The sequence below is a fragment of the Triticum aestivum genome, chromosome 7A (assembly GCF_018294505.1).
Source record: "Triticum aestivum cultivar Chinese Spring chromosome 7A, IWGSC CS RefSeq v2.1, whole genome shotgun sequence".
NCBI lineage: Eukaryota > Viridiplantae > Streptophyta > Magnoliopsida > Poales > Poaceae > Triticum > Triticum aestivum.
Window position 1 is genome coordinate 303748822 of NC_057812.1, and position 71116 is coordinate 303819937.

Here is a 71116-nt window from a genome sequence, read left to right on the forward strand (position 1 = left end):
AATTAGTTCATGCACTGTGTAAAAAAAGTTTCTATTTATGCCTTTGTTGGCAACTGGTTAAATATTTAGTTGTTGAACAATTGTATGTCCAGTGCTCCTAATGTATCAACAAAATTGATGATATTTATTTGCAAACGGAATTACTAGTAGTGTGCAACTACAAAATCTGCTTAAAAAATTATGCAAACCAGCAACTTCCTCCATGGAGCATAAAAAATAGTACTGACCTACTCCTTGTCGTATCTCAGCAACTTCCTCCATGGGACGGTGTTGTGCATGCTGGTAACCCAATCATATGCCAGCTTCTTCCTGATGTTGAGTACTTCCTTGGGGTCGTAGTTGGGCAGTTGGCTACCATTCCACTCGGTGGCATTAAGCAGTGCGAACAACCCACACTCATTACTGCGATGGGCAAAAAAATTGTCACATAAAATTAAAACCAATAAAGATAATGCACTCTGTGCAACTGCTTATGTCCTACTGTGCAACTACTTCTGTTCTACTGTGCAACTGCTTATGTCCTACTATGCAACTGCTTGTGTTCTACTGTGCAACTGATTATGTGCCACTGTGCAACTGCTTACGTGCCAGTGTGCAACTACTTATGTGCCACTCTGCAACTGGCTAGATAATCCATTAGAAACACATAAAAATGATAAAACAGATTACAGACTAGTATCGTGTCTTAAAAATACTAAAGACTGCACATGTAGAAAAATTTAAAAACTACAAAATGATGGTATATGATTGAGAAGGAATGCCATGCTTATTGTCTTACTTGCTGTGATGCTTCGGTACGTCAATGTCAATAATCTGGAAGTGCTCGATGCTGAACTTTGGGTAATGCTTCCTTCATAGCTGGCGTACTACCCCCGCGATGGTAGAGGCGGTGGTCATCAGCACAATGTTGTCCAGCATCCTGTTTGAGTCAAGAACTTCGAAGCGTTCGTCCCTCAAATTGACATTGAAGACCCAATAATGCCTCCCTCCCTCCTTATCGGTTACATCAGCGCACTCGAGCACTGGCAGCATGACGTGCAACCGTGAACGATTTCAGACACAAAATATAGGTTGTAGCTAAGAAAAAACAGTACAAGACTTGGTCAAGTTAAAAACAGGTTGCAACAAGTATCTGCCAACTAACAGATGTGTCATGTGCAACTGAACATGTTGTGGGTGCCAACTAAAAAAAGATTGATCATATGGGCACAACACTCACCAAGTCTTTCTTGTCGAGACGGTTCTTGTAATCAAACTTCTTGTTTATCTCATTCACATTGTGGATCCCTTGCTGTAAATTTATCTGCAGAGATTATAAAACATGGCTCAAAACTCCTTAGTAGGTGAAAGGCCTCCCTCAAATGGTCAACGGAAAAAGTGCTACAGAACAAAGATGAGGGTAAAAGAAGGTTTTGGAAAAACTTACAGAAAACCTCAGTGGCATAACAACCTTCTTTGACCCTTCTGGTAAGTTATCAATGATGTGTAAGATTCCAGTCTCAATAACAATTTTTTATAACCATTGAACCGGCTTCATCGAATCAACTAACTCCTTTAAAGAAATGTAGAAAGCACCATACCTGATTATCTCAAGGCTGATTTTTTTTGAAAGCAATAAAAAGACAAGTTAGCTCGAAGGGTCACAGCAGCAAAAAAATATGCATGAAATTGAAAACAGAACAGTGTGCAACTAAAAGCCCTGTTCTATGCAACATGCTATGCTTTCTGTGCAACTAAGTGGCTGGTCCTGTGCAACTGAAAAAGATATGTATGTAGACTGTGGGGGGTTAGTTTACCTGGTAGCTTCATCATTTGCTCCTTTGTGATGCCTGACCCAATACAAGAGGGCAGCGTAAAGCTTGTTCATTGCCTCATTGGAGCTGAAAGTCTTCTTCTTGTTGTAGTCAATGAATGGAGACCTTTGAGATGTTGCGGGCCTTATTACCCTCCTCTGTCTTCGTGCAATATGTGGTCCCGAAGAACTGCTCGTGCCATCTTCTGATTTTGCGCATATCGGGGTGTGGCAATTCTCTGGTGAACCAACATCTAGCTCTTGAGCTATTGCCTTGCCAGCATTAGTAGCAGCACATCCTTCATTCACAGCTGCTAGGTCCAACTCACACTCATCAATGCAAATCACACCGGCTTCCGCTATTTCTGCTGCTGGAGCAGGTGCTGGAGCATCACCATCTATGCCGAGGTCAAAAGATGGTGCATCGCAGAACCCGTCACCATGACAAGACTTTGATCTTCGTAAGGGTTCAAGGACCAGGGCATCTCCTTGCGGCACAAACATGGGTGCATCGTTCACTGACTTGGTTCACAATAGTGGTGTAGTTGGCGACCTTGGAGGCTTGCACCTACTTATAATGTTGAACACCTCCTCTTGTGTTAATGGTTGCTGAAAGTCAGCTCTTGGTGATGCAGGCTTGCTTGGCTGCTGTGTGCTAGCTCTTGGGGATGGCACTTTGATAGTTGGATCACCTTCTTTTGTGTTTGGCAACGAAGCATCTTTATGAGTAGGCACCTTGGGGCTTGCAGTTGCAGTGGTGCCTTCCTGACCAGCTGTGGTGGTTTTTACTGTGACCATGCTGCTAACTGACACATCAGTTGGCACACTGGTATCTGTAATTGGCATCTTTCCAGTCTGAGTTGGCAGTAACCTAGCAGAACTTGGCACCCCTGCATCAATGGTTGTGGCTCGCAGTTCTCTCTCGTCTCCGAACTCCAAACCTTTTGTGGCCTATTCCCCCTTTGTGCCCCTGGCAAACTTGACAATCTTCTGCTTAGGTGATTTTGGTGGGACTGTTGAAAGGGGAGTCTTCCCCTTGATCTGTTGAATTTCTGTGACATTGGTTGGCTCTCTGCTCACGAGTTGGCATATTAGTTTGAGGCACAGCTTCCTTGACCATATTTACTTCAGCATCTACACTCACCATCTTCTCTTGGTTTGAGGCAACTGCAGATTCTTCTTCATTGAAACTGCTTTACGCTTCTGGACCATGTGAGAGTTTGCCATGGATGCTGCCTTGCTCTTGCTGGAGCTTAGGTCTGGGAGCTTCTTTAAATATTCCTTGTATTTTTCCTTTGAATGAACCCAGTCAAGACCCTTTCCTGCTTCCTCCATGTCAATTTGATTTTTTCAGCATCACTTGATAAGAACAGGCTCTTGTCAATGGCAAAGTTGATCATCTCACACATATCTTTGTCGCTGAAATCTGGCACAGGAAAGGTGGTTGGCAAAGCTGGCTTCAAGTTGCAGAGCTTGAACATATCAATGCTGCTCTGAGACTTTGCTTCGTTATTTTTCTTTGACTTCGGCAAATCCTTGTCTTTCCAGCAAGTTTTGTCAATCAATATCTATAGTGTGCTCCTGCTACTCAATGAATTGCTGCTGCTGGCAGGGGTGGCAGAAGTGCTAGTCCTCCTGGATGTGTTGCCACCTGTACCACCAGAACCAGGGGCGTTGTCATCATCATCGTCATCGCTGATGTCGCTGCCTCCATTGGATCCCCTTTATCATCACCATAACCATCCTCGTCTTCTTCATCATCGTCTTCTTCCCTCTCACTGCCATCAGCTGCTGCGCCTTTGTCTTCTCCCCTGTCACTGCCATCAATGGCTGCCCCTTTGTCCCCGTCCCCCTCTTTGGCCTCACCTTCTTCTTCCTCCTCCTCTGCCTCACTATCTTCTTCCTTGTCCTCCTCCTCTCCTTTGTCCTCTTCTTATTTGTCCTCCTCCTCCTCCTTCTCCTCTTCCTCTTCGTCCTCCTCCTCCTCTGCATCTTCTTCATTGTCATCCTCATCCTTGTCCTCCTCCTCTGATTCATTCGCATATGTGTCCTCGTCGTCGTCAGCATCTATCGCTGCTTCCATTTCCTCATCTTCTTCTGACTCATCCTCAACAAACTCTTCTTTTTCTTGTATAGTTGACCCCCGTCTCTTTCTTTTTGGAGCACGGCGTGACGCCCCAGTTTGCATTGATGGCTGCTGTACGTAAGGATCAATATCTGGTTCCTCGTCATCGATCTTGGCAACTGCTTCAATGAAGGTGCCAACCTGTTCAGTTACAACCTTGCACAGCTCATTGACCACTTTCGCAATCTTTGCCTTTTTCTGCATCAACACAAAAAAATTCAGTACTGATTCAGCTAGAAAAAAATAAAAAGTAAAAATGTCTGTAACTGACCATGATGTGATAAGCAAAAACGACTAATACACACTTTCTGGCCAACTAAAAACATGATTCTAGCCAACTACACATGCACTATGGTACAAACTAAAAAACATGCATTCTGCCAAAAGTTGATGACAATGGTTGTAAATGAACACTTTGACTGTCCAAAAGAACATGTGCAACTACAGAAGCTTATATGTGCAACTGAACATACATCACAGCCAACTGAATTCGGTATTCTCGCAACTACAAAAGTTATACATGTCCAACTGAATATACATCCTAGCCAATAGAAAAATATTGGTAAGTGGTACAAGTTTCTGTATGCAAAACACTAACCTGCAGATTGTAGGTTATTGGTAACTTGGATGCCATGAATGCTTCAGCTTGCAAAATTCCATCAAACAGTGGTGTCTGCTCCGTGCCTCTATACTCCTCTTTAAGCTGATGTGAAAAAAAAGAAACATACAATAACAAGGTTATCAAAATAGATTTGTGTGTTGAACGAAACCACACATTACAACCTGTGCAACTACAACAAGATACTGGGGTAGACAAATTCAACTATACATATATGCAACTGAACAAAGACACAAAAACTGTGCAACCCACATGGCACCTAAAAAGTTTCTACCAACTGATGCAACACATCTGTGCAACAAGATTAGTAAAATTGTGCAACTTAAAAAAGATGGTGTGCCAATTTAAAATGAATATGTGTGCAGATTGCCAAACTTAAAGCTACAAGCTGTGCAACTACATGCATTGTTGTGCCAACTGATGACAGTTTTCTGTGCAATTTCCAAAAAAGTGACCAGATATCAAAAGAACATAGAAGGAAGACACTGTTGGAAAAAACAAAAAAGAACTCACTTGTAATTTGCCGAACACACCAGGAGAGATAGTATCCTTCTTGATCACCTTGGCAATTAGAGTACTATCCCATGCATTCGATCGTATCGCGCAGTTGCTTACTGGGATGTCATGTACGAGCGCATCAAGGTATAGTATTTGCACCAGACCCAAACAAAAGAAAAAGCCAAGTTCAGTTATTGTTATGAGTATTTCAGCAAACTATAACTACACAGAAAGAACAAGAATAGATGAAAAAAGTGGTCGTTTTCACTAACCATCAAGTGATACAAGCAGCAGCAGACAGTTTGCTTCTCCTGGTCCATGTTCTGGAAAGCTTCGTTAATGTATTCTGCTACAAAGAGGCAGATGTTTGTATTCTTTAGCATTTGATGATCTAGCACAAGTCCATAACACTTTGGGCTGAGCTTCAAGGCCGTGGTTGGTGCTAGAAAAGTGCTGAAGGCAATCGCAAGCCAGGCCATAAAGAATGTGTCATCCGTTCTTCCAGCCATATCCTGAATCATCTTGAGCCATGTAGTGATCTGGGGATGAGAATTTCCAGTTATGTTGAAAGCCTGTCTGAATCTCCTAGTGGCATCCTTGTCAACTAAATATCTGACTTTTTGACCCCTGTTTGGGAGATCAAATACCCTCTGAACACTGTCAGCATCGACACAGATCCTTCCCCTTCTTGGGAAAACCATTTCAGAGGTCTGTGGCTGGTAGGACTGCACTAGGAACTTAGTGAGGTCCGCTGGAAGTGTGTCTGATAAGTTCAATTGCCCCCCGAACAACCTCGAAACTAGCTCTGACTTCTATAGTGGGGATAGAGAGGCGTTGAAATTTGCAAACCGCGCTGGTGATGCCCTTATCCTGCCTGGTTGTGATGGTCACTCCACATCTTCCCCTGCAGCCACCTCAACTCCTTCACCGCTGGCCTGTTGATGAGAAAATGAAAACATTACAGAAACATTAAACACAAGAGAAAAAACAAGAATGAAAAAAAAACTAGCAATCATCATTTGGATCAGTATTAGAATGAGTTATATATTCATAAAATGGATCATGCCAACTAATATGATGTATTTGTGCAACTAATAAAGCTCATGAGGACAACTGCAAGACTGCCAGTGTGCAACCTTCAAAAAAATAAAAAAAGTACGAGACCTGACAGCTACAAAAAGTTCTAGTGGATGTGCAACAATAAGAAATGATATTGCAAACAAGAAAAACAGCAACTAAAAAAAAGGTTTGCAAAAAACTATTCAAATAGATCATAAACACACACAAAAAACCCACATACCTCAGCATCTGCTGCGGAAGATGCGACAGCTTCTCCAGCAACTGCTGCCTGCACAAAAGATGACCACTGATGTCAACTATGAAATATGCCAACTAGTCAACTACAAGATGCCAACTAATGCCAACTAATGTCAACTATATTTAAATCAATATGACTAGAGATGTCAACTACAAAAGGTTGTTATTGATAAACTAAAAACAAAAATAGTGGTGTGAACTGATGCATAATTTCATCACTATCTAAAAAAGCGAGAAAAACACTTATATTCGACATTCTACTTACCCTAGAAAATGACTCAGCTCCCTTACCAAGTGCTGCACGTCTAGTACGCTTTACAACACGGAATTAATCAGCATCCTAAGAAAAAAATTAAAAAACATCAGCACGGGAAAAAACAAAAAAATGTTATATTACCCAAACAAAACCAAAAAAATTGGACTTGTGTCATCAGCATGCCACTTACCTCAACATCCTCTCCCTGCTCAACACTCCGCGCAGGTCGTGGCTGGCGATTAGCAGGACGCTTCGAGTTCCGGCGAAGCGGCTGACTTCCAAAACGTTGATTAAGCAACCAAAAGAAAACATGAAAAAAAAGACATTAGCATACATGCATAAGTTGAAAACAACTCAAAAACAAAAGAAAAAAAGTGAAAAAAATACATCTCCTTTATTGCCATCCACATCTCCTTCTATTATAACCATTTTTGCCCCGCGGCAGGAAATACAACAAAAAAAACATAGTTAGAAGATATGGACAACCAACTACTACAATGATGCAGCCAACTGGGCAGTAAACCTTGTGCAAACTGGACATCAAATAAGCCAACTAACTATTTTATGCCTAGGTATTACTTGCCAACTGTGACAAGTAATACCTAGGCAGAAAAAAGTTAACTAAAGGCAACAAGCTCAGTAAGATAACTTATTCTGAAAAAGCGTCCCTAGTTGCACATGAGGGGAGACACATGAAAACAACCACATCCACAACAAAAGACTTGCACATTGAGAAAAATTAAAATGAAAAATTGACAAGCATTGGTACTAATTTGCACAAATCAAGGGGTCCTAGTTGCACAAAGCAGGAGAATAACACATAAACCACCACAGCCACCACAAGGCTGGTGGATTGGGTAGACTATATTGAAAAACTGGCAAGCATTGGTGCTAAAAATGCACAAACAAGAGTCCCTAGTTGCACACAGCAAAGGGGGGAACAACAAAACCAACTAAGTACAGCAACTGGCACAAGTGTATAACATATGAACAGCCAACTAGTAAAAGTGATGCATCCAACTGAGCAGGAAACTTGTGCAACTGAACACCGTATAGACAACTACCAAGTACAAAAACAGTGAGCCAACTGACCAAAACAACTGCTGCAACTTCAGAGCATATGGACAACCAAGTACTATATGGACGCAGCCAACTGAGGAGAATTTTGTGCAACTAACCACTTGAATCTCTGAACACCAACTACAAAATCAGCCAATGCATTGCACACAAACATTGCGCACATCTAATACAACTTGCAGAATGACTAAGAATCATGAACATATCTCAAATCTCTGTAAAATTAAACGGAACATGAACTAAACAGCCAAATCGCCCTAAAATCGCGCAGCGGGCGCCGTGGACATGCATCCCTTCTACCTAACGACTACCGCGTACCCTGGCCAACTACACGTTGACCTTGGCCAGCCACCCCGTACCGTGAACTACGCCTCCAGCGATTCCCCCCGCGAGGAGAACCACCCGCAAGCCGCCGCCAAACTGAGCACTCCGCCGCGACGCCCCGTTCAGTGGAGAGAATGGCGAGGAGGAAGACGAAGACGGAATGGGGAGAGAGCTCGCTGCGGCGAGGGATTTCAGGCCACCTTGCAGATCCCAACCACCGTTGGGTGCGTGCTACGAGATAGGAGAAGGGAACTCAACGTAACCAGGAAACCGAGGATAAGCAGGGGTAGTTCGCGCCGTTCCCGAACCCTAGAGAGCATTCCCCTCGCATTTCGGAACCATCCGCGCTCCGCAAGATAGAGAGAGGGAGGAGAAGCATGTAGAAGTGGAGGGCGAGCATACCTCCGACAACGAGGAGCATCGGCGATTCCCCGTTGAGGAGAACCACCCGCAAGCCGCCGCCAATCTGAGCACTCCGCCGCGACGCCCCGTTCGGTGGAGTGGATGGCGAGGAGGAAGACGAAGACGGAATGGGGGAGAGAGCACACTGCGGGTGAGGGATTTCAGGCACAGATTTCGAAACCGCCGCCCACGACCCCCACTACTCTCCTCCTCTACCGCTTACAGGTGGGCCCCCCACGTCCGGATGTGGACAAACCGCCCACGACCGCGGTACGCGACCAATCCAGACCAGGTGCCACCTGGCGGATCTGGGCGCGATCGAACGGCCACGAGTCGTCCGCCCGACCCTGTTAGTTGGTGGCCGACCACTTTTTAGATTTTAGGAATCAAAAAAGGATAGCAATGTAGCAACATACTTAGTTTGATGCCACATCAATTCACATGTCCGAAGTTTGATCGTCAAACGAACCAATCTTGAAAATATTTTGTTGTTGAAAAAATATGAAACCGAAGGAATCAAACATAAAAAATAATTCTAAGCAATTAAGAATCTACAGTTGACACATAATCGTGGTGTTAATAGCAGAATGACCATTTTTTAAACAAATTTTAGAACCAAAGACATTAAATGTGAAACTTCTGGCTTCTGAGATAATGGAACTGGGTATTCTCATACTGCTCAAGTACATCCTTACCTTCTCATTTAGGACCTGAAAGTTGAAAAGAACCAAAAAAGAAAGTCAATTTTGTGGTCACTGAAAACATTTACAATGTAAACCAAAAATATAATCTTCCCACGACTACATTACCAGAGAACTTGTATATATTTGAAGGTTTGTCTAGAAGGCAATTAATTAAGTCAATCTGATGGATGGCGTTTTTATCATAAAGTGGGTTTTTTTCAGTCAACAACCGGTAAAAAATGCATCCTATGCTCCAAATGGAAGGTAAATACTACATTTTGGAGGAAATGACATTCCAAACATGTTAAGAAACATTAATATAAACAAATTCCGAGAAATTATTAAAGATGATTTTACTCTTCTTGGAAGCAAATTCATTTATATAGTGTTACAAACATGTCTACACTGTTAACTAAAATGCTAACCAAGTGGCAACTATTCTATACCTTGCAGTTGTGTTTTCTGAAGCTTAGTGATGACAAGGGAACAACACATGTGACAAAAGGAGGGGTCAGGGAGCTTAGGACTGTACATGATAAGCATTCGAAAAATAGTCTTTGATGTAAATACGCAAGAGATTAGAATCTACAATGTTTAAAGATGGTAATTCCAAAAGGAGTAAGAATTCTCCTTGAAACCAGAAACATATGTAGGACATGAGAACTGCACAGATTTTCCATGGTCAACAATTGAGAAGTTTAACGCATGAAAAAACTGCATTACATCTACAGAAGATCTCCATTGATCATGGGGAGACACAGCCAATGTATTGCTAAATGATAAGATGCACTAAATAAATGTTGGTAGAATATGATTTTGGTTTCACATCCATCTTCTGTAAAGTTGCGGCTCCTGTCATCAAATGTTGATGGTGAGACCATGAACTGTGAACGTCCATTACTTTCTTCCTTAATAGCTACACAAAATGTGTAACAGATGAATAGGGGCAGGTTTTACAGCAGGACAAACCAACAGGAACATCTAGCCTACAACCATGTTAGGAACCGGAGAAATATAGCTACTGAAACATATTATTATTTTCAGTCAACTTACATATATAAGGTATAGTTTTTTGCCCCACCCCATCTTTACTAAAATGAAGCCAACAGAAAACAGAAATAAGTTCAGGTCGTGAATGAACACACAACCACACACATCAGGAAGCTACCTACATACGGACCAAAACTACCAGCCAAATTTCGCTAGCTGCTAAGCACCAATACACAAGATTTATCTCATCACTGATTTGAAAAATTATGCTTCTAGCCAGTGATACTGCTCGACAGGGTCTTTGCTCAGCCCAAACCAATAAATGGAGATGCCAAGCTAAATGAGATTTAACATAAAAGTAAAACAACGTCGTACCTCAGAATCAATGACCAAAGACCATAAGCCGGATGGAGATGTAGTAGCACCAATACCCATAAATCTATAAATCCGCTGCTTTGATCTCAAGGTATTTTCTATTTTTTAGAAGTAGAAATCGCATGAAAAGTTACCTGAAAAAGAGCAGCGTAGGAACTTATAGCGAAAGGTGAAGGCATGGCAATCCTGGGCAACATTCATGGTGCTGTTTGAACAACATGTGGGTGCAAGCATGATATTGAAGGTGCTATGCCATTGCATCTATTTAATAAAATGTGCAAAGCTAATTAACCTTGAAAGATCCGCTTGTTGAGTTCATCCTCTACATATCTATACACGCAATTTATATTCAGGTAAAAATCCATTTTTTTAACACTGGAAAAATCATAAAAATTGATTGACTTAAATGCAACATCACAATAAAAAGGATCTAATGAGAAAGAGGAAAAGTGGATCGCTTTGCTTACCTGACGAAGACGGGCAATGAACCCCGCGTCGGCGCGTTGACCATGGCCTTGTGTAGGCTAGCGACGCGGATCTGCGTTCCTACACCCATGCACAGGTTGGAGCTCTCCCATCGCGTCGCAGGTGGGGCTTCAGTAGACGATGTCGTCAGCCTGCTCATAATAATGATTAACTCATGAGCAATTGTCTGAAGTGGATTTCAAAGTTCAGTTTGTACAGAAAAGCCATATAAGTACCTTGGGGGTAAAATCTTCTGTAACATATACTGAATTGAGTTCGGCTCTGATATAGCGAAAGGAGGCTGTGACTCGGTGTACAGATACCTTAAACCTTGGGCGATGCCAATGGCTATTTTCATTCGCCTAAGCCAAGAGAATTGGGTCACTTTCCCATCTAAAGGAAGAAAACAAATGATATCAAATCTACAACACACAGAAAATGCAAACATTTAGTCTGTCATAATGAAACTAAGAGATAGACTTACAGTGTAGGTGCTTGTACAGGGTCCCATTTGATGCGTACTCAAAGACTAACATCCTCGAGAATGGGTCACTCTCTCTGCAATAGCCCAGAAACTTTGCTATGTTCTCATGATTCAACCTTGCCAGATCAACAACCTACAATGTTCATCCCATTTTCTTTATTTATTATTTCAGTTAAAAGTTGTTTCTGAGTCGCAATTTTAGACAAATGAACTACCTTGGTAAAAGAGCTCATGCTGGCTAGTCCAATGACCTTCAAAGGCGCATAATAATATGACAAAAACCTCAGGTCCATCCTTCATTATTCCTCTATAGACTACAGTCTTCGGAGTTGAGCCAATTATGTTGCTAAAATCCTCACGCGCTACTTCAAGTTCCTAGCGACTCAACTTTGGCAAACTTTTCAGCATATCCGAATCTGAGGAAAGCATGAACACAATAGCAATAATATATGTTAGACAAAATAATCAATTTATTTTATAAAGTTAATTCCAACCAATCAGTACTGTTATCTCACCGCTCCAGCTTTTTTATCTACTTCGTGATGATATCCTTACAGAAGGCTTTAGATTGCAACTTCTGGAGGCAGTAACAGCAACAGTGATCACAAAAACAAGCAGGAAAGCACCGGTTGTGATTTCCAAAACAATAAGCCAAGTCGGTTGCTGCGCTTTATCATGCTTATGCTGAGAAGTATTATGTTTTCATTGAAAAAACACTCACTTTTCTTCTGTTTGTAGAAACTGGAGGTTCGTTTTTTAGTCATACTGTCCCAAGACACACCTCAACTTGTATCTTCAAATTCAAGCTTAGCATAGAAAGTGAGAATTATCTAAAAGTTTACAAAGATGATTCACTATCTTACTGAGCTTCTAGGATAATCCTGCTAGTACAACTGTAACAGTTGCAATAATAATTTCACTATCTTATTGTGTTATCAATTGATGAGAAATTGGCACAACTTCTAGGATAATCCTGCTAGTATAACTGTAACAGTTACAATAATAATTTGACTATGTTCCTGCGTTATCAATTGATGAAAAATTGGCACAGCTTCTAGGATAATCCTGCTAGTACAACTGTTACAGTTACAATAATAATCTTGGTTTTTTCATTTGAATAAAAGAACACAAACCATCATGAGGCCCCTATGAAATCAGCGCAACCATGATTCTGATCTTTTTTTGCGTGGACCATGATTTTGATATGCTATAAGATTTATCCTTAAGTTATTCAGACCTCTCGAGTGGAAAAACTCCTAGCAAAACCATGTATGCGTGAAAGAAACATCAACAGTTAGTATTGTCTAGATATAATCATGGGAAGAACGTATAGAATTAATAAAGTCTGAAATCAATCAATCAAGCGTGGGGAATTTACATGGTTGCTAGCTAGCTAGCATGGGCCATTAGCCAATGGAACACGTACCCAAGGATTCAGTCAGGCATGATGTATGGTAGTTTCATGCACATCTGGTTGGCTTGCTTCATCGTCGTTGCCGGCTAGTACGTGTGCATCTGGTCAGCTTGCTTCTTCGTAGTTCTACAACAGTACATTGCTCTGAAGTGGATTTGAGTTTCCCTCGCTCCCTCCCGATCCTCCCGCGGAGAGGCGCTCCTCACGCGCGAGACCAGTGCCCTCGCACCGCTGCACCCCTGCCGCACCCTTCCTTCTTCCCCGTCCTTCTCCTACCTTTCCTCCTCCCTGTATCCTCCTTTGTCTCTCTTTTCTACCAGAAAAATTGAAGCCCCGCCATGACCTTGGAGCTCTCCTTGCCAGCCATGGAGGCCCTCCTCCACCTGCAAGGACTTCACGCCGCCACGCCGGATCCCTCCTCCTGCGTCCGCTGGATCCCGCCGCCGCCGTTCTACACCGAGCAGACACATCGTCCCCGGCCCCTCGAGCCGCCACGTTGACCTGATCCAGAAGCCGGTCTCGAGCGCCGCAGAGGGGGCGGCGAGCGGGCAGAGGTGCGACAGCGACGACGGGCGAGTTGAGGCCGGCCATGGCGGCAAGTGGTGCGGCGGCGGCTAGGGGGATTTGGCTAGGGGCACAAGGACGTCGAGGCAAGGAGACGGACGGGTATTTTTTTCCAGCGAACCGTTTTTTCTTTAAAGATTAATGATGGATTGCGGGTTAAATTAAAAAATCACAGGGGCTTTGCTGCAAAAGCATCGCGACGGTGAACCTTACAAAGTCAATCCCTTCATTATTACTAGCAAAAATGCCCGTGCGTTGCAACAGAAAAAAAAATATAAATACAGTAAGGATTGTATGTGTAAACATAACTTCCAGTGTGTTACAATGAGAGAAATTAAAATTGTCTCAAATTTGGTAAGGACAGTAAGTGCAAGCAACACATCACATGCCATCCGTTGTAACTGAAGAAAAAATTAGCGCAGGTTTAGTAAGAATTGTATATTCAAATACAGCGAGGAAAAAATGCCACAATTAAAATCCCCCGCTGCTACTAAAAATCCATGCAGTCCCACACTATTGGGGTTAATTAATCCTCAAATTGCTGTCTCCTCCTTTAGTTAGGTCCTTCGATGCTATTAGTGCGATTCACATTTCCTTTAATTTTTTCATGTGATCAGTGCCCAATCAATCGGGTGCAGCTTCCTTCTTTAGGAATGCATGGCAGCCCCTCAATCCCAGGAATCATACTATAAAAAAGAAGCTACAATCAAGAATGAAGGGGGGAAAGTGTGAAACTTTTCTTAAAAAATGTTGAATTTACTTGCTTGATTTTTTGTTAAAAATCAAATTAATAAAGCAATGTCTTCAAAGTAAAATAACACAACATTAGATTTCCCAATGATTAATTTCAGCGTATCAATTGCACTAATTACCACGCATGTATACGCCTCTTTCTTCCCTTGCTCATGCAGTCATGCTCGTGCATCAACAGTCCTCAGCCATGACAATTTCGTATTTTTGACCTATTGGCAATGGCATGTCGTGCAAACTATCATCTTAATTAGGCTGGTCATAGTGAGGAGTAACTTAGACTAGTGTCAGATGCATGACACTAGTCTAAGTTACTATCTTTATAATGGAAAGTAACATAATAATAGTGTTATAGATGGCTTTATTTATTAGCTTGTAGATTTATTTTGTCTTGGGAAGCGCTATGTTACAGTAACATATTATGTTACTACCTCAGAAAAAAAAATTGATGTGCGCTAAGTTACTCCCACTATGACTAGCATTAGAAGCCAATCAGCCACGCAGATTTAATTTCCGACAACCCGCTTTTAATTAGCCACGCAAATTTATCCCACAATCCGGGTTTTAATGACGCCCAGCCATGCAAATTTAATCTACTACCACTATAAAAGGAAGAGAGGGGCAGATCCAAACAATCATATCCATCCATCATCAAAATCTAATGGCCCTTAATCATTATGTGTTTAACGCTACCAACCACGCAATAAGCCACAGTCGATCGATAGTAATCTGCCCTGCAGTAAAAAAAATAAAGAAAATCGCCCGCCCGCACGACCTCCTCCTTCTCCCGCACGACCTCCTTATCCTCCCGCAGCCGGAGCCACGGGAAGCGGCCGCGGGTCGCCGGGAGCCTCCCCAGCCGCGGGAGCCCGCCCCCGCCGCCGGAGCCGCCCCGCCGCGCCCTTCGCCGCCCCTCATCCTCGGCGGCGAGAGGCACGCAGGAGCCGCCGCCAGGGACGTGGACGTGTGCGGGCCAACCACCGGCGTACGAGGCCGCGCCTGAGCCTGCGGCGCGGCGGCGCGGAGCCCTCCGCCGCCAGTTCCCTGCCGGTTCGAGATCGCCACCGGTCCCCTCCGTGCCGTCATCGTCCTTCCTGCTACCAGCTCCGTCCTCCGCCCTATCTCCGCGGCAATGTTCTGCTCCATCCATCGGTAAGTAGCGACCATGTCGTCTCTCTCCGTTTCAATTCCTATAGTATTTTTCCCATGATGTTTCTTATCGATGCTGAAACTCAGGCGACTATGACCACTGTGTTTCTTTTTCCTGAATGACCATGATTTTCATTAGTTGTAACTGGTAAAGTAAGGCGTGGCTGTTTGCTTCGGCCAAATCCAGCTCCATTATCAAATGAAATGTTAGGAGAAAGTAAGTTGGTAGCACTTCTCTTTTTCGAGAAGAGCTGGCATGATGGACAGGAGCGCTCTTTTGGTTTTGCTTAGCTGTTGGATAAAATGATCACCCAGTCAGTCATGGACTCATGGCCAGGTTAAATGTATTCAGCTGTATAATACTCATATGGTCAGACTGCTTTCTTCTGTCTTATAGTTTTCTGAAGACATCCAACGGCCTTTGTACTGATTTATGTAGTTGTTGTTGCTAATGCTGTTGTACATACTACGTAATGTTATAATGGTGTTAAATTCTGAAATTCAAGCCTCCCATTGTATGTGGCTGAAGTGCTAAATTATCTCTTTTTCTTCTTACTATTCCAGGCGCAAACAACCTATAGAGTCAAGGAGTAGAATACCAAAATACGAGCTGCAAAAGTGACTCAAATTCCTCTTCCCTCACAAGTAACTACACTGGTAATTGTCCATGTGTGGATCTGGTTGACATGACCATATTTTTTGATGTTTGCCATTCAATTTTAACTACAATATTGTTTCTAGATAAGATATTGTTTTATGTATTATCATGGGTGCATTTTGTTAAGTTTCGTGCACAAGTTGTTGATATTTACACAATATTGTGTGTCCTATGAATACATGGTTGTGGCTATCATTAAGAGTATTCTGCTTCTGAAGTATTATTTTTCTTCTACGTTAGTTATTTGATTCTTGGGAGTTTGACAATTTCAGAGGTGGAGGCTGGCCTGCAGCTTGTGTGCGCGGAGGAGAAGCACACTTCACCGACAAGTTGTTCCCGCTATCCTCGCTGCCACTGCCAGTGACGGAACTTGGTGGTGAGCCTCTTCTCGCCCCCTCTCAGTTCTTCCCTTTTGATCTGGATGATTTGTTCATGTTGTTAGTGTTTAAAAATATCTTTCGTTGTTCTAGCTGATAATCTTGTTGGTCGCTGTCAGTGTGGTGCATATACACCTAGGCTTTAAGTTGTTGTGATTTTCCTATAAAATGTTGTTGAGGGCATGGAACTGAAATTGACATCAGAAATAGACTTGTTAAGTTTTTGTGTTGCCACCAAACAAAAGCAGGTATATAATCTACAAACCAGCATAGTCGACCAGTGTGATTTCATAAATATGTATACTTCTACAAAATGGAGTAGGAACATGCAGCTAAATTTACGATCATCAATTTTTCAGTTTTTTATAACTTGTGTTCTGAAGCAGTTTGTTTTCTTCAATTACATGATTTAGTAAAATAACATATGGCCAGTTCATTCCAAGTGTTGTTGATTGTAGCATATTTCGGCCTTATCTTCTAACATACTTCATGGTTTCATTAGTGGACAACATGCTGGAAAGAGAGTGTTCATCCCTATGATCCCTTTGGCGCCCTCGGAGGACATTTCACTTCCTTTCAAGTTGAAGAGGAAACAGTTCCCTGGATCGATCCTGGAGAGCCCCTTCCGTAACCAAGTCCCCTCCCCACTCGGAGTCCTCCGCCACTGACGCACGGGTAAGCGCCAGAGATGCGGTGCATCCACGCGGTTCAACGAGCTGCCGCTGTCGTAGATAACCAAGACGTACACGGAGATAAGCAAGATTCAGTGTGATGCACTGCCCCCATGCGCTCTGAGGGTGCGATGTCCCCGACGTGTCCAAGACAAGGTCCAGGAAGACCCTCGCCTTCGTTATCCTGGTAAAGTTTTGCTGTTATTTTACTCCCCCAATTCCACTTACAGGGGAACAAAGAGTAAGAGTAATCCTGGGGATAATGGTATTTTCATTTGTGCTTCTAATTAATAGTATTACTGTCAGCTCCATCCTTAGAGCAATTGACGAAAATGACTATATCACCTAGATTGATAGACAATAATTATGCACAAACATGGCAATGTCCACAAAACAACTGCCGCTGCATTGCTAAGATGCAGCTTGATTTGGCCTCAATATTTTGATTTTTGAGTATTACTTTCTTCCACTCCTCTGCAAAATACTCCTATGTTCTAGCTTCTCAAGCCTCTACTCTCAACCAGTCCAGTTGTCCAGGTGTTTTTTTTTATAAATATTGATTTTGTTTCCTTTATCTATCGGTTTCAATTCTGTATCCGCCGTTCTCAGGATAACTGTGTGATGTTGCCATGGGATCCAAAATAACTATTTTTTACTAAAGCTACAGACTTAAGCAGTTTCTACCATGTGTACTGTATTTTGAGTTAAACCTGAACGGCTTTCGTCGCATGATACACCACAGTGCTTTCATGTTTTTAGGAGGGTAGTTCTTCCCTGTGTTATGAATATGATTACTATGGTGTCACTGTACATTTCTTATATGGTTAGTTCTTAATTTTCTTCATTATTCCAAACATGTGTACCCACTAGGATTTCATTTTTTATTATTTACCTTCAAGCAGTATATATTACTGTTGTTTGTTGTCCACCTTGATCCTTCGCTGATATTTTTCCTAGGAAACTTCACATGGAATTAGGATCAGTTAATAAGATTCTGGTATATTCTCAATTTTTCTTGCTTTATGCATGAACCTATCATCAAGATTTGGATCTCTTATATGTGCCTTTGCTGCTGTAGATTTGTTGGTGTTGATTTGCAGTAAGAGGAAATGTACTATTGTTCTCATCAATTTCTTTCATACCATGTGTATGGTTAGTTCTTAATATTCTTCATTATTCAAAATACTTGTACCCACTAGGATTCATTTATTATTTTTTACCGTCAAGCACTATATATATTACTGTTGTTTGTTGTATACCTTGATCCTTCGCTGATGTTTTTCCTAGGCAACTTCACATGGAATTAGGATCACTTAATAAGATTCTGGTATATTCTGCAAATTTTCTTGCTTTATGCATGAACCTATCATCAAGAATTGGATCTCTTATATGTGCATGTGCTGATGTATATTGGTTGGGTGTTGATTTGCAGTAAGAGGAAATGTACTATTGTTCTCATCAATTTCTTTCATATCATCTTATAAAAATATGTTGTTTAAATATGAAGAGGTGGATAAGTTTTTGGCTTTAGTTACTGAATATCCAGATCCGGCTTGCTTCTCAGCTATGGCCTACATTTAGAAGAAATATGTTGTTTAAATATGAAGAGGTGGATAAGTTTCTGGCTTTAGTTACTGAATATCCGGATCCTGCTTGCTTCTCAGCCATGGCTTACATTTAGAGAAGACATGTTCATATGTAAGAGATTTAAGGTCAATGATCTCCCCCTATTGTAATGCTCATCATCTTAATTCAGACATTGCTATATATACGCACCATGGTTCATGACTGTACTTTTTTCTTACGTGTTTACGAAGTTTGTCAGTATTATTATGCAGAGATAACCTGTCATGGTTCTACGTTGATGTGTTCTTTCATTTGTCAATTTCTTTTGCTTTGAAGCAATGTTGATTGCCTCAAAGAATGGTTCCGCGTGGCTTACACGCTTATACCTACTTGAATGTTAAATTTTATTAGCAAATTCATCGAGAACAATGCCAACATTTTACGTCTTGCTACATGAAGCTATGTACTGCAGGGTACAACAGTGTCAACATTTCCGGTGCTCATTGACAATAAGATTGAAGATGTATTTTCTTGATTGGAAATATTATACCTCAAATTTAATTCAATCGTGGATACAATGACAACTTTATGCCCTGAATAACAAGTGATTATGTGAGTGTAGGAATTAGGACTGGTGACAACAACATGTGGAGTGGCACAACAAGTGGTGTTGTGGAGTACCGAAGCAAGGGTAGTCAGGTAAATCCAACGGCGTGCACGTTTCGATCGCCGACTGCGATCGCCCTATTTGGACAAAGGGCACATTGGTTCATAAAACAACCAACACGTCTTTATGATTTAAATTTGAATTATGATAGAAATATTTCTGTTTCATAATCGAGACGTGTGTTACACGTACATGCTTACTAGTTTCCCACAAACTGCTTTTCATCAGCCACGCGGATTTACTACAATCCCGCTTTTAGTGGAGCCATGCAGATATCACAATCCCGCATGTGCAGCCATCAGTATTAATTTTCAGGAGTCAATTATTCCCTTTGTTTCCCACCGGGACCAACACATCTCTCTCTTTCGTGATTTTGGAGGCCGCCTATTGATACTCGAAATAGTAAATCGTAAACATATAAAGCTGATGATTTTTTTTATAAAGGGGTGAAGTGGTACAATTTAATACGTACATGAATCCTCTCTCAGCAAAAGCATAAGCTGGTCCGTAGGAATCGTGAGATTGTGAGTTCGAATCTCATACGAAGGAGGAATAACATTGGCCTGAAACATTTTTGCCGATGAATGTCAGGCCCAACAGCTGGCCCAAATGACGTGGCTGAGGATTTCAGGACCGCTCGCAGGCCAGTCCCTGGGCTGCGGGAATAGACACGTGCCACATAAAAACGAAACGGTTTTATTGGTCGTATATATAGGGGATCTTCGAATTAGTACCACCTCACTTATTTTACGATTTTATCTATACAAACCATAAAAGCGTATTATGACTTGAAAAGAAAGCGTATTATATCCGGTTGGGCCAGGTTGACTTGGGCTTTTATGCCTGTGCTTGCTTCTATCGTACGTTTTCTGTCCAGAGGGTTTTCTCACGTAGGACGAAGTTTCTAAAAAAAATGTAGGACGAAGTTATTATATCCCTAAAATAAAGTAGGGCCAAGTTGCACTACAATACGTGGGCATGATTTCTTATGATGCAAGATATGAGATACTCCTTCTATATATAAAAATACAGGTACGGCACGGCAACAGCCACCCACGACCGTGTATCATGAAGGAATTCACCTTACTGTGATGCAATCTCGCTCCCTCCGTCGTCTATACTATATATAGCCATACTACTTTCCCCGTCAAAACCTAGGTGCCGCTGCAACATCCGGTATACCTTGCCTGGTCCGTCGTGGAGGACACGGATGAGGCGGACTAATCATCCAACATGAATCTCCAGCGGCGATGCCGTTCCACGGCAAGCGCAAGCGACGACAGAATCATCTCTAGGTGCCTGATCAAGATGCTTCTCGGATGGTATGTCGAGGACTTCGTCCTGGTCATACCATAGGCTGCGTCCGGCCGTGACATGGATGACTAACAGTCCGTGTCGCTGTCCTCCGATCTCAAGCGAGTCGCCCTACCAACGAAGTCCGCGCCTTTCTCCATCCTGTGGATCGTATCCAGCCACCCCCACCCTCCCCTTCTTCCTCCACGCCCTATGCCGACGCTCAAGGTCACCGCGTGCTCAGTGTGCCTTTTCTTTTTGCTCCACATGTCGTGTGTTGCGTGCTTACTTGGCTCGTGCGTGCGTGATGACAGAAAGCATGGCTTACTGTGCATCACTTCGTGACGTTGATTCTGTGCTACTGCGGCTGATTGGTGCTGATTTATGCGGGTCCTTGGTACTTCCCTATGCAATAGGTAGATAGAAAGATGATCAGCATATTTATAAAATTCTTGCAAATTGAACTGACTATTTGTTATCTCTTCTCTAATATTTCTCTAGACCAGAATATCTTTCTTTTTTTGCGTGTAAGATCAGAATTCCTTTGTGCTCTCTATTGCAAAATTGCTCAATATACAATTGATTCCATGGTCCCTATGCCGTACAATTTTTAGACTTACATGCATGTGTCGCTTTCAATTGCAGAGAAGATATTACCATTATTTTCAAAAAAAATAGAAAGTAGGATTTCAACGCCCATGATCCATCTGAGGTATCCCGTTGTACAACATGAGTACTAAATTATTTATGATCAGATCATAAATAGCCTTGAAGTAGCACGTCCCTTGCTTTTGTAATTCTCAACATGGACTTTTGCTTGACAATCTGGTCAAGATTTCTGTGGTAGTAACTATATGATTGGTATTTACATGTTGTTCGTTTTATCCATTCAGTAATTCTTTTGCTCCAGAACAACTAACTTTGTTGAAATACAAATCACAGACTATCGAATTCATTTGTTTGTGGAAAAACCAATATATTTTTTGTCTCCTGCAGGAGCCTAAGGTCGATTTTAAGCAATACTCGGGGTGTGTTGACAATTGAGGAACATTGTTGTGAACCATAGAGTTTGACATTTTGTTTGAAATCTAGGAAGTGCTTTCGACTAAGAATCTATTTTTTAAGGTATGCGCGTTGGATCAAAGATAATCGGCTCAGTTATATTTTTAACACATTCAAGTGCAAGTGCAATCAATATATAAGTTATTTTGTGACAATGTGCTTCCATAGATCTTTGTAAACATTAAATTGTTCATGAGCCGTTATATTTTGTTCATAAAATTAAGAAGAAAGTGTATTGTGACGGTGAACCCACGAAGCGTATTGTGACGGTGAACCCACCAAAAATCTTTTGCAATATATAATAGCACAAAAGGGCCCGTGCATTGCAACGGGAGAAAAAAAATCATAAACTTCAATGGGCATGACAACATTTTGCTGCATCACCGATAACATTTTGGCGACCATTTTGTTCAATTTCATTAATAATTCGTAATAAACAAAAATTTAAAAATAATGAGTATTTTTTGATTTCCCAAACATTTGTTTTAAAAATTGCAAACATGTTTTGAATATGCGACACAATCATTTTATGCTTTATTCAAAAATTTACTTAAAAGTTCTTTTTAAATTTTTTGGTGGTTTTTTTAAGTACCAAATTATTTAAAGGAGAAAAAACGATAATGGAAAAGAAAAAATAAAAATAAGAAAACAAAATTTAAAAACGGATCGCCCACACATGGGCCGGCCCTAATTGGAGCGCTGTGTCTTCTCGTTGCGTGCAGAGCGCAGTATAGGAGATCACTACTGCGTGGGATGGCCCAGGCAGGGGATTCCCTAGTGTGAAATGTTTTTTGTCAACTTATAAATGGCATTGGTGGATAGTATTTTATAAGTTTGGAAGCAATTGATGACTTTAATAATAATAATTATTATTATTATAGCTCATATGCCGTGCATTGCAAGAAGATCAAAAAAAATAGCATGTCCATCAAAACATCATGATAGCATTCAGACGCTGCCAGCTAGTAGCTACAAGAAGGTCCATGTCCATATCTAGAAGAAATGTATAATCATGAAACGACCTTGCAATGACATGCGTCCGACCTATAGCATCGCCAGTCATCCTTGCAACTTCCATGTGGTCGCCTTTACAGTGGTTTTCATCCAACTGGTAGGACAAACGACCATCCTTCCAGCGTCCATGTAATAATTTTGCAGCACTTTGGTCCGAATTGCCAATAGAAAAAAGGACAGCGGAGACTGATGTTACATTGACGTGTTTCTAGCTAGACGCAGTGGGCACTCGACCTTACAGCGACGCGTGCCACTTGCAGTGTAGTGTTTGCCGTTTGAAGCAGCGAAATTTAAGCGAAGTTGCACGTAGATCAAGAAGGTATATTTTCAAAAAAATATATAGCAGGAAAAATGCCGAGAAATGAAAAGATTTACGTTTGCAGCTCCAGACCAAATGCTTGCAGTACTTAAAGAAGGACGTGCATGAAAAAAAGAGCTACCGAGCATGCCACGCATATCATCATACGCCAGAAGTTGCAATCATTATCAGGGTTAGTTTTTTTAGACAAATAACCTGGGTTTTTTTGGGGGAAAGACAAAGAACCTGGGTGAGCTGGTTCGGGGCGTGGAGACTACATTCCCACGCTGCTGATTTTTGGATCGTAATCCAATGAAGTCTGGGAGGAGGCCCATCAGCATATATCAGCCCAATATATGGCTAGCGTGCGAAGTTGGAGGTACGACGTAGCACAAAGCAGCGATTGAGTTGTTTTTTAGCAGAATTAGTACCACCTCGCGTATATGTTTTAAATTCGAATTGAAAACGTAAATTCACAGGAAGAAAGTGTATTGTGTGAACCCACGGAGTCAATCCGTGCTTTATATTAGGGATAGAAAATATATATAGGGTCGCGCTATTCATCACCCTGAGTGAGGAATAGTTATTTCTCACCCTAGCCTGCCCATGTACCCAGCGTAACAGTCTGCATCCACGGCAAGAACAGAAGGTTAGTGAGGTAAACTTACGGTCTTTACAATTGGTCTTGCGCCACGGTGAGGGAAGGGATGTAAGGTAAGATTTGGTTGCATGTAAAGTAATATTACGTCTTAAAAAAGTTTGCGCCATAAAATTACTGCAGGGTCGTCGCTCGGTCGGCCGATCCGACATGAGGAAGCGCCTCTATGGTAGTCCCAGTCCGGCAAGGGTGTGGACTTTCATGGAAGATCCTGTTAAGCGCAAGTAGACGCGGCGGCGGCCAGAGAGCTCACTCCGGCGAGGTGCAGGCGCCTCCCTCTGGACTGGAGTATCCCGCCACACACGAGAAGGTCGCGGTGGGAGCGCCACTAGGTCACGGATGATGCATGCATCCTGATTTTTTTAGTCTTTTCCCTCTCTATTTATAGTGGAGTTGTTCATGAGGAACCATGGATTTGATGCACTGAAAAGCTCATTTTGGAAGAAAAAATTTGGAAGTATCATTTCTGGAATTGCATCCTCAGTTATCCCAAAAATATTCTATCTTCTTTCTGAATGTTGACCGAAATTTCCGGCTGTAGAAATGTCACCAAAACTGTGTTTATGACAAACATTGTACGTGCTCTCTCAGCTTCAGTATCGAACGCATGTAACTGAATTTTGTTATATAGACAACACATTTGGTTTCTTTCAGCTTATAATGTCAGTGCTAGTCTTTGTGAATCAATCCATATACTTCCGTCTAGCTCTAGCAAACTACATGTGTAAATCATAATTTATTTTATACTGATCAGTCCATCAAGTCTTGGTTCTGAAATGCTGTTTGATCATACAAGCAAAGGAAAAATATGTAATGGAGGTAATGAATATTTAATTATTTACACCAATAGACTCAGTTAATCACCTAGTATGACCAACCTGTATAGCAAAATCTCTAAGGACGGGTTACATGAGGCAACAACAAAGAGAAGGGTCAGTCCTGTGAGAGATCTTCATATTTCTATGCTGGCTATTGGTTCCCATCATGTCATCTTTTGCTTATGCATCATGTACTTGAGCAACCAAACATCTAATGTTCACTTAGAATATTTTGTACTGAGTAGGATCAATAATTACAATAATAAAGCGATCACATTTGCCTTCTTGGAAGATCCAATGAAGTAACAAGGCAAATCTCACCAATTGATGTTTCTTAAAATACATGCCCTGGTACTGTGTAATGTTGCTAATAGCTTACGGTGACTGAGAACAGGTGGCATCACACAGGATGATCATGTCTAGGTTTGGATTGAAGAAGTGAGGCGCCCATTCTCTTCGGAGTTTTGGTTTTTTTCTGTACTATATTATAACATTTTTAGTAGCACCATGCATATGAGTTTTACACTCAAATAACGACATTAGATATGCTTAGCAAGACAAATCCTTCCATGGTCAATTCACCATATGCCAGAGAAATAGTTGGCCTTTAATTAGATTACAAGAACAATGTAGATGCTTATTGATCAAAAAAGATGTATTGTAAAAACCGAATTACATAAGCACACGACGTGTGAAACATGGTCTGGATGATATGTTCAGGACCTGCTACATGTATGCCTTGGAATGATTCGTTGAGGACCTGCTACAGATTTACGGTCCGGATGCTATCAGAAGTGCACAGAGTTCTCCTTCAATCAAGGGTTCGTATCTATTACTTGACTGTCCGTAGACTTCTGACAGCTGCAAGAGAGCCACATTTTAATGCACTATAAATCAAGCATGGAATCTAAGAGATATCATTTTATAATAAGAGAAAAAGTCCAGCGTGGAAGTAATTTATTCTGCAGAAAATTCACAAGTGGATTCTTCTATCTAACGAATTACAGCTGAACACTTTGTTCATATTTGCAAGCAAACCATCTGAACACCATGTTCATATTTGCAAGCAAACCATCTGAACACCTTGTTTATATTTCAACGGAAGCACAAACCAGAGTAGCATCGTTACCTCTGCAAAATATTTAGCTAGCCCAAGCATGAATTTTACAGGATAACACACTTTCAACTTTACATAGCCTGTTAGCTCTGAAAAATATTTGTATATTGCAATCAAATTTAGACGAGAACACACTCGGTTTAGCTATGACCAAAACAGCTAACTCGCCACGAATCAAGATCAACCACACTATTTGTTGGGCATAAGTTACCTGCACATCCGAGAGGTACTGGGCCAGGGAAATTGTTCAAAAAACTGTAGCATGCAGCGCGTACTAGAGCATCCAACCGTGGCTGGCAGAGAGCGTGAAGGGGTAATGGTCAAACCAGCGACGCAGAACACCATTAGCAGAGTTGATGTGACCACCATGCAAACCAAGCACCACGTCGTCGAGCCTACCTGCTCTAAGGAAAGTTAAAAACACTTAACCCCGTCACCAAGGCCACACGCTCGCCGTATGCATTCGCCCCCAAAGGCGCCCACTGTCGCCAGCCAGAGAGGTCACCCGTCACTAGGGCCTCTTGCCGAACACACTGAAAAAATCGCATCATGCTTTTTTGCTCTGAATGTCAACTTCAGAATTGTGACTTTCATCTTACATTATTAAATTCAATGACAGATTCATCTTCTTGGCTCTAATGCACACTAGTTCATAATGAATCCATAGAGTCAGGACACTTGGAATTACCCCTGACCCTTGGCAAATTTTATTTACTATACTACCAAGTAGCCAGGCACAAATAAGGATTCTACCCGTCAGGCTCATGCAATAAATCTTTTCAGAATCAATAGTGAATGAAATTCAGAACCTGCGCCTTCATTTATCCAAGATTCCTCACAAAGTATACGACTGTTACAACTTCAATTCCCAATTGGGCATTAACACAAACACCCCGTGGGCACTCAGAATGAGATCCAAAGATGGATTACTAAGGTTCACACAAGCCTTGAAATTATGGAAACAATCAGATCAAAAACATAATGGTTACCTGCTAGGAGGAAGGGGCTAGCAACAGAACATGTGATGTAGTGTGAGAGGAGGAGATCACAGCCGCATGGAGAACAAGGGCAGCGTGCTCACTATGTCCATGCGTGTGCAAAAAAATAGGGAAGCGCACAAACCTTACACCCGGAGGCCGTGATGGATGCTTGTCTTGTACAGTCTTGGCAACCGTGCTCCAGCCTCGAGCCAGAGCTGCCGCGACAACCACCCGTCGGCCGCCGCGCTGCCGGACAACGCGGCCACACGCCTGATCACGACGTCACTGACGTCATTGACTTTCCCGCAGAACTAACCCGCTGAGCACCATGCCGTCGTCCAGCAAACCAGCCACCGCCACCGCCACTCTCCGTCAAAACTGCCGCTCATCTCGATTGAATAGGAACGTGGGAGACGGGTCGTGGCGTGGGCTAGCTATCCCAGTCCCCACAAGGCCACAATCGGGAAACGGTTTGTAGCCGATGTGCAAAAGAGGTGAAAGTTTACGTTTGTGTACATAAAAATTACATCGTGTAAGCGGTGGAGCCTGGCGGTCAGCCGTAAGGTTACGGCTCACCATACGGGGTGCCACCGGGGCGGGTTCGCTGGATTGTCCAGGGTGAGAATTATTTATTCTTCACCCTGGGTCACTAATAGACTTTATATATATATATAATGCCCGTGCGTTGCACCGGGCAAAAAAAATCTTAAAAAACTACTGTGCCTCTCACTATGTGCCACTTCCAGTATGCTCATCGCCAGTGAAGGGCGTGTGGATCTTTTTCCCCGGCGGGTCTTCCGGTTCTATTATGTTTAGGTTTCCAGGGGATCTGTCCAAATTCAATCAGTTTTTGTGGTCTTCGGAGTTTCTACATGCCATCTCATGGTCTACATCAACAACTTGGCAGCCCCTTCTTCCATGTTTGTAAGGACACGTGTTACTTAATCTTTGGCCTTAAACCTTTTTGCAAAAAAACAATAGAAAGGATGTTTTTTGAGATCTGTATCAATTGTTACATATTATTCCAGAGTTTAATAATTCATGTAAAGTTGTACTAAACCAGCGACAAGTGATATAGATCGGAGAGAGTAACTAAATTACCGTGAATTCAAAATTTAATAAGATATATATGTTTCATACAAAATTTATTAGTTACTTTTGTTCTGAGAAATATAACTAAAATTTTAATAGTAACAAAAATAGGTCAAAAATACATATTTGAACAGAGAAGTCTGCAAACGTTTGTGGTTACATGGCTGCCTACTTGATATACTGTAGCAACGTTTATGGTTACATGGCTGCCTACTTGATATACTGTAGCAGACAATACATAGTCCATGAGTTTCAGCTACTTAAGTAAAGAAGATTTTATATATCATGTTGAATTAAGATGACTTTTTTTTTTGAAATGGAACACTTGTATTCCATTACGACAAGGCTTGGTCGCTGGTCACATCACTAATTACATCATTGGGGCAATTGGTGAACCACTCACGGTACCCACCATCAGCTAAACTTGCACCTAAGGACGCCAGCACATGTGCTGGTCCATTACACTGTCTCGGCACATACACCACTAATGTGCGCGCTCGTCAATCGGCTAGTGTATGTATCAGTAGAAAGACTGCATCATGCCATTAGGAAGTGGTACGTGCATGCATGAAGGACTATGAGTTTGCATATCTATGTGGCATCACAGAATGAATTCATTATCCATCATGCTAGAAATTTTGTCAAGACATGTTAGGCGAGCAAACCTGGAGCTTGAGTCCATCAGCAGGGCGGCCATGTTTAAGATTCAGGCCAGTAAAAATCCCCCAGCTCGTTTTTATAACCTATTGCCTCTTCCTTCGGTGTTGAATCAACCGATCCATGGCCTGGGTCTACTGTCTAATTTGTCGATCCGTGCTTCCAGTGGCTGTCACTTCCTTGAATAATAGGGCGCACAATTGGGAGTATCTCGCAGCGCCTAGAGCTCCTGGAGCAAGCTCTGTCGACGATCGCCTGGGAGAAATCCACGCCCATCCACGTCTGGAGCCCTGGAAGGAACACTACGATGTGTCCACGGCCCATGTGTTGGCGGCCTCCATGAACACGAGATCCCTCTGTCTCCGGCCTCCACATCAGCGTCCCTAGCTGCGATGGCGCCTGTGTCAAATTCGAGCACGAGAAGCAATTGAGTAGGGGTTTCGGTGGAGGGCATCGAGTCTGCACCGGATCCCTCTGTCTCCGGCGCCCTGTTCCTCCTTTCCAAATCTGCAATTCATTAGAACGGAAAGGTAAATTTCTCAAGTTCAGTACCCTATTCAGAACAGAAAAACAAATCTGCTTAATTGGGATGTACCTTATGCCGATGTATATACCCTGTTCCTCCTTTTGAAATCTGCAATTCCTTTCTTTCCAAGTCTACCAGACTGCTTAATTTACAAACAAAGAAAATTGTGCTGCTTGTCATGGAAGAGATGGAGGCGGGGAAAACAAAACCATAGAAAACATGATGCGTGGAGGGGTTCTGGACGCAGGCGGGTCCTTGGCCGGCGGCGCTCGTGCATCAGGCGGCCACGGGCGGCCACCTTGGCCGGCGGCGCTCGAGAATCGGATGGCCATAGCCGTCTCTGTGCATGCCCGATGACGAGGTAGATCGGAGACGGGGCAACTTGATCCAGTAACTGTGGTCCGAGAACCGGTGGCGGACGACGTTCTACGACGACGGCGGCGCGGATCCGAGGCCATGGCATGCTCCTATTCTTCCTGGGGACAGAGAGATCGGGTGATGAGCGAGGTGAGAGGAGACAGAGGAAGAGGAGAGGGAGCAGGGCACGACGGCACTCATCTCCGGCGAGGATCCGGTCGCCGGCGGGTCGCAAGGTCGAGGCTGCGGCGTGCTCGGGAGCTCGGCCTAGGGCGGGTGCGGCGTACGGGCGTCGCTCCACTGGCTTCGGCCCAGATGTTTTCTAACTTGGACTACGGGTACAATTTCTAAAAACAGGAGGACCTTTTTGCAATACGGCTGCGACCGGGTGTGCGGGCAGAAGCGAACGAAACGGTTTTAGCCACCTCCCGTATATGTTAAATTCAAACTGAAAGCGTAATTTCATGAAAAGAAGTGCATTATAACAATAAACCCATGGAGTCAATCCGTGCTTTATTATTAGGAATAGACTAGCACAAATGCTCATGCGTTGCAACCGGAGAAAACATGCATGCTATTTTTATGTTCATCATCTCTCGTTATGTCTCCAATTTATTCGGGCCTTTCTCCCATTCGAGAGTACAGTTCCTTCGTTTCCCAAATAATTTAGATCCATGCACCAGTATCTGCTTATCAATTCACAAAAGGACTTGTTAATACGTCAACCAATGTCATATATAAATTTATGTAGTTAAAAAAGTAAGATAGGGCTATTTAACAGGTGAACAAAATATGAAGATTTATTAGCTTGCTTCAATGCTGCCTTGAGACCGAGGGAGTGGCTGAAGCGTGGCATGGTCTTCAACCCATCCCATACAGATGTGAAGGCTAATACTATATTCTTGCAATGATGATGTAGACACGTATTTAGGATTCTCGGCATTGAAATGCTTGGGGGTCTTAGATCCGGCAACCTTGGAAGCGTTGACGTTCCGTGACGTCCTTTCTCTTGCTCTTGATCTTTGTCTATCACATGTGATCATAGCATCAGAGTGCAAGGTTGTGGTCAATGACACCAAGGAAGGCACGGGTGGGTAGTATGCAAGCATTATTAAGGAGATTAAAGCGGCATCAAGATAATTCGCAAGATGCTCCTTATGAGCGTCTTTGAGAGACTGAGTCGGCACATCATCTAAAGATTGACGAAATCGTCACATAAACCTTCATAGACAACGGGAACTTCTCCTGCCACTAAATACACATTGCCGAAAGGCATGAAATAAACCTAAGAAAATGTGAATACAAGTGCCAAGTCTAGAACTTGTACCCTTGTGAGTTGGAGTATTGTTTTCCTCCTAACCATCCAACCACAGGTTGGTTCGTAGAGCATATATATTCTAATGCATGCAGATTAAATATGTGCCCTTAGGATCCTCGTGCTCATTAGATAGCATTGTCGACTTTCTTTTTTACCGTTAACCTGTGCGAACAAAGACCAGTGGCCATGAATTAGGATTGGCCGGCTCCATTTAAACTCGATATACTCAATATTTTTTAGGCTATCAAGATAATCGTCATACTTTTGCATCTTAATTTTCTAGAGCAACTCATTGTACCGTCCAAGATGTAACGATATAAACATCTAGACTTAACCTATGCAAATTAGAAGAATCTTGAAGTAGATTATTGGCCAGACAAAGCAATGGACCAACAGAGAACCCAAGAACCAAGCTGCCGTTTGTCACTTCAAGAGAAATTTGCTGACTGGGGTTCTTGTACCTCCCATCTGAAGGGTAGTACTCGACGAAACAACCCACCGAGTTGCTCTGTAATGCGCGAGGATAAGCCTTTTGATTCTATTCCAGATATGGATGGATTTCAAACTGTGGGATCAACTGAATGGAGACCTACATCAAAAGTTCGTCCTGTTTTCCACAGACCTAACAGTGTATGATGAGTTCATTGGATCATGTTGTCTCATGCCAACTACAGCTGCAAATTTTACAGAATTGGAAGCGGATAGTGGAGGCTTACTCACATCAATCGGAAAAAGGACAGAGGACGCCGGATCTTGATGATGGGTGGCTGAAAGCCTGGAACCGAGGACGCGCGTGGATGACATGAGGACCAAGAGGACACACAGCAGTACGCTCCGTCGTGCTGGCATCCGGCCCTTGGTCCCTGACACCACGGAAAGAAGGCAGGGAGGAGAGGCAGCTCCCAAAGGGCGAAGGAGACCCGAGATCCCTCGCGTCGGCAGGGCCGTCGACCTTCACGAACCTATCCAGATTGGACTGACGACCGCCCCCCGATGTGCCCGAGCCGCCACGCCCTGCCTCGATCCCATCTGGATCGAGAGAGCCAACGCCCGACCCCGGTCTCACCTCGCCACCTCGACACCGGCGACCACCGCCGGAACGAGCTACCCAGCGCCGCCCTGCCCAGCCACGCGTCCACGCCCTTGTTGATCCGTTTTGCCTGGGCTGAGTTTGGTGGACTGAGGCCCAGATGGCAGGGAGAAGTCCAACTCAATTAAAACAACAGCGACCTACGGAATTTTTTACGACGGAAACTACAGACGGTTCCCAAATTAATACCACCTCACGTATATGTTTTAAAATCAAACTGAAAGCGTAAATTCACGAGAAGAAACGTATTTTGACGGTGACACTAGTAGAAAAAGGGTCAAATGTGAAGCACATTAGTGCCGGTTTGATTTGGGCCCGGTACTAATGGTACCATTAGTGCCGGTTCGAACGGATTTGCATTAATGCCGGTTCGTGTTGAACCTTTAGTACCGGTTCGTGGCACGAACCGGTACTAAAGGGGTCTGACCTATAGTACCGGTTGGAGACACAAACCGGCACTATAGTGTAATTTTCAAACTTGAAAAAATCATAACTAAATCATCCTAATTCAAAAAATACATATAATATATCAACATTTGCAGAACAAAAAGATTGATCCGCTCAAACAACTAGTTTTCCGTTTCGACAGTTTTTTAAAATCACAAAATTCCAAAGGGAAAATAGAGTTTTTGGGTGTTTTAGACGTTTTTTGGACGTTTTTAGCGTTTAGTGCTAGGGTTTAGATTTCAGCGTTTAGGGTTAGGTTTTATGGTCTAAACCCTTAGTTTTTACTGTTTAGCATAGAGTTTCCGACGTTTTAAGTCCCGGGTTTAGGGTTTAGGACAATTTTTGAAATGATAAATTGTAAAAGGAAAAAAAGATATGCTCTAATTTATGTTTTTTTGAATTTTGTTCAAATCTGTGGTCAAACTACTTATTCAAGAAATATTAGTGTTACTACATAATTATTCAAGAATATTAGTGTTACTAAATAATTATTTCAATTTTTTGAATTTTGGTCAAATCTGGTCAAACTATGGTCAAACTATGGTCAAACTTATTCAAGAAATATTAGCGTTACTAAATAATTACTGTTTTTTTAGAATAATAGTTTCAAACTCAAATGGTGAAATGTGTGACTTCATGCTCAAGCTAAACTCCTGAGGGTTAATAGGATTGACATCTTACTATTGTCAGGAAAACAACAAGTGCAGACTCAGAAACGAAGGAGAATAGAACCTGAAAGTTAAGCGTGCTCGGGCTGGAGTAGTGAGAGGGATGGGTGACCGGTCGGGAAGTTAGATGATTTGGAATGAGTGATCCACACTTGAGCAGTTAAGAGAGGTGATTAGAGACTAAATCATCAAATAATTCAGAAAAATTAAAATAAAAAAAATCAAAATTTTCAAAAAAATATAAAAAAACCTCCAACCGGTACTAAAGGTCCCCCATACCAGGGCGCGAGCTCACGCCACGTGGTGGCACTTTAGCGCCGGTTTGTGCCGAACCGGTACTAAAGGGGGGGGGGGGCTTTAGTGCCGAAACTTTAGTGTCGGTTCCATAACCGGCACTAAAGGCCCTTACAAACCGGTTTTAAAGCTCCGTTTTCTACTAGTGTGAACCCACGGAGTCAATCCATACTTTATTATTAGGGATAGACTAGCAAAAGGGGCCGTGCGTTGCAACAGGAGAAAAAAAATCGTATTCTTCAATGGTTATGACCACATTTTATTCACATCTCATCTCATGATTTTTAAAATTTATTTACAAATGCAAGAAAATGTATCCTTTTTCAAATTTATTCACAAACTAAAGCAATGTTCACATTTTTGAAAAAATATCTTGGTTGTCAAAAAAAAATTGATAATTCAAAGAATTATTCTGAATTTCAAGAAACGTTTTCTAAAAGACATACTATAATATTTCGATCTAACCCGGCAATTACTTCTTCAAAATTCACGCTCATGTCGTAAAAATATTGTAACAAACATGTTCAACTGAATTGTGTTTAGCACTGGATCAACTCATAAACTAACTTATAGACTGAAAAGTAGGATGCTTTTGTTGTCTTAAGGAAATACATATGGAAAACATCACAAACTCACATAGCTACAGGAAAATTCGTAGCTTTGTACTTACCTAGCTCATCTATGGATCTCAGAGTTTTTCTTTGAAGCATATATAGGAGACTTGTATACTAATTCACACGTCCATGCAACCTTTGCTTGGCCATGTCTGCTCGTGCAGGTTAGAATTATTTTTTCATGCATAAATGATGCCGGGATTTTTTCTTATCAGACACTCCAATTGGGCTCTTGTCCTCGCCGCGAAGTCTCACTCAGTTGGCACTGCAGTTGAAGCATATAAAAGCCAAAACTTATATGTAAATATATGTTAAGTAAAAGGAAGTGATTCCCACAACCCATGTTTTCTAACATATTTATGGGCATCCAAGATATTATGTCTGTCCATCAAGAAGATATGCATGGACAGATATCTTCATAGGCCGGAGCAGCAGCAATAATAGAAGGATTGTTGAACGGATACGTTACTGATGCAACGTATCACCAATTAGGGAGAATCATAAGGCGTGCAAAGTGCTAGTCCGCTACTTACTTTCATCCATCCCTGCATGCTGCTGCTGCTGCATCCTGCATGAAAAGCCATCACCTCACCAGGATGTAGTTCACTCTCTTCTACAGCTCATAGCAAGGTTAGAACATGAAAATTGGGATCAACGCTCTTCTACCTGCTTGGGAAGTATATGAGAAAAAGGAAAGCTAGAACAACGTTCAGAGTCACAGGCCACTCCACACTACACCAAGCACACGACTCTATCTCTGATTCACAATGTTGTGTGAACCTCAACCTCGATCAACATACCTTGGTGGTGCCATTGATAGGCGATGGAGTGGTAAACTGGCGAGACGCTTCTTCCTGCGCCAGCCAGCGGCTCCCGGAACACCTTAAGCATTGCACCATGACGAACAGCGAGAACATACGTCTGCAACTGCCAATGAAGGGAGCAATGAGTGGAGGATGATCGATGCATGAGCTCGATCTAGAGTGAAGTCCAGCGGGCATTCTTGGGACCTTTGCCGCCATTGCGATTTATATATCACAAGAGACGATCCAGCTCTCTGGAGCCGATCGAGTCGAGGAGGACGTGAGCAAGGTAACAAACATACGCATCGTGAGAGATCAAGGAAGTCATGCACATGACCTCGAGCAACACCGTGGCCGATCTCGATCAGGAGGAAGACCAAGGACGCCCATCGTGCTTCCTCGAACTCGGCGCTGCTCTTCCTCGATGCGAGGTCTCGGCGTCTCGCCTAGGTATAGGAGAGCACGTGATCCCGGGCATCATATATATGGGATGGTTAGGAAGGTTCAACTGGAAGTCCTGATCGTGAGTTTCTTTGTTTTCTTATTTAATTGGTTTTCTAGTAGTAGTACATGACTTTCACACGACACGTACGTTTTATTGAACCAAATTCGTGCAATGAAGAAAACAAAAAAAAGGAATAAGGAATAAGAACCGCGACCGGGGAAAGAATAAAAAAAGGTAGTACCATCTCAAATATGTTTCAAATTTAAACTGAAAGCGTAAATTCACGGGAAGAAAGCATATTATGACGGTGAACCCACGGAGTCAATCCGTGCTAAAAACGGGCCGGCCCAATTACAAGCGCGCCAGTTGGCGAACCGGCGCAGAATTCGCCTCGTTGAATTACCGAGACAGAAATTTAGTACCACCTTGAATATGTTTCAAATTTAAACTGAAAGCGTAAATTCACGGGAAGAAAGCGTATTGTAACGGTGAATCCACGGAGTCAATCCATGCTTTATTATTATTAGGGATAGACTAGTAAAAGAGCCCTTGCGTTGCAACAGGAGAGATGAATAATATTTTTTCTATAGAGTGAACCGGTGCAGGATATCTCAAGAGGAAAACAAATTGGATACATATTTAATTTATTAAATGAATCTAGCAAACCTTTATTAATTACATGTGCATCTTGTAATCTCTAGAGTATACTTTTTGCGTGACGATTCACTTATTGTAAGCCTTGAGTTCCTCGTTTTCTTTTTCATCGTATTCAAAATGAGTGAATCTACACTCCAAAACATGTCTATATACATCTGTATGCTATCTATATTGAAATTTCTAAAAAGACTTATATTTAAGAACGGAGAGAGTATTTCCTTGATCGGTTTCAAGCTCAAGATGTCCAATTGATCACTTCCAGGCAAAGTATGTGCAAATGCAGGGTATAGCTAATTATAATTGAATGCTTTCTTTGTAAAATAGACATAAGAAATTTATTTTTTTGGGATTAACTCCAAGCCAAATATACATAATAAATTCATTTGACTGAAACTTTCATCATCAAGTTAGGCTAGAGGAGCCAAGTTCAGAAAATTCAGGGTATTACTGGTGCTGATCCATGCCAACAACCATCCTTGGAAGAAATATCGCTCCAACGAAGGACTATCCCTCGTCTTCTTGGCGTGTTTAAGTTATAGTACGTAGCATGATTTCACTGAAATGGGATCCCCGCCCTCGGAGTGTATTCACAAAACTCCTTCACCTACACAAATAATAAAATGAAGTTATAAGACTCAGTCTAGAGTCTTACCCCGATTCACGACCTTCCATTTATATAAGTAGACACAAAGTACTATTAGATCTAAGAAGCACACCAAAAAGTACAGAATCATCTCCAGGGTAACATGATTGAGAACAACAACACTGAAACTATCTTGTGATTTTCTAATAGAGAAGTACACAATTACTATGGCAATGACATATACTTATTTATAGGAAAGGCCGCAAAGGACATACATAGACGTTTGGTCACAGAAGCATCATCCATGAGCAGTCTTTATGCTCAGACATTTAGAAGAACACTTGTTGCACACACTGCAGTCTCACAATAGGATAGAAAAAAATGCTACATATCAGAGTGGAGTTAGGGAGAGATGTTACTGCTATATACCCGGAGATGGTATGCGCATCCTCTCAAGCTGAGATGGCTCTCGCATCCTCTTAAGTGATGGTGACTGTGTGTGCTCACGTACTCGCTGGCTATGGCAGCTCCCATGTCCTCGGAAGCGGCAACAATCCTCGTGATCTTGTGTCCTTGCTGGTTGCGGCGGTGCCACTGCGAATCCTGGCATGCAGCAGCATCACGGAAGAAGGATGGCACTGAAAACATTGGTGCAGAAAGCAAATCCAAGAAGAATCTGAAGGCTAATGTAGTGGAAAAAATATACGCTAGTTCCAGAAAATTAAGAATAGCATTTTTTTACAATTCTTTCTATGAATCATTTATTGTAAATCCTGTGCCTATACTTCTCTAGTTGCACACTATTTATTAAAAATAGTGCTCATATAGCAGGTGAATTCACCAATCAAATAGCCACCCATAAACTGATATGTCCACAAATCTAATTTCATCTAGCTAACAAACACCAACTGAAGTCCTTCAATTTCTAGATATTTATAATCCTGTTTACACATCGTAATCCTGTTTTGCTAGGTGCAGCTAGCATAACTATTCTGCAAAGCTAATTCTTCACTGAAGGAAAATCATAACCTAGGTGCAGCTAGCATATCTATATTCTGCAAAGCTAATTGTTAACTGAAGAAAAAGCATAATCGAGCAAGGGGACAGAAATAATAACTGCAACAGGGGAGTCGAAAACATTTTAATATCATAAAAGCATTAAAAATATTGTCTTTGAGATCGCCATCTTAGATACACAAATAGTGAGATACATAAGCAGATTTATACACAATAGTATCGATGCATGCATGAGCAAAGTAGCCTATGTATGCAGTTCAAATTAAGTGAAGCAAGCTCATACAATAATTAGAAGGTTCAATATAGTTCTCTGTTTCAAACTGTTTTTCTTGTGATGCAGCAAAGAAATTCTTGTACAGTTGCAAAAATCATTATTCATAGTTTAAGAGTAATAATGTTCAGGCAGGCACAAATTTAGGAAAAATACCACATGAATCTGAATTGAACCGTGCATGATTCACAATCGCATCTAAGTACAAAACCAACAGTGGCCCTCCATCTAAGCAATCCATGAGTACGCGTTGATCTCAAGATTACTAACTAAAACCAAGTCTTGCAACAGTAAGGGAAGAAGACCATGACCACCAGTATCAAGTGCTGAAGAATCGTATTAGGTGTTTTACAATTACGGAGAGTCAAAGAGCAGTGAAGTGGAAGCAACGAGGCAACCAAAGCTTGCTATTCAGCTCATCTCCAACAACAGCGGCAGCAAGGTGGCGTTAGTGACGGTCAGGTCAAGGCCTCACAAACTTCAGGCTGTACGGGATACGTAGCTTCGAGGGGATACATACCTCTCGTGTAGCCGCCACAAGAGACATTGCACGGCTCGACGGGCGTTCTTGTTCCTCCGGCGAACTCGGCGCTTCTTCGTCCGGCGAACTTGGCGGCGACATTGGATGTTTGGTCAAAAATTGCAATTTCGACGGGGTGATGGAGATTATGGTCGAAGGGCAAAACCTGATGGAGATTCCGACCGAGGACCTTTGCTTCTTATAACAGCCAATCAAATCCGGGTCGGGCACTACATCAATTTGTGTTGGACAAGGACACGGCCGGCCTCCAATTTCCCATCCAAATCACGACAGAAGGAGCGGAGGTTGAGAAGGATAACACGCGGGAGGCCAGAGAGGACTGGCGGCGGCACGGCCGGTGTACCATCCTCAAGAACGCCCACGAGCGCAGCAAGGCCATGGCATCCGCCTTCTCCTCCGCCTCGGCTGTAGCCGTGTAGCAAGTGCACGATGTCCGCCTTCTCCTCCGCCTCCTCTGTAGCCGCGCCCATGGCGTCCACCTTCTCCTCCGCCGTGGCTGTAGCGGTCCGACGAAGGCGCCGCACCTCACCTGCTCGTGCTCCGCCGTTGCTGCCATCCCTGGAAAGGGAGGAGTTTTGGATAAGATGAATCAGGGACCGCAGACTGAATATCGAACGAACATATGGTCTTTTTTGTAAAACCGAAGCATCGCCGTTCGTGCCCAAATGGCCTATGTGGGGCGGACGAGCTATCGGCCAGAGTTGGCCCATCTGACCGAGCAGACTCGTCGCTCTAGCCCAACATCGACTACGCTCGGAAACAATTGTCATCAGCAAACCAAACAATTTTTTAGTACCACCTTGCGTATATATTTTAAAATCAAATTGAAAGCATAAATTCACGAGAAGAAGCGTATTGTGACGGTCAACCCACGGAGTTAATCCGTGCTTTATTATTACTAGCACAAAAGCCCGTGCGTTGAAACGGGAGAAAGAAAACTCTCTCTAACCCAATGAGGCTTCTTTCGTCCATGTCTTGTATTTTTAACATGACATCTATGTCAACATGATAGCCCGCCCATGTTGCCACTTATCCTTCAGTAAGTTCTTACAACGATGCTTGTGTTGTTTACATGATCAAAGCATGTTGGAACACAATCAATTCCAACGTGATGAGGTCAACCACCACATGACACACTTTTCATTGAAAAGCTCAAGGAAATGTTTATAACTTCAAATAATAATCGCGTCAAGCTAGATATGAGGGCCACCCTCTATGAGCTAGTCCTGCACCTAGTCTGTACACCGATCTACTCATGCATCAAGTCCATATAACGCCCCGATACTCCCGCTCGCTTTTGACTTGTAATGTTGTGGACTTGTTTTCTGGAGGGAGGGTAAGTCATGCGCGTGTCCCCACATGGCTACGTAGCAAACGCCAAAATTTTCCTTAATTTCCAATAATACAATTGGAGATATGTTCACCACAAATAGTACACAAATGTTCATCTAGAACATCCCATTCGACTATACTACAATGATCTAATGCATCTTAACTAAAAATATATTATCAAAATCTACGTAAAAATAATTGACCAACACAAAGGTAAGAAACTTCTCAACAAATAAAAAGTGATAGTGCACGTGCAGACTCTTTTGACCATAAAAGAACAGATATATTGATGGTGGCCTTATTCTTGAAGCATTTCTTCAATTACTTGGGAAACCAAACTTACATAGTGTCAGGAATTCCATTTGAATTTCTACATACTTTCTCCACATAGCCTTGTGTTGGTTGAAAGCAAAAAAACTCTATAGTGATTACATAGAGTAAGCACATAGAAAATGACAGTCATCCACACTCCCCAAAGTAAGCAGTCAGTTAGCATAAATTGCTAGTCATTGATCATAATTTCAATAACATAGTCACCATAAGTGAGAACAATATTCTTCCGCGATAACAACACAAACTCAATTGCAACTGAATCAGAGCCGACGCAACACACAACACTTGCCAGATCAAATAATTTCATGGTGATGTTGTTTAGAGCGAGTGTTTTTCAGTGGAATAAAAGAGTCATCTGGAGCGAAATTTTGGGATGCCTGCACACTGTACTATTTTAGGATGACATAGTAGATAAGTCATAATACAAGTAGAAGTGGCAACTGACAAGAAAACATACTTAAGTACTTAAATGCATAAATAATGTCAATGACTCACCAATTAAAGTACCGATCAAGCTGTTTTATAGGGTGCTCTAGTATTCTTGTGTATACCACAGCTAGATGACTCCATGCTTGAAGTGATTCTTCATTCTTGATGTACTCATCCCACAAAGTATTGGAACCATAATCTGTTCCAACATATGCTAAACCCCGATTAAACAGTCTGTGGGAAAAAAACAGTGGGTTTAGTTGCTGATGAAAGAATGAAACAATCAATCCCCAGAAAAAGAAACATTAGATAGTTCCAGGAACACTAAATGAATGATGGCTTGTACGGTCAAACAGTGAAAGCTACATTTGCAACGAAGGAGGATTGTATTTTTCTTGAAAGATCTAGACTTCAGTACTTTGTATAGCACAAACATGTGATCTCCAAATTGGCCACTTAGTTAATGTGCTAAATGACTAATATTGGCTATATGAAAATACTTATACTCCCTCTATCCAGGTTTATAGGGCATGAGCGGATATTTTAAGAACTCGACAATTTGACTAACGAAACATATGTATATACCAGCAAAAGCATGTCACTGGATTTGTATTCGAATGAAGTTTCTAGACATACTTTCGGTGGCATATAGCATGTTGAGGACCTAAAAGCCTGTGCAAGCCCTACAAACCCAGATGAAGGGAGTATAGATTATAGCTGCTACAAAAGGAAAAAGGTCAAACAGATTATGTACTTCATGGAGAGAGATTAGTCATTACAACTAACAGACATGCACGGAGTCTAAGAACACACTGCCTAAGCCAAAATTTGAATATATGCAACATCTCCATGGCCTACACTATCACAACGAATGCGAAAATACAGTGCTATATTATAAAGCATTTCATCAAGCATTCATATTCAGGTACTAAGTATTGTAAAATCACTTCTCGTCATGTATTCCTGTATATATATACAACCTAAAATGCATTAGTTAACAAAAGTCAAGACATAAAAAGAAGTTAAAAACTTCATCAGAATAGTTTGGGTATTCAATTGCTACCTTCTGATGACATCTGGGTCATTGTATGTTGAGATCGCAAGCTGACAATAATTACACCATATGTCCACTGAATAAGTAACTGCAAGAACTGCCCGTTCATACACCTCAAAAACTTTATTGACACCATCTAGACGGCCTTCATGATCTGCATATTTCTTCCAATAGCCAAAGCACAGAGGGAACTCCGCACGGAATGCATCATACACTTTCCGTATTTTTAATATCTCGCTCTGACCAGGAATACACAAAAATCTGCCATTAGCATAAATTTGTTTATCATTAAAAATCCATTTTATTTTATTAACCAAACAAAACAAATTTATATCTAGTGTTGTCCATTAAAACACGAATAAGGACAGATTGACAAGACTACAGTAGGACAATGATGAAACTACTACAGGGAACAAGGCCCATGAAGTCAAAAAGAAAATATACTGGGATCCTACAAGACAGAGAAATGTAGAAAGAAAATGTGCTAAACAAAAACAAGAGAGCGAGTGACCATCCATGCATAACAAAGATTGGCATAACTTTGTGGTCCACAAGATACAGATCGATTGCATATGACCACCAGAATATGTAACACATGTGGGCACAAAAAGAGGATAAGCTGCTGAAAATTATGACACATCCATACAGCAAGTTGCAAAAAGGAGAACAATGCACTGTATGGTAAGGCAACAATTTCAATTTCACCTCAACAATCCTCTCCGTCTCTTCAATAAGTGCGGTCCAAGCATCGACGTCTAAGCAATCCAAGGTGACAACATCCCATAACCTAGCCTCTTCCACTGAAAGCAACAACCTATTAGCAACAAAGTAGCAGGCAGGCAACGAAACCAGATAGAGAAGGCTTCTGCCTCAGCAACATTACCATCCTCATACGACTGCTAGGGGACCATGGGATCGGCCATCTCGACGGCGCCGGCGCCGTCCTCCGTGGCCCCCGCGGCCTGGTAGCCCGCTGCCTCGCCGGAGGTCCCGTACGCGGATCCGCTGGCTGTCTGCACCCTGTCGTAAGGGGCGCCCCCCGGGAGATGCGGGGGTGGCGGTGGGAGAACCTCCGCCGGGTCGTTGCCCAGACCCGCCTCCACGGCGTCCAAGGGCGACGATGGGGGAGCCTGGACGGGTCGCTGCCCAGACCTGCCCCCACATCAACTTCTGCGTGGCCGTCGGGGTTCTCCATCCCCGCGCGACCACGAGCAATGGTTCGGGCTGGTGTGGTGGAGGCCGAAGTGGGCAGCGGCATTGACCCGCCGGTCCTCGGCGTCCAGCAAGGCCCAGTACGCCGTCCCGGCATGGCGGCGGAGCGGCAGGGGAGGAGGCGCGTGGTGGCTCGGGAAACGGCCGGGGAAGAATACCGGCCGCGCGGGCGCGCGAGGTGGTTGCGCCGGCGCTGGTGTCGTAGGCATCGAGGAGGAGGTCGCTGCCCAGACCTGCCCCCACGTCAGCTTCTGCGTGGCCGTCGGGGTTCTCCATACCCGCGCGCCCACGAGCAATGGTTCGGGCTGGTGTGGTGGAGGCCGGAGTGGGCGGCGGGGTTGCGCCGGCGCCGGTGTCGTAGGCATCGAGGAGGAGAGCCCGTGCTGCTGTATTTCTTTTTAAAGAACCGCTTCCTCCGTGACCGTGAGTCAGCCTAGCCCACGAACGAAACGTGAAGTCCGGATCGGGCACATATTTTTCACGGAAAGGGCCAGGCGGGACGAAGGCCCAGCCGTTCAATGCACGAAGAAACACACGTGACTATCAACAGAAGGACGTGCGGACCCCAAATTAGTACCACTTTGTTTATATTACGATTTCGGCTTTACAAATCGTAAAATCATATTATGACATGAGAAGAAAGCGTATTGTGACGGTGAACCCACGGAGTCAATCCGTGCTTTATTATTAGGGAGGGATAGATAGGGATAGACTAGCACAAATGCCCGTGCGTTGCAACGGGAGAAAAATTTATATGTATTCAATTATGCGTAAAATACATCTATTGTTCATGAAGATTGTGCGTGCAAAAAGATACCTTGTGTTGCAATGGATATTATAAAAAAAATCAAGAGTTTGTGTTAGTCAATAGTTTACCTCATTGTGCACAATCTGCTTCTGCCTCCCTAATCTTTACTTCGGTGTGAAACTGTTGGCATGCAATGCTGATCCTTAAAGAGCAGAAAATGATACAATTTAGATATACATGTGACATTGTCCTATAAAGTTTTCATCAGGTTATCGATCAAGTGAATGCCACTTCCATATATTGCACAAGCAATTGAGGAAAAAAAAATCATTGGGTTTGGATCAAACTCTACTACCTTTGCTTTTCAAGAAAAGAACTTCCTTTCAAATGCATAATTATCACTCACATGATGCTCAATGTGAGCAAATCTTTGTATAAATCTATGCAAAGCCAAATCACTAAAGTTACTCATCAGGATGCAACGATGCAATTTGAAAGCAGAAAATGAAATATAATTTTGTAGCACTTGCTTAACAAAAAATAATCGACCGCCCCAACAGGTTTTTGGAGCTATTATGAAACTGGGTCCCTTCTATGTCTTGCATATTACATAACCGGGGTCCTGCTATCTGCATATATGTCTCTTGGTGAATAGATGGAACTGATGTAGCAACATCCTTTTTAGGCCCTGATTACCCGCATGCACATTATTGGCAGAAGTTTTCTAGCAAAAGAGCCCGTTTGTTGCAACGGGTATAAAATAAATATCAGAGTTCACCTGATATTTGAGAGTTTATCTGTTGTGGTGAAATACTGAGCTATATCTCTCAATCCGTTAGATTGTTCATTGTCTTATCATGAATTCATATTTTATACTTGCCCACTTTGAATATAAGATAACCGGTTAGACAGTAAAGAGTTTACAATGTTTGGTGCTCTTTTGTTCATACGTTGTCGTCGGCAGTAGGAGCGTACCGATTGCACCAACGCAACAACTTCCCTTGAAACCATCATCAGGGCTCAAGGAGGACCAGGATTGAGGCACGCAAAGCTGCCGGGGAGTTGGTACAACGAAGGGGAGTAGCCACATGAAGGACCAAGGAAATGGTAGTCGTAGCCATCACCACACGCCTCTCTCTCTCTCTTTCTAGCCGACAATAGGGGCGAAATAGGACGCGGCCCCTCCTTCACCCAGTTCGAGCAACATGCACCGTTGTCGTACTCTCTCAACTCCTCATCCCTCCCTCTCCTCTATATCTCACCAACGGCACCGGTAACATCTAAAGTGGAGGAATGTATTGATGACCAGCTAGTCCATAAAAAAGCTCCAAATATCGTTTCCTTTAAGAAATATTTCTTTTTAATATTCCAGTGACACGTATTTTAATTATTGTTACTACTAATGCATTTGTAAGATATGATAGGCATGAACATTAACGAAAATCCGTTGGTGCTCCCGAGAGCGCGCGCTCCTGCACGCGAAAAAATATTTCAAAGCGTAGAAAAATTCCAAACAAAAATTTGGCGCATACATCCCGATATTATGTGTGCACGTCAAATTTTGGAGAAAACCGATATTTTTTGTGGCTTGTGTAAAAAAAATAAAAGGATGTCATGTGAAAAACAATTTTTAACATCGGATTTTGTCTTTTCACACGCGACACATAAGTTATCGGTTTTTTGCGAAACGACTTTATAAGTATGTACAATATCGAAATGTACGCGCCAAGTTTTTGTTTGAAATTTTTTGACTTTTCAAAATATGATAAAAACACATTTTAAAAATCAGGAGGACGCGCTTCCATGCGCCAAAACGCCACTCTCTGAACATTAAGCCTTAGTCGTACAAACAAATAGCAGCCGAGTAATAGTAGTCCATCCAGCAGCTTTTAATCGATAAAAAAAGGCAGTAGATCATTGGCAAGTGCGTGCCTTATCTTATCTACACAAGATGGTCATCGCGCGGCCTCTTCTCCATCCGAGTAATCTCTCCATCCAGCCTACGACCTGCCCTGCGCTTCCGTCGGCGAGCCCATCTCCTCCGCAGTTTGTCTCGCCCCCTTCTCCTACCTTGGTCCTCCTCGCCTGTGTGCGCCCTCAGTCTCCCGTGCCTCCCCTTGCTCGCCGTCGCCCAGCGGGGTTCACCGGCGAGGTGAATGAGCTCCGCAGCCGCGCGCCTCTCTCCCCCACTCATCTCTGATTTCCCCCCTCTGTCGTCTGCGACCTGCCGGAGCGCCATGGACGTCTCGCCGCATCCTGCTGGCTATGGGTTGGCGTCCAGCACCACTACTCGGCGCCGTCCTACTCCGCCATGACCTCCCCCTCATGCCGCTGTTGTGCTTCTGGCCATCGGCCTCCTCCTTGCCTGTGCACCACCGAGCCGCCCCGTTTCTGCCTTTCATGGCCGTTTGTTGATTTCTTTTTCCGATGTCGCTTCCTCTATGCCGTTGCTGAGTTAATTTCTTCAAGGGCCGTTTGTTGATTTCCTTTTCCCTTCCTTCGTTCCCTTCTTGATTTCAGGCCGCTTGTTGATTCTCTAGGCCGTAGGTATATAAACCGGCGAGATTAGATGTAAAAGAGCAAGGTGGGATTATTTTGACTGTAGAAAGACCCTCCTCTAGTGTAACTGTAGGCTAGCACAATTAATCGATTGCGGCATAGACGGGCCGGGAAGTTGCACAGGGATGGGTCAGGTCAAAGCAGCCCAATGCAGCGAGCGTGGATGTGGAGGCAAAAACGAATCGTTGGATACGCAGGTAAAATAGTACCACCTCGGATGAACAAAATAATATAGGTAAAAAAAACTGAAAGCGTAAAACTGAAAGCGTAAATTTACGGGAAGAAGCATATTGTGACGGTGAACCCCTTAATCTATCCCTAATCTTTCCCTATATATATATATATATATATATATATATATATATATTAATTAGGGAAAGACTAACAAAAAAACCCGTGCGTTGCAACGGAGACATACATATTTTGTAGTTCAATACCAATTATATGTGACATTTCTATTAACCTGCAGAACGTCAGAAATTATAGAATAATGACGCCTACAAATAACAATGCACCAGGAGAAACAAAATCACCTTTTTAAGTAAAAAAACCCTGAGCCAACATTCAAGTAATTTAGGTGCTGATCTTTGTGCATAGTACTCCCTCCGTAAAAAATAAATATAAGAACGCTTACGTTTTTAAAGTAGTGATCTAAACGCTTTTATATTTCTTTACAGAGGGAGTACTATGCTACATTACAAGGTGGTGATAATACAAGCAGGAGAAAATTGAGTATTATGAAGTGAATCTACCAAACAGCCCTGACTACTAACGATCAATCTAGATATTTATGTGACCTTCTAAATCAAGGCCCTTAAGTTTCTTTTGATGCTGGCCTTACTTTATGTGAAGGGATATCAGATTGTTGATTGATGCCAAGCTCGTCCATCTTGTGATAAAGGTGTATTGATTTCTCTTCTTTTTTAGATGAGCAATAACAGTTCAGAAGTGCACCATAGGTTCGATGGTTCTTGGCCATCAAATTATTTTTCAGCTACCTCAATGACCTGTATCTTTGGAAATGAGGTCCAAACGTTTTCCACGGTTAGTGTACGACATGTTCATACCCTTGTATCAAGTAAGAGCGTCCGAGAGGACTAAGTTAGCTACAAACAAACTTCATTGTACTACATTGAATATATAAACCTGGCTGTGCTACCCGCCATCCAGGGGGGGTTAATTGCACAGAAGTACCACAATTCAGGCATCACATGTAGATTGGTACCACGATTGCTAATTTTTGCGTGTCTGTACCAACATTGGTCCAAATTTTTTTAAATTGGACTAAAACGCGTATTTATACGTATTGACGCCCGATCCGACAGGTCGGGCCCACCCGTCAGGTGCCACGCTGGCCAATCGGCGCGTGCCCGCGCGCGCCCGCGTGCTGACTAGGACGAGCCGGTGCGCTGCTGTCCTAACCGGTCCGGTCGCACCAGCTCCAGCCCGGCCGCACCATTCCCCTCCCCTCCTCCTCCTCGCTCGTTTCCTCCATCGCCGCCGACCGCGTCCCGACTGCCGGCCGGCCGCCGCACCGCCCCGCCGACGCCATGGTTTTGGAGGATGAAAGCAGCGAGGACCATTCTAGCCCCCCGTACATGCATTCTTCCTCCACAGACGGTCTCAACGAGGTCAGTACAGGGTTAGGGTTAGGGTTTCATATTTGGGATTTCTTGATTTGGTTGATTTCGCTAGGTTTTGATTTGGCCATTGTCTTTGTGCGAGCTTCTGCAGGTTCCTTTCACCATTGAAGATCCAGATTACAAGGGGCTTGAGCTGGATGTGATGTCTCCATGTGAGAAGCACGGCATGGCATCTGAGAGGCTTGTTGCCTTTGAAGGAACAAACACAGGCAGGAGGTTTTTAGCATGTGCACAGCCGGTATGTATTGTAGGATTCTAGGCATACTGATTTTTTTTCTTACTTGGTCAGTGCCATATTGAACTCTGTTTGCTGGAGTACTCTGCTTGGTGTCAACATTTTGATTCATAGTGGTTAGAGTAGCTTATTTAGGTCAAGCATGAGTATATTTTGCTGGAGAACAATGGCTGAACCTAGTCAGTCAGCTACTCAAGTGGCTGCTCCTCTTGTTAAATGTAGTGGTCTGATGCTAAATTTAGACATTCTTTTTGGCAACTGCAGTGATTTTGTGTAATTACTTGATGTATGAACTGTTTTGTTGTTGTTATTGTTTTTGCAGGAAGGTAGCAATTGTGGCTTTGTTGAATGGGTTGATCACCAGTGGCCCCCAACAATGCAGAATGCATTGTTGAAGCTATGGGCAACGGTTGAAGATGCCAAAAGTGCTAGGGTGAATGACAATCTTGAAAATTCTTTCACTATCCACCATCTGACAGAAGAGAAGAACAAGCTGGAGGCCAACTATGACAAGCTAGTCCAAGATGTGCATGAGCTGATGAACTTCCAGGAAGATAAGGTGTTGGATTTCAGACATCTGCAGTCTGCCATTACATATCAGCAGGAGGTAAGAAAAAAACTGATTGATGATATGAAGGCAAAGATGGCAACTGGGATGGCAAAGAAAGATGCAGAGACCCAGCAACTTACTCAGAAGTATGAGGTGCTGCTCAACCTGACAAGAGCTCAAGCAACAGTCATTCAGAACTTGAAGTTGAACAAAATGAAAGAGAAGCAAGTGCTTACTGAAGCTAGTATGAATTTGGAGCTGAAGAATGCAGAGCTAACTAAGTGTCAGGAGAAGCTCACCCAAGAGAAGCTAGAGTTGAAGCTTCAGGTTGCTGATCTGCTTAAGGGAAATAAAAAGCATATTGAAGAGAAGTGGCAGTTAGAGTTTCAGAATGAAAAGCTGAAGGAGAAGTTCAGGGGGATTCAAGCCATCTTGGAGAAGTGAAGAAGATGAAATGAGATTAGTGGCATTGCTGACCTTTTGGGAATGATGGTTGTGTAATGACCTAGCATCTAGAAACTAATGTTTTGTACTGTATGCTTGTACTAATGGTGAACTATGGCTGTGTATGTATGTAGTAGTTATGCTATTCATCCTTTTGTGAGAAAAAGATGAACTATGCATTTGAAGTGGAACTCCTCTATGTATTGTGAACAATGGTTATGTATTGCTATGTATGGATCAGTTTCTTATTATGTATGGTTATGTATTGCTATGTATGGTTATGATGATTATGTAGATTGTACATTATGACAATGTTGCAGCAAACCAGGCAGTACATTGCAATAAAAGAGGAACAAGACTCACTAAATCTCATTGCATCAGAAGATAACTTCACTAATCCATTACAACTTGATCCATTACAACTTGGCTGCAACTGAAGCAACTAACTAACTTAATATCTTGCCTGCAACTAAGCCAAGCACAAATATAGTGAAAAGAAACAACACATTGTGAAATTTGGCCCTAATCCCTGCAATCTCTGCATTCTTCTCTCTGAGTTGAGTTTGCAGAGACAGAAACATGGCCTCCCTTGTGCCATCATCTTCACTTGGAGTCAGGATTGGAAATTGATCTTCAGATCTAGCAAAAGTTGCACCTTTAAGCCTCCATACTTCGTCACGCAGATCCCCAATGAGCTCACTCCAGAATGTGGGCAATGGATCATCATGCCATTGCACAAATCCACAGCCACCGTGCTATTAAGATACACAAGCAAATTCACCATGCTGCCAAAAATTATTGCACAGAAGAAAGAGGAAGAAAATTAGGGCAAAAATCAGCACTCACCATAGCATCCACGCAGCTGTAGTACCTCCTACCAGGGTTCTGCCTGCTCCAGGAGATCCATCTTGGCGCCTTCCTCGGAGTTGAGCAGTGGCACATCACCGGAGGCTCGTATGCCATTGGGTTCTCGCGGTAGCGCACCGGCGAGCGCGACTCCTCCCCCCTTCTTCCTGCAGCTCGACGAAATTCGGGAGCGGACCCGGCACTGGACGACCACGACATCTCCGCCGCCGGCCCCAGTCAGCGCCTCTGAGATTTCTCCTTGGCTGCGCTCCAAATGGCCATTGCGTGGATGAACCCTAGTTTCGTCCCCACACTCCTCTGAGATCTTGTGCTGTCACACTTTAATAGTAGGAAAGGTGGATGGCCCACATGTCAGAATCCCCAAATGTGGTACTGCTAGTTATGTGATGCCCCAATATTGGTACTGACATGCAACAGCTAGCAGCAGAATTGGTACTGATTTGTCACAACTATCTGCAAATGTGGTACTGATTTGTCACAATCAACTCATATGACAAGCATCCAGTAGCAAGTTCAGATAACCAACTAAAGTTCAACATTCAGATAATCACCTAAAGTTCAACCACATATCCATCCAGTTCAACATTACAAGCATCAAGTTCAACATTACTAGAGTACTCCACCATTACTCCACCTCAAGCATCAAGTTTAACCAAAATAACACCACAATATTTCACATTACATGGCTCCTCCACCTCCCATGCTAGCAGTGAAGTAGGACATCCATCCAGTGTGTGTGCCATCAGTAGGAATGTCAGCATATTGCCTTGGGGCAATGAATGGCATTGGAGCACCTCTTCCAGCTCCTCTTCCAGATGGTGGTGTTGTAGTAGAAGTAGCAGCTCCTCTTCCTCTGCCAGCTCCTCTTCCTCTGCCAGATGGTGGTGTTGTAGTAGAAGTAGCATCTCCTCTTCCTCTGCCAGCTCCTCTTCCTCTGCCAGATGGTGGTGTTGTAGTAGAAGTAGCACCAGCTCCTCTGCCAGCTCCTCTTCTTCCAGATGATGGTGGTGTAGGAGCAGAAGCAGCAGGTCTTGGTTGTCTTGCTGTTGGTGCAGTAGAAGGACCAGCAGCTCTTGGCTGTGAGGTACTTGGATTAGCCTTGCAAAGAAAAGGAAACAGTTAATAATGCTAGAAAGAAATGTACAAGAAAGAAAACATTAGTATATTTGAAAGAAATGTACAAGAAAGAAATTATTACCACATGCTTATTCTTCCTCAAAGCTAGCTCAGGCTTCAACTGTTTAAGACAGTTTGTGTACCTATGCCCTTGAAGACCACAATTGCCACATGTTATGGTCCCCATTCTTGAAGTTTCTTTTGGCTTTGGTACTTCAAATTTGCCCTTGATCCTCTTTTCTTTCCTTCTTCCTCTCTTGATTTTGAATGCAGGTGGTTCTATGTCTGGACCAGGGGTCCTTGTCCAATCATGCTCACCAGGCACAGGAAAGATCATTGGTTCATAAGCTGCAGCATAAAAATCTTTCTTGAAGAATTTGCTGACATAATCCTCTGGTTTCCTTTTAGCCTTGTTTATTGCAGAGATGGCATGGTTGCAAGGTATGCCACTAAGGTCCCACTTCCTGCATCCACAAGTCTCAAGTTCCAGGTTGACAGCATGTGTTTGCTGCCCACTTGTAACTTGCCATAAGTTGACCCCTGCCTATATTGGCTTGCAGTATCTGGCCCTCTCCTTCTCAATCTCTAGCTTCTCACTATAATGAGGTGTTATCTCCCATCTTGCTTCCTTTACACTCTCTCTCTTCATGTGCCACCTCACCGTCTGCTTATCTTTTATCCCATCACACATTGTCCTTATAGGTTTTCTCCTAACATCTAGAATGTACTTGTTGAACACCTCTGACAAGTTGTTCACTACCAAGTCAGTCTTGCAGTTTGTGTCAAATGCATGCCTTGCCCATGTTTTTTTTTGGTATTGCAGTAAGCCACTCCCAAGCTTCCTCACTTTCAGCTCTAAGATCATTCATTGCAATATTAAATTTGTGTTCATTGTAGGCATAGCTAGCATTATCCATGCACTTCTTAAGATCTTCACCCCTAAACCCAGCATTTTGGAAATTTGCATATAAATGTCTAAGGCAGAATCTTTGGTTGCAACTTGGAAACACAGCATTCACTGCATTCAATAACCCCTGACACAAACAATTTAACAAGTCTAAGCTACAAACAATTTGAAAATCTAAGCTAATGCAAACACTTGTTCAAAACAGAATGAAATATGCAAACACATACCTTTTGTCTATCTGACATTATAGTATAAGCTCCAAACTTGCCCACTTCTCCCCCTAGGCAAATTTTCAGTTGGTGTAGAAACCAACACCAACTAGGTGTGTCCTCTTGACCAACTATGCCAAATGCCAGTGGATATATGTTGTTATTGCCATCTCTACCAGTGGCAACAAGTAGTTGAGCACCTGTAGTGAGCTTAATGAAGCATCCATCAACACCTGCATAATCAACATTTCCAAGTGAGATACAATATGGAGTACTCTACAATATATAAATGGTTCACACAAGGTTCAAGAACTAACCAATGAAAGGCCTACACCCATTGAGAAACCCCTCCCTTGCTCCATTAAGGCAAAAAAACATGGCATGGAATCTTGGGCCTGGGTGGGGTATTTTGGCATTAGGTACTGGAGTAACAGTAGTGACTATTACTCTACTCCCAGGGTTTGTGTCCATGACAGTCTGAGCATAGTCTTTAAGCCTAGGATATTGCTTCCTGTGATCTCCTAACACAGCATCAATAGCTATGTTATTTTCCCTATATGCCATGCACTTGGGCACATCTACACCATATTTTTCATTGCATGCATCAATTAAAGTCTGAATACCAGTAGTTATATCAGATCTAAAGAGATGCTCATATTTCTGTGCTAGCCACTTAACACTAACCCTGGTGGTCTCAGTGGTACTAGGGCAAGTGTGCTCTAGTCTCATCTTCTTAATTACAAAGGTTTTCTCCCCTTTTATAACTGCTGCCACCATTAAGAACTGGCATTTTTTATCTGTACACTCAACAATTATCCTCTGATCTGAATTCCTGTGATACCTGAAATTCCTGGCCTGGGTGATGTGCAAATTCAACAAAGCTTCTCTGAATTGATGCTGATCCCTAAAACACAACTTCATACACAGTTGCTCATGTGGTTGCTCCATTTTCTCATTGTACCACTTCCTAGGAGGCCTTTTCTTTGCCCTACTCTTCCTTTTCTTTTGTAGGACAAAAGAGAGTGGCTGAAAACCATCATCATCACTCTCCCTCAACAACCCCTTCTCTTCTTCATCTGATGATGGTCTAAAATCAGGTTCAACCTCTGGTAGCTCACTACAATGTGACCTAGTGGTTGGGCCTCTTCTAACTGGCAGCTTCTGCTTCTTCTTTACAGGTTCAACTATAGTTTCTTCTTCTTGTTCAAAAGTCCTATCTTCCTCTACCTCAAATGGGTCCTCAACTTCAGTGTCACCCTCATAATGCAGCATTTCTTCCTCTTCTGATTGATCATCATCTGATTCTTCCTCTTGTACTTCTAGCTCTCTCTGCCTCTTTCCCTCTTCCACCTCTACATCTTCTTCATCAACCATGTAATTAGGGTCACTTCCAATTTGACCATCCTCATCACAGGAATCACTGTCCTCATAAGCCTCAAATCCTTGATATCCCTCTTCTTCTTCTTCCAAAACTGCTTTCAACTTGTTAGTTGCATTTCTGCTTTCTTGTGTGCAAACACCAGCAGGAGCAACAGGGTGATGTGTGCTACATTGACTCTCAAAGACTACTCCTTCCTGATCAACAGCTAAGATAGGAGGCTCACTCAGATCATAAACAACAGGCTCTTGGTACACCACAGTGGACAAGTCTGGCTTTTCAAAATGCTGCCTCTCAAAATCAGTATCAGGGGGTGGACAAGCCCTGACTAGCAAATTAAGCACCAATTTGTCCTGGATCTTCCTCTTTATCATCTGTAATTCTGCATGACTGTCTACCAAATCCAGCCCTTTCTCTCCTAAAGATGGATTTTCAATGTGAAACAAACAATCATATGCATTAAATCCTTGGGTTTCCATCACTGCAACCAAATTCAGATAAGTAATATCTGAACCACACAGCTTCATCTTCAATGGTTCTCTTGCATCAAAATGGATCCTTACTTGCCAAATGTCTTCATCCAAACTACAGAAAAAAAATTAAATTTCATTTATTCATTATAATTACTCTTAATTTGGAGAGCAACAGTACAGTACAGTACAATTTAAAGTAACCTGTAAGTCTATTATTTACTAATTTAGCACAAAAGCAAATTTTGGAGAGCAACAGTAAAGTACAAAACAACTTAAATTACAGTACCAGACAGTACAGAACAATTTGGAGAGCCACAGTAATTGAACTAAATTGAGAGTGCAATACACTATGTTACTAGGTTAGTCTAGTCACTTCAATTGGATAAAACCTAATCCCCAACTAGATAAAGCAGAAGATGAACAAACCCTAAAAATGCCCAATTGGATGAATCAGAGGAGTAGGACAAGGGTACTTACAGCACGCCGCCAAGTCCATGCGTCAACTCATGGCTGCTGCTAGGGTTCGCCACCCACTGATGCGCCAACCGCAACCGCTGCTCCATGGTGAGTAACATCGACTCCTCGTCGTCGGTCGAGTACGCGGAGCTGGACTCATCGCCGCCATCCCCGTCGACGCCAACCGTTCCGCTAGGAGGCCAGAACGGCATCTCACCGCCGCCGTGGACGTCCTGGCCGCCGCCGTGGACGCCCTCGCCGCCGTCATGGACGCCCTCGCCGCCGCATGGCGGAATCGCCGACGCCATGGACTAGGGTTCGAGCGAGGAGGAGGAGGGGAGGGGAATGGTGCGGCCGGGCTGGAGCTGGTGCGATCGGACCGGTTAGGACAGCAGCGCACCGGCTCGTCCTAGTCAGCACGCGGGCGCGCGCGGGCACGCGCCGATTGGCCAGCGTGGCACCTGACGGGTGGGCCCGACCTGTCGGATCGGGCGTCAATACGTATAAATACGCGTTTTAGTCCAATTTGAAAAAATTTGGACCAATGTTGGTACTGACATGCAAAAATTAGCAATCGTGGTACTAATCTGCATGTGATACCTGAATTGTGGTACTTCTTCTGTGCGATTAACTCATCGAGGCGTGCCTGCGCTCGCGAGCGATTTCTCACCGCTCGATCATTTTACTCTGGCCGTTTTTACCTCCGTGTCAGCTGGTCAACCGTCTAGGCATTTTGCACACATGACTTAGGCTGTAACTCAATGACTGGTGGGCTCTTTTGTCTGTAGGGTCCAGGGATCAATCAATGGGTTTCTTGCCGGACTGCGTGGTGCAAAATTGGTGATGCGGTGAAAACCTAGCCCAATCCCCTCCCGTCCCAAAGCCCCAATCGCCTCCCAGCCTCGAACCCCGCGTCGCCGCGACCTCCATCCCCCCCGCGGTCCGCCTCATCTCCTCTCCCTCTAATCTCGTCGCGCCGCCGCCTTTTCCTCTCTCCATCCCCGTCCCTGCCACGAGCCCCTCCCCTTCCCCGTCCCGACGGCCTCATCCTCTGCTGCTCTCCTTGTTGGGTGTTGCTCCAGATCGCGGGAGACGATCTGCAGCCGGGTCTGCGCAGTTGAGGTGAGGAACGGAAGTGGGGGAAGGAGTAGCGATGCTGGTGTCAGGGGACGGAGGTGAGGGAAGGAGCAGCAAGGGGCCACCTCATGCCCCGTAGTCCGCTCCTCCTTGTCAGCGCCATCGCAACTCCAGCAACGACAGTTCATCTCCATGGTCCTCCTCCTCCTGTTTCTTTCCTTCCACACTAATCAGCTCATTTTTCTTGTTCATACCTGTAGCCTGTAGGCCATACATGCCCATTTTTCTTCTCTGTACTTTTTCTTGTTTATACCTGTAGAAAAAATTGTGGCAGTGATGATTGATCTAAGTTACCTCTGGAGATGTAGGTAGTAGTCTTCTCTGCACTCTCATGTTTCATAATTTACCCCCTTGGACACTCTCACCGATGGTTCTAGATGCTATTTGCCTGATGAATTGGTTCGCATATAATGTTTAACAAGATGCATCTTCTCCCCTGCTTTTTTTTGCTGCAGGACTTTATTCCTTGCACTCTTGAGTCTTTTGAGAAGGAGAAAATTATTGTTGGGAGGCAAAAAGACTGATGATGAGTTCCTGAAACAGAGTGCAACAGTGAAGAACAAGAGGCCTTTTTTATTGATGAGTCGGTCGAATAGACTGTAGATGATTGCCAAAAAGTGGTTATCGAAGGATTGGAGTCAAGCTTAGGATCAGTCTATCCTATGGGCCTATACTACAATGTTTATTTGGCTTGTTAGAATACATGTAGAATGAGGTATTTCTCTCGTTACTTATTTTGCTATAGAACCCTGTTGGTTGCATTCTTGGGTGCTTCGGCAAGCAGCAATTGCACAAGTTGATTGTGGTTACTACTTTTGATTATAATTTGCAAGCAGTCCTGTGAGGCCATTGTGGCATGTGCTTAGACTTCTATTGATGTGTAGTGCATCAACCGACATAGGAGAAATCAGGTTCATAGATGGGTGCTTTATGCTGGGGTGAAAGAGTTTTAGGCCGTTGATTTCCCAATGAAGGAGCTTCGAGACAAGCGCTGCAATTATGTAGTTTTGTATATGACATAATCTGTACGAACCCTCTCCTTGTTTCTTTTTGCTCTTGGTTTTGCCCCTGTTGATTAATGATGCTACCAATTATTCTAGCTATTTTCATTGTACCATGTGCCTATGAGATCTGCACAGACAGAATTCGTGCTGATTTATTTAGTGGTGGCACATATGACAGCTACAACAGCCTGGTAATTAGTCCTCAAATAAGGTAGTTTCCCTCTTCCCTTTACATATCATGGATATATGTGGTGGTTCCTTGCCATTGCTGAAGGGAGGACTCTAAATGTATTTTTGTGTTATCCCTGATTATGTTAATCAGGCCGTGTATGTTCTGTTGGTCTATTTTGAATTTTCGTTTGTCAACTTTTACAGAATTTCAAAGATGTAATTTTCTCTCATGTAGTAGCCTCATTTTTCATATATATACAATAGTCTATTTTCCTTTCTGCAAATTAGACCAATAGTCTATTTTAGTCAACTTAAGGGTATGTTGAATATGACAATTAATGAAGATGGCCATTCTTGCTGTCGAAAGTACAGAATCTGACTCATTTTAAAGTAGTACGTTCTCTTTATGACAAGACTAAGCTTCTAATTTAGCAAGTGTTTTACTTCAACACAAATTGCTGCAGGAAAGAAAGCATTTTTTTGCAACAAAGCAAGCATTAAACGAGCTGAAGTGTCTGGAGCAGAAGAGCTTGAATTTTTTGCAAACGTAAATTTAAGGTAACCTTCTCCATGAATATGTCTTTCCTTTCAACCATCTATGTATTGTATTTGAGACAATAGAAAAGGAACACTGGAGATTTATCAGGCTAAAATTTTAGGTATTTAAATGGTGGAGATTTGTGAAATCTGCAGACCATTGTATATGTCTCAACGTAGGCCCAACCCAGTTTCCATATTTTAAAGGAGGCTGCACCACCAATACCTCCGACAGAACAGCTAGCAGCGACCACAACAGTCCACAGAAGCATCACTAGCTGTGACCCTCGATATACCTGATGCCCTCTATGCCTCTCCATCCCTTTCGGCTGCTTGGTTGCGAGAAAGGTTCACTGCTGCATTTTGTTTATAGATGCCTCCTCTTCTAGGCCATCATGGGCAGCCGCGCGTCACTGCGTTCGTCTTGCTCTGTTCCGCTATGGCAATATTTCGAACTTATTACATGAATGGCTTTTCCACTATATTGCAGTACATTCTCTGCCTTCATTCACGTATGTTGCTGACAAGGATCGGAAATCTCTGTTCCCCTCGAGGACTGAAAATTGTCGAAACAGTCAATTATATGGTGTTGAATTATTGAATACTACCAATTTATTTGTTAATGGCCAGTAGAAAAAGGAAGGCAACTTATTTTTCAAAACTGATGAGCAATGAGTGCACTCTACAAGGTAAGCCCAACTGCTATTGGTACGGAACTATTGACAATTATCTTTGGATATTTCTCTTTTATCTATAGTGTCCCGAAGGTGACAAAAATTTATCTTGCATGGTTGTACATATTCTGCTAGCTCCTCGTTATGGCTAGGCAGGCTAAGTAAAAAGCTACACAACTTTTTTTATTATAGCTGAAGCATGATTTCCCTCTAGCTTGAAATATGGTTCCACATTTGATTTTCTTTTTTAGCGATTGGCTTAATTGTTTGGTTAAATTATTACAAGGAGCATATGGCATCCATTAATTATATTCATGTATCAAGTAGACTACTGGATTTGCTAGGATGGAGTCTGGAACTGGTAAGGTGATGGTGAAGTGTAGCGCACTATGCTTGAGCTTCTATACAACATGATGGTTTTGAAACATCAAATATGACATTGATTTTTCTGTGTGTTGACCATACATATGAAGAAGCAATGTCTTGATGCAGTATATGTTTCTTGCAGATTTTCATGGCAACAAACATGATAGACATCTTGGATCGGGCCCTTCTTAGACGGTAAGACCTAGCACATTGACAGAAAGACTGGATTTCCGAATCCTGATGAGGATGTGTATGATGTATGGTGTAACATAGAGTGTTTTTCCAGTGCACTTTTTTATGATATAACCCTTGCTTCCTATTTCTCGTGATAAATTCACAGTTTCTGAGTTAACTGAGAGGTCAAATTATTATTTATGTTGTGTACGGCTGTAGGCATCCATTGCCTTCGGCGATAGAAAAAACTGTGTACTTTTGATATGTTTTATTGAAGGTTGTTAACATTAAATTTGAAACTACAAAAAACTTGAGCAATATGAGGATTTTGTTTTGTCATTGCCGATATGTACTACTGCGGGCCTCATTTATTTTTTTACCCCGTGATTTAGGACAGACTCATGATAAGGTGCATTAATTATGGATGCCGTGCAATCAGCAGCCTAATACAAGGAGGACCCCATGAAGCAAAGGGGAGAGGACAATGATATGCTCACATGGGATCCCTTTCCTTCAGTGTATTAAACGACAGGTAATATATTTCTACTGCACAAATTGGAATGCTTATCTCTGTCTTCTGTTTTTTCGTTGGAGCTACCATGTCTTAGGGTGTATTATGAATGTGTTGCAGTAATATTCTTGTGATTATAATGCATGGAATTTGAGTTCAATCTGTGTCAACATAAGTGTACTGGTGACTTCTGACTTCCGACTATAATTTAGTCTCTGTTATTCTTACTTGTGCCCAAGTACCCACATTTCTGCTGACCGAGCATTCTGTCTATAGTACCCAAAAATGCTCAGAAGATTATGATTGGGTGGACATTATTTATTTGTATGTGACAACATTAGTAATTTATTAATATTTGGGTAAAGCTTGTGGGTTCTGAATGGAAAGGAAGTATGGGTCAAGAAAACCTAGGCTGGTTGAGGAAAATACACGAGTAGACGGTCATGGATTGCTAAATGAACAATCGTGAAAGAAAAGGTTGGCATGCTTGCTATTTTCATTTATTTCACTATATTGGGGGTCCATAACTGATCTCAAGCATTCATCCTCGGAACAGAATATCAATGCTCTAGATGATACGGAGGGAGACTGCACAAAAAAATAAACACGTGCAATTATAGTTTTTCAGTGATAAAAAATGAAAATTAATCAATATATACGTATGTAAATATGACCAAGCAGATGCAAGTTAGACAAAGATCAGAAGTAATAAATGCACAGACAAGCCTATGACAAGCAGTTCTAAAAGCCCATACAGGTCCAGCCCATCCACATTTTGCTCAGGCTCCACATCGTATATAACTACTGCAAGAGTACACTTTGACCTAAATCCCCAATCGACAAGCTCCTGGTTCTCTCTACCGACCAGCGGCTCCACCAGCGATCCATCAACACCTGCCAGAAAAAAATGTGATTCATCACTTGATTTCCGATCCCCTTCTTTATTTGCTTTCTCCTCACTGTAGTATTCGTGGAGGACATCAACATTAGTATGGTCTATGACGAGGGATCCCCAGGATCAACATCGTCAAGGACAAGAACGCCTGATGTAATGTTCTAAACCCCTGTTGTAGTTTATTCATCCTAGAGAGAGGCTCAAACAAATTACTGTGCCCAATTGAAATCCTCATCTGTTAGTTCAGATATCATTTTGTCAAACAAATGTTTTACCCTTACTTTGCCTCTACAGGATAATGACTACCTGATAGTGATTCCTTATGCCCACATATTTGACCTTATGCTAAAAGCTTTAAAGTTGCCCCCTGCAACTTACCATCACAAGATATGCTCAGGCGGCGAGAATCATGTGACAGTTACTTTCATTTCTTCCTTGCAATTACTAGATGGTTTGCTTGTTCCAAGCTCAATATCGGGTGCAATTTTAGATGGCTATGAAGATGCAGAAGACAGTGCTGCTATCGAAGCTATTAGATACATGGAAAATGCATATGGCAGAGAAATGAGAGACTACCACTACACCCATGTCAAGAGGCTAGAAAATCAAGTGAAGCACCTGGTCACATGGTTGGTTGGTTGCAGCGAATGAGACAATCAAGCTGCGCAAAGGATGCTACCACGCTGTCCGGTATATGAGCTCATATTCTACCCAAATACAAAACACAACGACTACTCGGCACCTGAGAGGACATGATAACACCAGGGGGGTTATGAAAGCAGCACTTGCAAGCATTGAAAAACGGACACAAAGGCTACGTTATATTGTTATGAAGTCCGAGCAGCGCCTGGAGACCACAAGAAATAGTGTCTGGTAAATTCAATCAATGTGTCATAACCAGCACGCTTCTGTGGTTACTAAAACAGCCACCTTTTATTTCGTATCGATCAAACCAGCACCTTTCCCATTTTGGAGTACTCTGAGCAAGATATGTATAGCCTTTAGTCTTCCATTGCTGCCTCTATGGTGAAAAGTAGTGAATGGTGCAGTCTATAAACTTTAGATTTCGTTATCTCTGTGGTCAAGAGCAGTTTATCATCACTTATTATATATGTATAGGATTGCTATTCTACTGTTATTTCCAGAACACTATAATTAAAGAAACAACCTCTCCTTCTATGCACACTTTCACTTCAATGCTTTGATTAAAGATTTTCTGTAATCATGTCTTGTGATCACAGTATGTGCAAAGAAAAATAAGAACAATTACGTTGCTGCTTATTTTGCAAGGGATCTTCAACTAAAAGTATCTAAAAAGGTCAAACTCCATTCAATTCTTTATTTTCTTTTCAAGGAAATACCTTTTCCATATAAAAGGAAAAAAGTTTTCGTGTCAATGCATACTTATAATATTCACTTGCTGGATTTCATAAGCATATTTCTCTTTTTAAAAGGCATGAAAAAAATTTAGCTCATACCCACATATCTATTTGTTTACGCTATACAAAATATACAGAGTAAAAATTGATGCAGTCTGATTTTTTTATGCACACTCTTTCAATACTTGGCTTCCTATCGCCCTTTGCGCCATGGGCGCAACGAGTCATCTAGTGAAGAATAAAGCATGAGAGACTGGATATCTCTGTTGTCAGTTTGGTTTACATCTCCGGCCATGTTGGTCAACTGAAATACACTCCAGCCATAAGCTTGCTACTCAGTTGAGATTATGAGCACTGTACTGAGCCTAAGATAAAGAAGGAACCTTGAACAGAGTTTGCTTTCAAGATATCGGGATAACAAAAAGCTCAATCCACTTAGTATAGCGGAGTAACACTCAAGGTTATGTCAGCTACAGTATTAGCAAACTAAAGTCTGAATCATCAATGCCAATTGAAGATCACATTTGTTCGCATTCCAAAGTCAGAGTGCATCAAATCAGTATAAAAAGAATCCAATGCATCCTTGCAAATCTCTAGTGCATAATCACAAGTGAAAAAGGACAAACTATTTAGTAACACAAGGGTGGTGCAAACTCAAATCTGAATCATTATCAATGGCAATTGAATCGAACTCATCTCTACTTCTGGTCCTCTGCTGCCGCCCCTGAACTGCTGATTCTGCTCTCTGTTGCTTCCCTCGGCTGCTGTACCTCTCCTTCTCCAATGAACTGCTGCTCCTAATCTTCTCTGAACCCAAACTGTTGCTGCTTCGCTTCCTCTCTAAACCTCATAACAAAATTTAGAAAGCTTAGAGTGCACCATAGCAAAAATGCAGGTCTCGACATAGGGTAATAAAATTCTGATCTTGGGATCTTTAGATGAAGTACCTGCGATCAATTCCATGTGTGCAACACTCCAACTACTAAAAGAGTCAGGTTCGAAGCTAGGGCCTCTTGGTAAGAGCTGAGGGATTCTACACCAACCAAACAACAAAGCACAAGAAGACCATGATGTATCAAGTCCTAGAAAATTGAGTATTAGTTGCATTTTTACTCAAAAACATTTTCAACTACTATTAGATGCTCCAATCTATATGTGCATGTCTAAAAATTCTAGGCTGCAAAACCAAAGAAAACGGGAAAGATCAAGACACACAATTGTTCCATTGCATGAGAAGGTAAGCTGATCTTTACAACATTCTATATATCTTATATCTTTGTGAGACCCACGGACTCAGTGCAGAAAACTCTTCTAATGGATATTTATACTATTGCTGCTAATGTTGGTCCTTTCAGCCTCAAATTACTGCTCCAGTTTAGACAGGAAGCCCCATTGTTCAGTATAGATGGCAGTTTATATGTGTTTTTAAAAGCAAGAGCACCACCTCATGCTATGGAAACCTAAAGAGCAGACAAAAAAAATGCCCATTTACATAATCTAACAAACTTTAAGCTAGTAGTCATGTGACCACAAGTTTATTACTATGGACATTTGCATTTGTCTACTTGTTGTATAATCATATAATGGGCAAGCACAAGTTCCAGTATATAGGATAGCATACGTACACATAAATGTAGACCAAATTTCATCGGCTAGAATTGTGAACCGAATTAATTAGAAGAATACAAACGGACCATATCCCCACAGAATAAGAGATGGCCAACTGCTCACACGACAAATAGATAAACTTGTTCAGCAGCCTCCCCAGCGCTAGGCAACGACACCGGCAGCCTCCCCAACACTCTATCACTGCACGAGCTGCCATTACCCCTTGTCTATATCTCGATCTTGATCTGGAAAAATAACAGTGAGAAAAGAATTATTTACCTGATACAAAAAATATAATTCTCTGGTGCATTAAAAGAAACTATTGTGGCAATCATTAAACATGCAACAGGAGTTTAATTATAGGAACCGCATATAGTCATGGGTAAATCTCAAAGCATCTTTGCTCGATATTCTCTTTATATGATCTGCCAAAATTAGGTGTGCCATTATGCTTGGCAAACTCAACAATTCACTTGCTATAGTTCCTTCGTACTATATTTGGCAACCTAAAAATAATGTGTAGGGGAGGGCATAAGTGTATGTCAAAGGATCATAACCCAAAGTATGTTTAGTAAATTACCACAAAAAAGCACAAACTTGAGTGTGCAAAAGAATTGTTAGCAATTGGGATGGGCATCGATGAAGAACATTTCTGATCTACAATTTGATCACCGGTAAACTTGCTCTTTTTAGAAGAAAAAAAATGGTCAGGAGAAATCACAAATTAGTTCCAGCTCCCTCCATACTTCTTATATAAATACAACCAAAAAGCAGTGATAAAAACTTCCCCAACATCAATACTCTGAAAACAAATATGCCAAAGATGGGTTTTACCTTCCCTGGAAGTTTATAGTACTCCAAAGCTTCAGCCAACCGTTGTTAACGGAGGGGAATGCATATATATGCAGGCAACCACAACCTGCTCTCGCGACCCGTCCTCTTGGACCTTGCCGCCCCGTCCCAGTGCCTCCATCTATCTGCAACACACACACACCTTGTTGCCCCGTCCCAGTGCCTCCATCTATCTACAACACACACCCAGCCTACGTTGCGCGGATACTTCAAAAAGTGCGCGTATCCAGCCGGATACTGCCCCGATACTCGGATACTGCCCCGATACTTTTCGATACGTATCCCGTAAGTATCCCTCGATATTTTGATATTAAAAAAAGAAAATAATGTTTGATACTCCTAGGATACTTCTGCGATGCGTTTTGGATACTTGAACCCCTCGTTTGACGTGAAATCCCCTCAATAATAAAGGCGCCTTTGAAGATTCCCAACATGGGCGTGAGTTTATGTGAAAACATGTCTGTCAATATTTTTTATTCAATTGAAAGGTGAGCAAGAAAGAGTCGATGCATTGATTGAAACAGCAAACCTGGTCAAATCTCACGGCCAATTAATAAAAGTGGACTAAGTGCAAGAAAATAAAGGGGTAATCTTATTGAGGTATGCTTTGACCTAGAAGCTCCTTAAATTTTTTTCTTCATATTTATAATAATTAATATTTAACATCTATATATAAACGTATCCCCGTATCCATGTTTTTAGAGAATTGACGTATCGGGCGTATCCCCGTATCGCGTATCCAATACGTATCCAAGTATCCGTGTAACGTAGCACCCAGCCGACTTCACCCAGGCCTACCCCTGTCTGCGATGGGCCTGTGCCTCCAGCGTCCGCCGTGGCCTGTAGCTCGTCCGTCGTGCGCTAAAACCTGAATCCAGGTTGTACGTTGTCCCAATCCAATCTCTCCTTTTTCCTTTCTCATCATCCGATCTTTTTTCCTCGAGGTGTGTCATTGTAGACGCAGACTTTTTTCAGTTCTATTTAATCGGCCATAGGCGCAACTCTTTGTCACCCGAGTTGTGTAGTCTCTCCTTTAATTCCTTCCTGCATATATTTATGTCAATGTGCTTACGTCCGTTCTCTCATCAAATGCCCGTGTGTTGCAACGGGAGAGCACCGGTTCCTATGAAGCACGGTTGGTCGAGTTGAGAAACTGTGTCATAGGACAAAAAAAGCAAATAAACTATCCTTCCACTACACAATGATAAAAGAAAATAACTTACTGTGCAAATGGCTCAAGTCAGTTAATTAGGAACTTCTTCATATTAACCAACTCTTCACGTGCAGCAACAGCCATCATCTCAAATATGCTGAGGCTTGTCTATAAAGGCAAGAACAAAATCAAGTTTAGGAACATCAAAAATTAATTAGAATGAGAGCAGTACGTTGATGGCATGTGGCAAGCACAAAATATTCAGTCTCATTCTTGTAGGGAACAATCAAATGCAGCACTGTGGCCACCTTTATGACTAACTTTTGTGGGATTAAAAGAGCTACATCTGTAGACATTCAACAGTTATTGGCTTCATTCTTACCCTAATTCTTAGGACATATTTGTGTTTACAACAACATTCAGGTCAGGTAACAAAGACTAACTCCCATGGTTACATGCTTGAGGTGATGCTATCATTCTGTCAGTATAATAGTAGAAATCCTCATATCCTCTTGCAATCTGTATGTACATGTTTATGTTTTTTCTACCAAGAGAAAACTATTATGGACATGAAACATAATCAAATCAGGTTGATTTCTATTTACATAAAGAATCCCATTTATATGGTCTATCTGTACAATTATATGGCTAATGGTTAGAACGAATGAATTTATTTTGGGGAACAAGAGAACGGATGATTTGAAGTGTATGTGCTCCACCACTATGGTGAGGATACACATATTGCTTATTGTGCAGGATAATAGAAACATGCAGAACGTCTTGCCTCAGATTTGCAGGAGTACTACTGGACCAGATCTTATCAGTTCAAGGAACAAATTGGAGTGGTGCGCAATAATACTTTTCTTAAAGAACTTACTTTGCATGTAAACTAATCTCTAACACAAACACATCTTCAGAGCCACCCAATAGCTCAGCCAACTTCGATCTAGACCCCAACTGTATCATACAGGAAAACAAAGTTGACTAAACCACACAAGAAGAAAGGATTCCAATATGATGAATCCGGTGATGGAGCACCTTTTGGTCCCTGCAGCAAAGTTGGATGCCACGAGGGAGAGGATATGCCGAGCGTCAGGTGGCTAGCATGACAATGTTCCCAATATTTTTTCCTGGACACTAAAAAACTAAAAACAGTTGGATTCAAGGGCAAGCCTACACGATCCTTTAATTCTCCACAAAACAAAAAAATGTAAACATAAAAAAACCATACAACTTTACATGTTTTGCCTTTTTTTTCTCAAGATGGAAAATCATAATACAGAAGGAGATAGGCCAAAAGATTGACTAAATGAATAACAGAGCAGCTCCTCTCTGTTTTTCCTGAACCACTACACTTTTTTTCCTGGACCTCTGCAAGTGACAACAGCAAGCGTCTGGATTCTCCACTGCTACCGATGCAACTTGCAGTACAATTTTGCATATTTATGCAGGTTTATATGAGGCACCAAGCCATGACCTGAGTCGTGTGCTGGCCATGATCTCAAGATGTGCACACGACAGTAAGTATTCTAGCAACATCGATTACTTGAAGACAGAGTATACATTGACAGAACTTACAATATTACTTGAAGACAGTGGACACTGACAGAATTTCATCCTCCAGCTGCGGAGCTTGGCAGGGGCGGCGGCGCTGTGAGGTGCAGCCCATGGGGAAGGTGAGGGGCGGCCGGATCCGCGGGTGCTGGCAACGGACGACGGCATGGTCGGGCGCTCGGTGAGGCAGAGGCGCGGGGGCACAACTGCGTAGGGAGGCTGCCGGTAGGTTCGATTTGGAAATCGAGGAGAGGACTGGGTGGATGGATTTTTGGATCTGGGGGATCCTGATGGGAGGAGGGTAGGCGGTGGTGGCGCTCGGCGGCGGGGTGTGTCCGGCGGCGCGCGGTGAGGGCAGGGTAGGAGGTGGTGTTGCGCTGCCGGTGGAGATGTGATTGGGAAGCCGGGACGTGCGTGGCTGGGCAATTCTTTTTCTCTCCCGTACCGGTTCGGCTGACTTACCATGAAGACTGCGGGTGGAATACCTAAACGGCAAATTTGATAATTTGCCACCCCTTACCTCCCCCTTTCATAATTTGCCCTCCCCTTGAGAATGACAGGTGGGGTTCGGGCCCGCCTGTCATTGAGATAATGGGTGACAAATTATGAAAAAAGGAAGTAAGGGGTGGCAAATTATCAAATCGCTCTACCTAAACGGAGAGGACTTTACGAACATGCTATTAGTACCACCTTGTTTATATTACGATTTTGTTTATATACGAATCGTAAAAGCGTATTATGACATGAGAAGAAAGTGTATTGTGACGGTGAACTCGACAAAGTCAATCCGTGCTTTATTAGTCAAAAAAATTCGTGCTTTATTATTAGGGAGAGACTAGCACAAATGTCCGTGCATTGCAACCGGCGTAGACTCACAAAATCATATCCATGTGCTATTATGCACATAGCAAAAGTGCCCGTGCGTTGCAACAATACAAAATAACTAACAATCTATCCCTAATAATAAAGCATGGATTGACTCCGTGGGTTCACCGTCACAATACGCTTTCTTCTCATGTCATAATATGCTTTTATAATTTCTATGGACAAAATAGTAATATAAATAAGGTGGTACTAATCTACCGTCCGACGCCCGTCTCAAAGTCCAAACATAACTCCTCCTTCCCCCGCCGTCTTTTATGCCAACGCATCCTACCCTCCTCTTGAAACAGGCCCGCACGAATCCTTCCTCCCTCGCATGTCCGTCGCCGCCGCCGCCAGCACCGGCCACCTAGCCCCAGGCGCGGGACAGATCTAGGAATCAGGAGGGGATGGACGGAGTATGGCGAACAGGCCGACGGGGATGTGCTCTCTCCTCCCGCTACCAAGGCCCGTGGGCGGGGCGCCCGACCTCTAGACGACGGTGGCGATAACCAAGGACGGATGTGCATCCTGGCATGTCAACTCAAGATGATCAAGTGAGGTCTGCATAGGGTGGTGGCTGGCGGGTTGGACGCGCAGAACTTCGGCGGCGGCCGGATCCAGGTGAGCGGCGACGAGACCTTGCAAGGCGTCGGGGTTCTCCGGGGCGGCACCATGGTTGCTCCAGCGTGCTCCTGTAAGAAAAGGAGGGAGGACGAGGGAGAGGGAGAGAGAAAACCGGGAGGAAGGAGAGAAACGAGGGGAGGCACGGCAGGGAGCTGTGCTGCTGGTTTCTCCGGTGAAGAGCAGATAGGGCGCGGACGTTCGCGGGAGTGGGCGGCATTTGGCGACGGAGGCGCTGGTCGGGGAGCGCGTGGTGCGAGCTCCCAGGGGGAGATGGACGAGGACGAGGACGAGGACGGTCTGGTGCGCTGCTGGTGCGGGGGGGGGGGGGGCATGGGAGAGGGACGATTGCTCTTGCTGGTGTGCTCCTATTAGTTGCATATTATACTATTGCTTTCCTGTTGTTTGTTGATTGATTGATGTTGCTGATGCTACTACTTTGATGCAGCAGCTGCTAATCTCATGTGGAGGACGCGCAGGGGCGGGCGGTGAGCGAATTGAATCTGGGAATTCACCCAGGGAAGCAACATATAATCTTTTGATCTTTGTCTTGCCTCCAGTGCAAGTTCAGTTTGTCCAGCAGTGCTCTTGACAAATTTCTAGAATGAAGAATGAAATACTTGGAGATAGGCTACCAATTCGGCAAGAATATATATGTCATGGATCTGTTTATAACTATTTTACTGTGCTTAGATTTGGTCGGCAGGTTTTAGGTTGTACTGCAGCCTAAATGTGATCCTGCTTGTTGTTGCTATGCATTTTATATTTCCAGATATACTATAATTTCCCCGTTTTTAACCAGTTTGGGGCGTATAAGAAGAGAAAGTGAATAACTGAATGCAATGGCAGGTGTTGAACTGAGGTTTACACATTGGTGCACATGATGTGTCAATCAAACATACTATAGCCCTCATATAATGGCTGTTGTTGTTTGCAAAGTAAGAAGTGAATGATGCAAAGAGATTTATGCTGTAGAAGAACTTCCAAGGTAGTCTCCGAAGCCCTTCCATTGGAATTTGACAAAATTCCCAACCACATAGGTTACACACAATTTAAGCCTCCATGGTACTAAAAATGCCATGTCTGTTGGTCCTTTGTTTAGAAATGTTTTAGTCACATATTCTTATGTAATTACGGTATGACAAAAATAGCACTTCAGGCCCTTATTAACCGTGTTTCTCCTTTGTTTTGGTCTTCTCTTAATTTGTTTGTTTGCTTAAGGATACCCCTAATTTTCTAAAAAAATGCATGTGAGTAAAGATTACAGTGGCTCAAATAGCATGTAGATTTAATAAACCGAATAATTGATTGTTGGTGTTGTTTCTAGCGTATCACATATAGTAGCAGAGACTCAGCATGGGGGTCTGCCGCTTGAAGAGATGCAAATGTTGCAACTTCACCAGAGGTTCTATGTTGGAGTTCTGTGTGTCGGTGGTTCAAGGTTCTTTCCCTTATTCTATTTTTCTCTCTGCAGTTTTTGTGTAATGTATGATTTATTCGTTCTAAAAGTTGTATGGTAACGAGCGAGCCTAATCTGAAAATATATTAGACTAACGATTGCTTTAGTTTGTTAGATGGGCATGATGTAGTTGTAGGAGACACATGCCTTCTATGTTCATGCCATTGTTTTTTTCAATTTTTAATTTGCAGACTTTACATTCCACATTATCTTCCGCTGCCATTGCGAAATGCCTATATATATATATGGTTATAAATCCTCTATGATTATAGAGTGCAAGCTACCTTTTGAGACATGTAAACTGAAGCCTGAAAAAATGCAGAATGAAAAACGCCTTGATATTCAGTAGCAGAAGTGAGAACATGTATATATTCTGTTGGTGAAAAGTTTTCAGATATACAGTAGCAGTAGCAGTAGAAATGCGCCAGGGGATGTGAACGCCATAGAAATCGCAGAGGCCTACCTTGATATCTGAAAAACGCCTTGATATTCAGTAGCAGTAGCAGTATGAAATGCGCCAGGTGTTGGGAAACGTAGTAATTTCAAAAAAATTCCTACGCACACGCAAGATCATGGTGATGCATAGCAACGAGAGGAGAGAGTGTTGTCTACGTACCCTCGTAGACCGACAGCGGAAGTGTTATGACAATGCAGTTGATGTAGTCATACGTCTTCACGGCCCGACCGATCAAGCACCGAAACTACGACACCTTCGAGTTTTAGCACACGCTCAACTCGATGACGATCCCCGGACTCCTATCCAGCAAAGTGTCGGGGAAGAGTTTCGTAAACACGACGGCGTGGTGACGATCTTGATGTTCTACCGTCGCAGGGCTTCGCCTAAGCACCGCTACAATATTATCGAGGAGTATGGTGGAAGGGGGCATCGCACACGGCTAAAAAAACCGATCACGTGGATCAACTTGTGTGTCTAGAGATGCCCCCTGCCCCCGTATATAAAGGAGCAAGGGGGGAGGCCGGCCAGCCATTGGGCGCGCCAAGGAGGAGGAGTCCTCCTAGTAGGAGTAGGACTCCCCTCTTTCCTACTCCTACTAGGAGGGGGAAACGAAGGGGGAGAGGGAGAAGGAAAGGGGGGCGCCGCCCCCCCCTCTCCTAGTCCAATTTGGACCAGAGGGGGAGGGGGCGCGCGGCCCACCCTGGCCGCCCCTCTCTCTCTCCACTAGGGCCCATAATGCCCATTACTTCTCCCGGGGGGGTTCTGGTAACCCTCCGGCACTCCGGTTTTCTCCGAAATCACCCGGAACACTTCCAGTGTCCGAATATAGCCGTCCAATATATCAATCTTTATGTCTCGACTATTTCGAGACTCTTCGTCATGTCCGTGATCACATTCGGGACTCCAAACAAACTTCGGTACATCAAAATATATAAACTCATAATGAAACTGTCATCGTAACGTTAAGCGTGCGGACCCTACGGGTTCGAGAACAATGTAGACATGACCGAGACATGTCTCCGGTCAATAACCAATAGCGGAACCTGGATGCTCATATTGGTTCCCACATATTCTTCGAAGATCTTTATCGGTCAGACCGCATAACAACATACTTTGTTCCCTTTGTCATCGGTATGTTACTTGCCCGAGATTCGATCGTCGGTATCTCAATACATAGTTCAATCTCGTTACCGGCAAGTCTCTTTACTCGTTTCGTAATACATCATCTCGCAACTAACTCATTAGTTGCAATGCTTGCAAGGCTTATGTGATGTGCATTACCGAGAGGGCCCAGAGATACCTCTCTGACAATCGGAGTGACAAATCCAAATCTCGAAATACGCCAACCCAACATGTACCTTTAGAGACACCTGTAGAGATCCTTTATAATCACTCAGTTAAGTTGTGACGTTTGGTAGCACACAAAGTGTTCCTCCGGCAAACGGGAGTTGCATAATCTCATAGTCATAGGAACATGTATAAGTCATGAAGAAAGCAATAGCAACATACTAAACGATCGGGTGCTAAGCTAATGGAATGGGTCATGTCAATCACATCATTCTCCTAATGATGTGATCCTGTTAATCAAATGACAACACATGTCTATGGTTAGGAAACATAACCGTCTTCGATTAGCGAGCTAGTCAAGTAGAGGCACACTAGTGACGTTTAGTTTGTCAATGTATTCACACAAGTATTATGTTTCCGGATAATACAATTCTAGCATGAATAATAAACTTTTATCATGATATAAGGAAATAAATAATAACTTTATTATTGCCTCTAGAGCATATTTCCTTCAGTCTCCCACTTGCACTAGAGTCAATAATCTAGATTACACAGTAATGATTCTAACACCCATGAAGCTTTGGTGCTGATCATGTTTTGCTCGTGGAAGAGGCTTAGTCAACGG

At 42.8% G+C, this 71116-nt stretch overlaps 3 protein-coding genes and 5 long non-coding RNA genes across 32 annotated transcripts; 3 read left to right on the plus strand and 5 right to left on the minus strand.

The window, feature by feature from the left end:
* Positions 1-227: 227 nt before the first annotated feature.
* On the minus strand, positions 228-3594 carry LOC123152307 (uncharacterized). Its single transcript, XR_006476105.1, has 5 exons — positions 1797-3594; positions 1427-1595; positions 1220-1303; positions 779-1022; positions 228-402 (listed from the first exon to the last, which is right to left on the minus strand). It is a non-coding gene; the product is annotated as an uncharacterized lncRNA (long non-coding RNA).
* Positions 3595-3834: 240 nt separating this feature from the next.
* On the minus strand, positions 3835-7018 carry LOC123154564 (uncharacterized). The gene is made up of 7 exons (XR_006476907.1): positions 6798-7018; positions 6617-6691; positions 6335-6382; positions 5307-5969; positions 5050-5150; positions 4516-4620; positions 3835-4115 (listed from the first exon to the last, which is right to left on the minus strand). It is a non-coding gene; the product is annotated as an uncharacterized lncRNA (long non-coding RNA).
* Positions 7019-8923: 1905 nt separating this feature from the next.
* Positions 8924-13492, minus strand: LOC123153400 (probable LRR receptor-like serine/threonine-protein kinase At1g63430). 4 transcript variants are annotated; one of them, XR_006476473.1, is made up of 7 exons: positions 12834-13492; positions 11623-11823; positions 11408-11540; positions 11160-11316; positions 10926-11075; positions 10459-10592; positions 8924-9120 (listed from the first exon to the last, which is right to left on the minus strand). XR_006476473.1 is itself a non-coding variant. In XM_044572541.1 (7 exons), the coding sequence occupies exons 3-7, from the start codon at positions 11698-11700 to the stop codon at positions 10589-10591; spliced, it is 522 nt and encodes a 173-aa protein (XP_044428476.1). In that variant the 5' UTR covers positions 11701-11823; positions 11923-11984; positions 12834-13492; the 3' UTR covers positions 8924-10588. The 4 variants fall into 4 exon arrangements, 2 of the variants coding, with proteins under 2 accessions (XP_044428476.1, XP_044428475.1); XR_006476472.1 differs by having other exon boundaries at positions 8924-10009; XM_044572541.1 differs by adding an exon at positions 11923-11984 and having other exon boundaries at positions 8924-10592.
* LOC123153309 (uncharacterized) lies at positions 13160-15947 on the plus strand. Its single transcript, XM_044572495.1, has 3 exons — positions 13160-13316; positions 14950-15287; positions 15849-15947. Exons 1-3 carry the CDS (start codon positions 13160-13162, stop codon positions 15876-15878), a joined length of 525 nt encoding a protein of 174 aa, XP_044428430.1. The 3' UTR covers positions 15879-15947.
* A 287-nt stretch (positions 15948-16234) lies between these two features.
* On the plus strand, positions 16235-19310 carry LOC123150279 (uncharacterized). The gene is made up of 3 exons (XR_006475026.1): positions 16235-16318; positions 16822-17177; positions 19179-19310. It is a non-coding gene; the product is annotated as an uncharacterized lncRNA (long non-coding RNA).
* Positions 19311-24912: 5602 nt separating this feature from the next.
* LOC123153420 (uncharacterized) lies at positions 24913-31570 on the minus strand. The gene is made up of 4 exons (XR_006476479.1): positions 31134-31570; positions 28808-29781; positions 28221-28719; positions 24913-25227 (listed from the first exon to the last, which is right to left on the minus strand). It is a non-coding gene; the product is annotated as an uncharacterized lncRNA (long non-coding RNA).
* A 4188-nt stretch (positions 31571-35758) lies between these two features.
* LOC123153310 (uncharacterized) lies at positions 35759-42479 on the minus strand. Its single transcript, XM_044572496.1, has 6 exons — positions 42062-42479; positions 41697-41791; positions 41001-41230; positions 40004-40171; positions 36444-38401; positions 35759-36035 (listed from the first exon to the last, which is right to left on the minus strand). The coding sequence occupies exons 1-5, from the start codon at positions 42477-42479 to the stop codon at positions 38053-38055; spliced, it is 1260 nt and encodes a 419-aa protein (XP_044428431.1). The 3' UTR covers positions 35759-36035; positions 36444-38052.
* A 12146-nt stretch (positions 42480-54625) lies between these two features.
* On the plus strand, positions 54626-68804 carry LOC123153442 (uncharacterized). Of its 22 annotated transcripts, none has more exons than XR_006476492.1 (8): positions 54627-56658; positions 56760-56985; positions 57128-57326; positions 57820-57872; positions 58249-58383; positions 59552-65769; positions 65874-66028; positions 67737-68800. It is a non-coding gene; the product is annotated as an uncharacterized lncRNA (long non-coding RNA). The 22 variants fall into 22 exon arrangements; XR_006476493.1 differs by having other exon boundaries at positions 67740-68800; XR_006476503.1 differs by lacking the exons at positions 65874-66028; positions 67737-68800 and having other exon boundaries at positions 54637-55640; positions 55810-55950; positions 56026-56658; positions 59552-60440.
* Positions 68805-71116: the final 2312 nt, after the last annotated feature.

Bases quoted from the DNA above. Each gene is read 5' to 3' on its own strand.
- LOC123153400 (XM_044572540.1), bottom strand. From the start codon at position 11,700: ATGGACCTGAGGTTTTTGTCATATTATTATGCGCCTTTGAAGGTCATT. The intron at 11,317-11,407 runs GTAAGTCTATCT...TTCTTCCTTTAG, and splicing joins CCTGTACAAGCACCTACACT to ATGGGAAAGTGACCCAATTC. The intron at 11,076-11,159 runs GTACTTATATGG...TATTATGAGCAG, and splicing joins CAGAAGATTTTACCCCCAAG to GCTGACGACATCGTCTACTG.
- LOC123153309 (XM_044572495.1), top strand. From the start codon at position 13,160: ATGACCTTGGAGCTCTCCTTGCCAGCCATGGAGGCCCTCCTCCACCTG. The intron at 13,317-14,949 runs GTTGACCTGATC...ATCCTCCCGCAG, and splicing joins CCGGCCCCTCGAGCCGCCAC to CCGGAGCCACGGGAAGCGGC. The intron at 15,288-15,848 runs GTAAGTAGCGAC...TTACTATTCCAG, and splicing joins ATGTTCTGCTCCATCCATCG to GCGCAAACAACCTATAGAGT.
- LOC123153310 (XM_044572496.1), bottom strand. From the start codon at position 42,479: ATGGAGAACCCCGACGGCCACGCAGAAGCTGACGTGGGGGCAGGTCTG. The intron at 40,172-41,000 runs GTAGCAATTGAA...TTTTTCCCACAG, and splicing joins GACCCAGATGTCATCAGAAG to ACTGTTTAATCGGGGTTTAG. The intron at 38,402-40,003 runs GTGAGTCATTGA...CTCCCTTTCCAG, and splicing joins CTTGATCGGTACTTTAATTG to GGATGGCAGCAACGGCGGAG.